At 44.1% G+C, this 72,089-nt stretch overlaps 1 protein-coding gene across 2 annotated transcripts; it reads left to right on the forward strand.

Moving 5' to 3' along the window:
* The first annotated feature begins 18,181 nt into the window (after positions 1-18,181).
* SH3GLB1 (SH3 domain containing GRB2 like, endophilin B1) lies at positions 18,182-55,972 on the forward strand. 2 transcript variants are annotated; one of them, XM_065409144.1, is made up of 9 exons: positions 18,182-18,336; positions 26,203-26,344; positions 32,520-32,648; positions 35,206-35,339; positions 35,776-35,868; positions 44,882-44,971; positions 45,782-45,882; positions 50,442-50,673; positions 55,494-55,972. In XM_065409144.1, the coding sequence occupies exons 1-9, from the start codon at positions 18,265-18,267 to the stop codon at positions 55,599-55,601; spliced, it is 1,101 nt and encodes a 366-aa protein (XP_065265216.1). In that variant the 5' UTR covers positions 18,182-18,264; the 3' UTR covers positions 55,602-55,972. The 2 variants fall into 2 exon arrangements, with proteins under 2 accessions (XP_065265216.1, XP_065265217.1); XM_065409145.1 differs by lacking the exon at positions 26,203-26,344 and having other exon boundaries at positions 18,261-18,336.
* Positions 55,973-72,089: the final 16,117 nt, after the last annotated feature.

Genomic DNA, 72,089 nt, shown 5'->3' on the forward strand with positions numbered 1-72,089 from the left:
AGCATAACTATTGTTCCACAGACATCCCTGTCCCGGTTCTCCAGTTAATAGAGTCTATCAGCTTAATGCTTTGGTTACACTGACATCTAGTGGATCGTCAAAATACACACACACATTTTTTTTCAATTATGTTTCCAAAATCACACATTTACCCAACAGACCAAAACTGCTCCTTCAAGGATGCACTGATCTCTCATATAAATACTTATTTAGTGGGACAGTCAAAAATGATAGATCCGAGTTTTCATGTATCAGTTGTGATTGGCTCTTCTTTTTCTTCTTCTTCTTTATATTACACAAGTACCTAGAGCAGCAGTGGGCAAACTTTTTGGCCTGAAGGCCACATCAGATTTCCGAAATTGTATGGAGGGCTGTTTAGGGGAGGCTGTGCCTCCCCAAACAGCCAGGTGTGGCCCAACTTCTATACAACCCCCCCTGCTTCTCGACCCTGATGGCCCCCCTGGGACTCCTTCCCCATCCACCCCTCCCTGTCCCCCAACCCCTGACTGCCCCCTGCCATCCCATCCAACGCCCCCTCCTTCCTGACTGTTCCCCCCCCCCCGGGACCCCTGCCCCATCCAACCACCCCTTCTCCCTGACTGCCCCGGAACCCTTGCCCTTGATTGCCTCCCCCGCTGTCCCATTCAAACCCCCCTCCTTCCTGACTGCCCCCCCAGAACCCCTGCCCCCACTGGTGGCTGGCAGCGCTACAGCCGCGCCGCCCAGAGCACCAGGACATGCAGATGTGCTGCCTGGCTGGAGCCAGCCACACTACCACGCAGCACAGAGCACCGGGTCAGGCTGCCACTCTGCAGCTGCGCTGCCCAGCAAGAGCTCACAGTTCCACCGCCCAGAGCATTGTGCCAGCAGCGCAGTGAGCTGAGGCTGTGGGGGAGGGGGAACAGCAGGGGAGGGGCTGGGGGCTAGGCTTCTGGGTCCAGGAGCTCAGGGGCCAGGCAGGAGGGGCCTGCGGGCCGTACTTTGCCTACCTCTGACCTAAAGGACCCAACTACAACTGGGGCTTCATTGCTTTGGCTGCTTTTCACACATAGTGTAAATGACAATCTTGCCCCAAAGAACTCACAGCCTATGTAATGTAGTGAGTCACTTCACCTCCAACACATCTGTAAAAGAGGCAGCCATAATTTGGCTGCTTATGCTTCCTGAGTGCAAGAGGAGAGGTTGTTAACAGTGGGTTTGATCCACTGACTTCAATGAGCTTTGGTTCCGGCTCATGTTGGCAGTGCTATACGTTCCAAAGGAAATGTGGGGTGGGACCGTGACTACCCACCAGTACTGCCACACAACAGTTAGCACTGGTTAGCTACAAGGGCAGCACGGGGCGGAGTGAAAGCTACACGTTTTGTATAGTAGACAGTGCTACTAAACATGGTCCCCACAGACCCTTGTAATAATAATAAATTAATACCTAGATTTTATACAATTCTTTTCATCAGTAGCTCTCAATGTACTTTACAAGAGAAGTCAGTATCAGTATCCCCATTTTAGAGATTGGGAAACTGAGGAACAGAGAGATGAAGTGATTTCCCCCAGCAGGCCAGTGGCAGAACCAGGAATAGAACGCAGGTCTCCTGAGGCCCCAGTCCAATGCTCTAACCACTAGAACACACACCAAGCATTATGCACAAAATCTTACATCTCAATGCACATCCTTTGGTGCACTACTGGCACTTGACCCCCCATGCACACATGTTTATCAGTGCTCCACTGGCTTTCAAACACCAAAATGTAGCCCTTAAAGCAAGTAACATTTTCAGTCTGTAACCATGACACTAGGGCTGCCAACCCTTCAGGATTGTCATGGAGTCTCCAGGACTTACAATTAATCTTTAATTAAATGTTATGTCACGTGATGAAACCTCCAGGAATACATCCAACCAAAACTGGCAACCCTACATGACACTGTTCTTTTAAATGCAAGTGTGATACTGAGGCAGCAAGGGTTAGACAACCAGCAGGCTAAGTAACTCAAAATCAACCTTTAAGGACATATTAGGGAAGTATTGAAGTGGTAAACAGGGCCATTCCTTGTAGATGGTTATCCAACCCATGTTAAATGGATGAGATTTCTGTACTGTTAGAGAATTAGAGGGAAATACTAATTGTATTTGTCTGTGTTTATCTGTATCTTATTAGATTTTAACAATGTAACCAGATTAGTTTATGGATGCTAATTCCGTGGCATGTCTTAATTACAATATATTATGCATGCAGATGGTTCAGTTAACCTTAAGATCAAAGATATAGGATATTGCAGGAAATAATATCACTTACATTGTCTTCATCTTAAATTGTCTGTTCCATAATGGAATGCCTTGATAGTTTGAATGCATAATTGCCTTATGTTAACTAATACTACTAGTTTACCTACGTATACATAGGAAATAGGAGGTTTACTTCAAAGCAACAATGTATATTACCTAGTCTTCATCCAAGGAATGCCTGCTGTATTATCAGCTGTCAAGAAGCTATCGTAGCCTCTCTCTCTCTCTCTCTCTCTTAGATAGTTATTAAGAATTGGCTGTAAGTGTGTATTTAGGTAAGATCTGAAATATACATTGACCTGGTGGGTAATGTGTCCAACATTTTAGGATTGTTAGAACTTTATATATGTAATCCTTACCATATTTGACTTGGCTGTTTGGGTGGGAGCCCAGGACTGGATTGCTTAATGGAAACTGAATTTTTGGGCTTCTTGGTAACCAGTAAGATATTGCTGGCTTGGTGAATCTAAGTATTAGAATAAACCACCAGTTTGGGGGATCGTCCACCCCATTCTTTGCAGTTTGCCCTCATTGAGCATTCTCAGTGTGGCCTCTCTAGCAACCATGCTCACAGCAAGTAAATCTGTTTCTAGAAGTGTCAGATTTTTAATCTAGTCCTTTGTGTTTTTCAGACAAACTAAAAACAAGTGTCATCACTTTAATTTTGTAAAAGTCTCAAAAGGTTCCCCGCTACTACTCTCCAGTTATGCTGGGAATCATTTTACTTTATACTAATATGCATAATAATCTCATGTCATTTTTTCTTGTCTGAATCTTTGTATTGCATATGAGCCTGATCCTGCAATGAGCTCTGTGCAGGTGGACCCCAGGCCCATTCAGAGCACCACTGATTTCAACAGGGCTTCATACATGTGCAGAGGTCCACTTACATGGAGCTCATTGCAGAACAAGGCCTATACTAATATACTAAGTTAACATAGAGTTTGATTTTGTGTCTATCAACTGATCTCTTCTCTTTACTGTTTCATGGATCAGTTTTCATTTGCATGCTGTATTATTATATAATAGAAATGTGAGATGGAAAAGACCTATTAGATCATTGCCATCATCATCACTATTATTTTCAAATGCCCTGCACAGCGCTACGTGCCCCAGACACAAAGGCATAGTCCTGCCCCCGAGTGCTTACAGCTTAAATTTGACATGTCAACAAGTGACAGTCATAGAAGGACAAAAAAGGAAGATGGGGAGTGGAAGGACAGGAGTTATAATAACAGCAGTGCGTGTTCATCCAGTCCATCTGCCTGCGAAGTCAGGATTGCTGCCTACAGTACATTTCTCAATCCTGTAAGGATAAGGCCTTTTCCTGTAGCCATACTGTAAGGTCTGAGGCCTTTGTCTGCAGCCATATTAGGAGAGCAGAACGTCACATCCTCACATTCCATGTAAATTGCATTAAAACAATGTAATAGCAGGCTGTTAAGAAGGCGATCCTGTCCTTACCGTATCCACCATCACCGGATAAAGATATAAATCTTAAGATGGTTAAAGAAAACTTTGTCTGATAGCATTCGGTCTGACAAGAAATCACTTATCAACAGTTGTGATTGTAAAATCTATACTTCTATTGTTTTGCCTTTATGGTCCCCACTTCTCTATTGTTTATCTGTGTGGTCTCTGTCTGGTTCTTTGATTGTTTCTGTCTGTTGCATAACTAATTTTGCTAGGTGTAAATCAATGAAGGTGGTGGGGTATGATTGGTTAAATAATTGTTTTACAATATGTTAGGATTGGTTAGAAAATTGTTTAGTAAAATTTAGTAAAATGATTGGTTAAGGTACAGCTAAGCAGGACTCAAGTTTCACTATATAAACTGGAGTCCAAAAGGAAGGTCTTGGGAACCAACTCCAGGACACAGCCCCAAGATCAGAGCTGCCAGACCTCAACACCCTTCCAACCACATCGTGCAGTCCAGAAGCTGGAGTCCCCCAGATGACCTGATCCTGACTGGCCATCAAGAAAAGTCCATCTGCCTTATTGGGAGTGGTGAGCATTGTATGCTTAGCGTTTGCATTCGGTTTTGGTGATTGTTAATAAAGAGAGGTTAATAGGATATTACTGTATAAGGCTCTTTCACTGGTAAAAGACCTCACAAACCCGCAGAGTGTAAGGTTATGCCCTGAGCCCACGGAAGGGTAAGGGTGGGTTCCCAAATTAATAAGGTTATGCTTTGAGCCACACAAGGGTAAAGGTGGGTGCTCTAGAGCATAAGGTTATGCCATGTGCCCTAGGAACCCCTAGGAACGGGGTAAAGGTGGATGCCCTGAGTGTGTGCAAGGAACAGAGAATTTTGTGTAGGTAACAATCCTGCCGCAAAGCTCTCATGTTCCTCTTCCCTCTTCCAGTACAACTCCTATTGGAGAACAGTAGATGGAACACTTGCAACTACAGTGGGGGCCAGGAGAAGTTTATGCTGCAAGAAGTAATATTAATTCCTACTCAGATATCCATGGTGTAACATTCTATACTTCAGGGGAGCGCACAATAACCCCCATATTCCTCATTTATATATAATTGTGATCTTGCATATAAAGCATGCCATGTAAGGTATCCAGGGAAAGGTTATGATCTGCTGAAAGTCATTATTCTATCTAAATATGTATATCATTAGTGCATATGAAGTTATGAGATTGTGTTTTATGGTTGTGAGTAAAACATGCTGTAAGCTGGGGAATCGGCCAGATATTAGCTCCCCAGAGACAACAGCAAGGAAAGTAACCAATGTCCGGGAGGGTGTCAAACAACCATCAACAGCCATTGTCCAGCAAGGGAGTTACTATTCAATGACTCACCTGCATAAGGCCACACCAGGCGAATTTCTCAACCCTTGCCTGGGGACTAGCAATGCCCCCCAGACATGCCTGGACTTGTGTTCTCCAAGCACATGGACTAAAAGTATAAAACAGAACACAGTGACCCCATGCTTGGCCTTTTCTCCTCCCCCCACCTATTCTTCGATCAATGAGGACATTCAGAAGACTGAAGACTCCAACAGAGGAGACTGGCCCAGGTTTCAAGGGTGAAATCTGTGTACTATGAACTGCAATATTCAGTGGGGTGGAAAAAACTGCTTAATTTAGATGTTGCCCAGTCTAATTGGGTTGAGAGTTTAGACTGCATGCTTATGTTTTGTTTTATTTTGGTAACCACTCTGACATTTTGCCTATCACTTATAATCACTTAAAATCTATCTTTTGTAGTCAATAAACTTATTTTACTGTTTATCTTTACCAGTGAGTTTGCCTGAAGTGTTTGGTAAATCTGCTCAGGTTTACAAAGGCTAGTGTATATCCACTTTCCATTGATAAAGTGGTGAACCAATTAATAAACTTGCACTGCTTGTCTTGAGGTTGGGAGCTGCGGGGATTCAGCTGGTGCCTCTGTGTGATTTATGAGTGGCTCTGGGAGCATTCATGCAATCCATCTGGGTGTGGGACTCCACACGTGGTTGTGCTGAGTGATAACAGTGCCTGGAGGGGTTTGCTACTTCTCACTAGCAAAGCATTGTGAGAGACAGCCCAGGCTGGAGAGTTAAGGGGGCACAGCGGTCCCAAAGGCCCAGGCTACACCCTGGGGATCCCATCACACATGGTTTCTGGATGGAAGTACATTGTAGGGAACAGCTGTTGCCTGGCTCTGTCCTCTCCTGTCCCCAAATTTCCATGGAGCATTAACTGCACAAAGCTCATACAATGGAGTATGGGAAGGGGGACTATGTAATGGAGCTGGCCCTACACCTTTTATGGCCTCTCACCTTGTTACCCCCAGGTTAGAGACCCATCTGTTCATTTTGGCAAAGGGGAAAATATAGCCCTGTGCATTTTTATATATCTATATAAACAAATGGCCTGACCTGCATGACTAACAACTTTGATCATTAAAACACAAAGAATTTTAAATATCTGTTTTATTTTTACACTGCTCATGCTGCTCGTTCAGTTTTTGTATTTCTCTCAGCGAGGGCAATGAAAATAAACTAGTCCATTTTTAATCAAATTAAACTTCAGATTTTCATGCACAGCAATTCTCAAACCCTGGTCCATGGTCAACTTCTATTCTGCAGAGTGCTGGCTGGCAGTCTGTGAACGGGTGGCTGGTCACAAGGGGCTGGCTCTTCCTCTCATCTCCAACTGCTAAACTACCTTTAAAAAATACTAATACATAAATACTTTCTCAATATGTCTTTTTCATGTAAGCAATTGCTGTAGTTGCCACCGGGATGTTATGTGATCATGGATGGGGAGAGGAGGCACACATGGCAGGAACTGTGATCCACACTATAAAGAATGTGAGAACCCCTGCGCTAGTACAATGCTGGGGTTACAAACACTGCAGAAAGTTTTGTTTTTTAAATCTGTTTCAATTGAAATTAAACTGAATCTAATGGTCTTAGCTGTTGTAAAAGCCTTGAGTCTCATGGCCTCCTGCTCTTCAGGTCATGCCCCCACTTCTCACACAGTCAGGGGCTGGAGTCAGAAGAAGGGCTGCTTATATTTATAAACATTTAAGTTATGAAATACTTATAGTATAAATGTTTATAATTATTATTCGATGAATGTTGCTTTTTATGTGCCAGATCCAACACGCACTGAGGTTAATGGAAGGACTCTGGACACACTCCCATAGACTTTAATGGATGGTGACCTATGCACTTAAAAACAACTCTTTATATATCTTTACATCCCTCATGCTCCTCTCAAAACTAAAAGTTCTTCTTCGAGTGCTTGCTCATATCGATTCCAATTAGGTGTGTGCATGCGCCGCGTGCACGATTGTCGGAGAAATTTTCTACCCTAGCAACACCCGGTGGGTCGGCTGTGGAGCCCCCTGGAATGGCGCCTTCATGGCGCTGGATATATACCCCAGCCGACCCAGCGCCCCCTCAGTTCCTTCTTACAGCCCGTGACGGTCGTTGGAACTGTGGAGCGCGGCATAGCTGTTCTCCACTCTCCTAGCTTTACCCGTTGTTTATTGTAGATAGTTCTTAGATAGTAGTTGTTAATAGTTAGAAATAGTTGCGTAGTTACCGGGGGTTAAGGGGTCTCTGATTCCCCCCTTTTCCCCCCCGGCGCACAGCCGGGCTCATGCCCAAGGCTCCCGGCTTTAAGCCGTGCGCGACATGTGCTAGGCCTATGCCAACAGGGGACCCCCATGACTCTTGTCTAAAGTGTTTAGGGGAGTCTCACCAAACGGACAAGTGCAAGATTTGCAAGGCTTTCAGGCCAAGGACGAAAAAGGAGCAGTACTTCAGGACTAAGCAGCTCCTCATGGAGGCGGCACTTAGCCCGGACTCTCCTTCGGCGCACCACGCTCCGGCACCGAGCGCCTCGGTGCGTAGCGCCCCAGCGGCACCGTCCGGTACGGCACGGCCAGACGCGGAAAAAGCGCCACGGCACCGTCCTCCCTCGGCACCGCGTCCACCGCAAGCCCCTCGGCGCCGATCCCTGTCTCCGGGACATAAAAGGCCCCGTAAGACTCAGGACGCCGCCGTCCAACAGGCACCGGCTCCCCCCGTACCGGCGGTAGAGCCGCGCCCGGCTTCCGAACGCCAGAGGGTGCAACTAACACCAGCACCGTTGACTCCGGCACCGGGTGTCAAGCCGTTGAGTCCGGTGCAGACTGGCTCACCACCTCGTCAAGTGGTGGAGCCATGTCTCCCCTCCACACCGGAGACGTTTGCCACGGCGAGAGACGTCATCGCCCTCACGGAGCCGGCACCTTCTCAACCTGCGGCACCGCCTGCCCTTCGTGCAGTGCAGTCCAGTCCAGGGGCAAGCCTACCCTGATACGCCCGCCGTCTCTGGGCGTGGACTTGCGGCACCGCTCCAGGTCTCGGAGCAGGTCTCGACGCCGCTCGCAGTCCCGGCACCGATCTCCATCTCGGCGCCGGTCGTACTCGCGGCACAGATCTACCTCCTGGCACCGATCTTCTTCTCGGCACCGACCCGAGCATCGGTACCGGTCGGAGTCAAGGCGCAGCTCCCGGCACCGGTATGAGCGCCGCTCACATTCGCGAGGTCGCTCCCGGCACCGAGGTTACAGACGGTCTTCGTCATCTAGATCCAGATCCGGGTCCCCGTACCGACATGGACATCGGCACCGTTCTCAATCCCGGTACCGTTCACCGGCACCGCGCAGAGGTCGCTCGCCGTTGGATCGGCACCGCCCGGCACCATACCAGGGCGATTCTCTGCACCCAAGCTCGGCACCGCCCTGGCCCTCGAGATCGGCGTCTCACTCGTCTGAGGGGGCCCCCCGTTCAGCGTACCCTGCTCTGGGTCAAGCTTCGGACGACTTGGGTCATTGGCAGGAGGGGGCAGAAAACCTGCGACAGGACCCGATGCATTGGTCTTTCTGGACCCCTTGGGCGTATCACCAGGCTCAAGGGGCTCCACCAGCGACCTCTCGCTCGGCTCACTCTGAGCCCAGGGCTCCTGAGGCCACCATCTCCCGTCCTCCCCCGGGGGGTATGGAGGCTTTGGGCCCGACGCCCACGCAGGAGCCGGACCCTGGTACAGGGGACCCTGCACCCCCGAGTCCCGGGCAGCCAGACCCCGACACAAGTCCTTTACCCCCTGAGGCGTCCTCCTCATCTTCCCCAGATGAGGCAGTGGCGGGTACAACACCCGCAGGCCCGCCGCCTATAGATCTCCATGCCCACCAAGACTTGTTACGTAGGGTGGCACGAAATATGGACTTACAGACCGAGGAGATAGTGGAGGTGCAGGACCTGGTGGTGAGCATCCTTTCATCTGATGCCCCAACCCAGGTAGCGTTACCCATTATCAGAACGATTCAGGCTAACGCTACGGCCCTATGGCAAACCCCGGCCTCCATCCCTACCCACTGCCAAGGGTGTAGAGAGGAAGTACTTTGTTCCTTCCAAAGACTATGACTACCTCTACACACATCCCCCACCGTGTTCACTGGTAGTCTCATCAGTCAACGCCAGAGAGCGCCATGGCCAGCAGGCTGCAGCGCCCAAATCAAAGGACGCTAAGCGCTTTGATTTGTTTGGACGCAAGGTTTATTCGGCGGGGGGTCTGCAACTCAGGGCCGCAAACCAACAGGCGCTCTTAAGTCGGTATAGCTATAACTCATGGAACTCCATGGGGAAATTTAAAGAGTTGGTTCCCCAGGACTCGAGGGAGGAGTTCGGGGCCCTGGTGGAGGAGGGCAAAAAGGTGGCTAGAACCTCCTTACAGGCCTCCCTCGACATTGCGGACTCGGCCGCCAGGACACTAGCATCGGGGATAGCCATGCGACGTGTCTCCTGGCTCCAGGTTTCGGGGTTGCCACCAGAACTGCAGCAGACCCTGCAGGATCTGCCATTTGACGGCCAAGGCTTGTTCTCGGACAAGACGGACTCTAGGTTACAGAGCCTCAAGGACTCGAGAACCATGATGCGCTCCCTGGGGATGCATGTCCCAGGACCCCAACGCAGGCCATTTAGGCCCCAGCCACAAAGGTTCTACCCTCCTCCTCCTCGTCCAAGACAGGACTTCCCCAGAAGGCGGGGACGAGGTGGTAGACGGAGGTCGACTGGCCCTCAACAGGGTCAGAATCAGGGCCCACCTAGGCCGCCTTCAGGCCCTAGGCAAAACTTTTGAAGATGTGCCCGAGGACGGCGCACCAGACACTACCCAGGATCCATTTCCTTCCTTTCGGGATCGCCTCTCCCGTTTCCACCATGCTTGGTCCCTTATAACTTCGGACTGTTGGGTCCTTCGCACGGTGGAGAGGGGATACGCTCTCCAGTTTTCTTCGTTCCCACCCTCCCCGTCCCTCTTCAGGGACCCTCCTCACGAGCATCTCCTTATACAGGAGGTTTTTGGGCTCCTCTCTATGGGAGCCATAGAGGAGGTGCCCCCAGAGTTAAGGGGCAGGGGGGTTTATTCCCGCTACTTCCTGATCCCCAAGTCGAAAGGGGGTCTGCGACCCATTTTGGACTTACGCGGACTCAACAAATTCATAGTAAAGTTGAAGTTCCGCGTGGTCTCCTTGGGGACCATTATCCCTTCCCTGGATCCTGGAGACTGGTACGCCGCCCTCGACATGAAGGACGCTTATTTTCATATAGCGATCTACCCCCCTCACAGGCGCTTCCTTCGTTTTGTAGTAAACAACGTACACTACCAATTTGCCGTCCTTCCCTTCGGACTGTCCGCGGCTCCGAGAGTGTTCACCAAATGTATGGCCGTCGTGGCAGCATACCTCCGTCGTCAAAGGATACAGGTGTTCCCGTACCTAGACGATTGGCTGGTCCGCGGCCGCACCAGGGAGCAAGTTCGGGCGCATGTCCGCATAATATTACAAACATTCCACGACTTAGGCATTCTACTCAACAAAGAGAAGTCCACCCTGGAACCAACCCAGAGAATAGAGTTTATCGGGGCAGTCCTAGACTCTACACTCGCCCAAGCTCTTCTGCCAGACACTCGGTTTCACACCATCGTGAACATCATCCACGGACTCCAGGCCTTTCCCATTACCACTGTAAGGACGTGTCTCGGTCTGTTGGGTCACATGGCCTCTTGTACTTACGTAACCAGACATGCCAGACTTCGGCTCCGTCAACTTCAGGCATGGGTGTCGTCGATATACCGCCCTTCTCGGGACAGCCTGAACATGGTGGTCACGATTCCGAGCTCGGTCTTGACCTCTCTCCCCTGGTATCTGGATCACAAGGCGGTTTGTGCAGGAGTGCCGTTTCACGCCCCACAGCCCTCCCTGCACCTAGTCACGGATGCTTCATCTCTAGGTTGGGGGGCTCACCTCGGGGAGCACCATACCCAAGGCCTGTGGACCGCATCCCAACTAGCTCTGCACATCAATGTTCGGGAGCTGATGGCGGTGCGTCTAGCCTGTCAGGCATTTCTCGGTCTCCTGCATGGCCGCTGCATCTTATTCCTCACAGACAACACCACGGCCATGTTCTACATCAACAAGCAAGGAGGAGCCCGGTCGTCTCCCCTATGCCAAGAGGCCATTCGCCTGTGGGAGTTCTGCATTGCCCACTCGATACATCTCATGGCATCGTTCCTCCCTGGAGTCCAGAACACTCTGGCGGACCGTCTCAGCAGATCCTTCCAGACGCACGAGTGGTCGATTCGCCCGGACGTCATCTATTCCGTCTTCCAAAGGTGGGGATTTCCCCAGGTCGACCTGTTCGCATCTCGAGCCAACAGGAAGTGCCACGCGTTCTGCTTCCTACAAGGGCGTTCTCCGGGCTCCCTGTCCGACGCCTTCCTTCTAACATGGAAGGACCAGCTGTTCTACGCTTTCCCTCCATTCCCACTGGTCCACAAGGTACTTCTCAAGCTACGCAGAGACCAGGCGCGTATGATTCTAGTCACTCCAGCTTGGCCAAGGCAGCACTGGTACACCACGCTTCTGGAGCTATCGATTCAAACTCCGATCACGCTGCCCTGGTGCCCGGACTTGATCTCCCAGGACCACGGTCGATTGTGTCACCCCGACCTGCAATCGCTCCACCTTACAGCGTAGATGCTCCATGACTGAATCGGACAGAGCTACGATGCTCACACCCTGTACAACAGATTCTGCTGGGAAGTAGAAAGCCCTCTACACGGACCACCTACTTAGCCAAGTGGAAGCGGTTCTCCTGTTGGTGCGGACAGCGAGCCACGCCCCCCTTGCAGGCGTCTATTCCCCTCATACTCGAGTATCTCCTGTCCCTGAGACAGCAGGGATTGGCGATATCTTCAGTCAGGGTTCACCTGGCCACTATATCGGCGTTCCACCCAGGAGAACACGCTTCCTCGTTCTTCTCTAACCCGATGGTCGTCAGATTCCTCAAGGGCTTAGACCGCCTTTACCCACAGCAACACCAACCTGTTCCGGCGTGGGATCTTAATCTGGTCCTCTCCAAGCTCACAGGACCCCCATTTGAGCCGTTGGCTACCTGCTCGCTCCTTTACCTATCTTGGAAGACAGCCTTCCTTGTTGCCATCACGTCAGCAAGGCGTGTTTCTGAACTCAGGGCGCTCACGTCTGAGCCTCCGTATACAGTCTTTCATAAAGACAAGGTGCAGCTTCGCCCCCACCCTGCCTTTCTTCCCAAGGTGGTATCCGCTTTTCATGTGAACCAGGATATATTCCTACCAGTCTTCCATCCTAAACCGCATGCCACGCGTCATGACCAGCGTTTGCACTCCTTGGACGTGCGCAGGGCCCTTGCTTTCTATATTGAACGTACAAAATCATTTCGAAAGACGACGCAACTTTTCGTTGCAGTAGCCGACTGCATGAAGGGCCTACCGGTCTCCTCCCAACGTCTCTCCTCTTGGATCACGTCCTGCATTCGTGCTTGCTACGACCTCGCCGGTGTCCCGACGCCGCGCCTCACCGCTCACTCCACGAGGGCCCAGGCCTCCTCGACTGCCTTCCTGGCTCAAGTCCCGATCCAGGACATTTGTAGAGCTGCAGTTTGGTCGTCAGTACACACCTTCGCCGCTCACTATGCGCTAGTACAGCAATCCAGAGACGATGCTGCATTCGGATCAGCGGTTCTGCACACGGCAATGTCTCACTCCGACCCCACCGCCTAGGTAAGGCTTGGGAGTCACCTAATTGGAATCGATATGAGCAAGCACTCGAAGAAGAAAAGACGGTTACTCACCTTTGTAACTGTTGTTCTTCGAGATGTGTTGCTCATATCCATTCCAAACCCGCCCTCCTTCCCCACTGTCGGAGTAGCCGGCAAGAAGGAACTGAGGGGGCGCTGGGTCGGCTGGGGTATATATCCAGCGCCATGAAGGCGCCACTCCAGGGGGCTCCACAGCCGACCCACCGGGTGTTGCTAGGGTAGAAAATTTCTCCGACGATCGTGCACGCGGCGCGCGCGCACACCTAATTGGAATGGATATGAGCAACACATCTCGAAGAACAACAGTTACAAAGGTGAGTAACCGTCTTGCACCTCTCCTGACCAAGGCCAACAAAACAAATTTTGAGTTTATCAGCCAAGCCATTTTGGATGTGGACAAAAAAGTTTTGAAAAGTGAATGTTAGGGAAGTTTTCAAAATACCATAGCTTTAAAACTCTTTGTCTGATTTTTTTTTTTTAATCAAACTTCCCAGAAAAACTCTATTCTGGGATGAGACAAGAAATGCAAAATTTCAGGAAGATCAGTTTCTTCTTGGAGAAGTTAAGTGCAGGGAGTAGGGAAGAAGGAGGACTCGAATACTGTGCTGATAACAAGGGACTAGCTTTAATCTGTACTGATTTCCATCCATAGAGCTTAGTTACTTTCAACCCCCATTTGCCTGAGCATTTAAAGCCCAGTTTTTCAAACAGGGTTGCCAGGTGTCCGGATTTCGACCAGAATGTCCGATTGAAAAGGGAAACTGTCAGACACTAAGGATATGTCTACACTACCAAATTAGGTCGATTTAATAGAAGTCGATTTTTTAGAAATCGATTTGATACAGTCGATTGTGTGTCCCCCCACTAAGCGCATTAAGTCGGCGGTGTGCGTCCACAGTACCGAGGCTAGTGTCGACTTTTGGAGCATTGCACTGTGGTAGCTATCCCACAGTTCCTGCAGTCTCCGCAGCCCATTGGAATTCTGGGTTGAGCTCCCAATTCCTGATGGGGCAAAAACATTGTCGCGGATAGTTCTGGGTACATGTCATCAGGCCCCCCTCCCTCTCTCCCTCCCTCCGTGAAAAAAATGGCAAAAAATCGTTTCTCGCCTTTTTTCCTGGGTTACCCATGCAGACGACATACCACGGCAAGCATGGAGCCCGCTCAGCTCACTGTCACTATATATCTCCTCGGTGCTGCTGGCAGACACGGTACTGCAGTGCTACACAGCAGCATCCCCTTGCCTTGCAGACAGTACAATACGACTGCTAGCCGTCATCGTCGTCCCTTGGGTGCTCATGGCCAACCTCAGTTAGGTTGGTCGGGGGCGCCTGGGCAAACATGGGTGCTCCTGACCGGCCTCAGTGAGGTTGGTCGGGGGCGCCTGGACAAAAATGGGGATGACTCCAGGTCATTCTCTTCTTTAAGTTTCATCTAATGGAGATTCAGTCCTGCCTGGAATATCATGCCAGCTGGAGGCTTCTGCCTCAGGCTGCTCTCCCAGTCGGCAGCACCACGTGGTCGCACCTACCCCAGCCTACCCCTTGCTTCCATGGCTCATGAAGCCTGGCCAGTAGTAAGGAGCAGTTCAGCTATAGGCTGAGCAAGTGCATAATGGTGATAGAATGTGCCTTTGGACGTTTAAAAGCTCGCTGGCGCAGTTTACTGACTCGGTTAGACCTCAGCGAAACCAGTATTCCCATCGTTATTGCTGTGTGCTCCACAATATATGTGAGAGTAAGGGGGGAGAAGTTTATGGCAGGGTGGGAGGTTGAGGCAAATCGCCTGGCCACTGATTATGCACAGCCAGACACCAGGGTGGTTAGAAGAGCACAGCAGGGTGCGCTGTGCATCAGAGAAGCTTTGAAAACCAGTTTCATGACTGGCCAGGCTACGGTGTGAAAGTTCTGTTTGTTTCTCCTTGATGAAAACCCGCCCCCTTGGTTCACTCTACTTCCCTGTAAGCCAACCACCCTCTCCTCCCCCCTTTGATCTCCGCTTGCAGAGGCAATAAAGTCACTGTTGTTTCAAATTCATGCATTCTTTATTAATTCGTCACACAAACGGGGTGATAACTGCCAAGGTAGCCCAGGAGGGGGTGGGAGAGGAGGGAAGCACAGGGGTGGGATAGTTGTAGGGCCATCCCCTAGAATGGCATGCAGCTCATCATAGAAGCAGCATGTCTGGGGCTCTGACCCGGAGCAGCCGTTTGCCTCTCTGGTTCTTTGGTAGGCTTCACGTGACACAGCTGCGGGTCCCTGTTATAACCTCTGTCCTTCATGCCTTGGAGATTTTTTCAAATATTCCGGCATTTTGTCTTTTGGAACGGAGTTCGGATAGCACGGATTCGTCTCCCCATACAGTGATCAGATGCAGTACCTTCCTTTCGGTCTATGCTGGAGTTCTTTTGCGATTCTGGGACTCCATGGTCACCTGTGCTGATGAGCTCTGCATGGTCATCTGTACTGATCAGCTCGCTACGCTGGCCAAACAGGAAATGAAATTCAAAAGTTTGCGGGGCTTTTCCTGTCTACCTGGCCAGTGCATCTGAGCTGAGAGTGCTTTCCAGAGCGGTCACAATGGAGCACTCTGGGATAGCTCCCGGAGGCCAATACTGTCGAATTGCGTCCACACTACCCCGAATTCGACCCAGCAGGGTCGATTTTAGCGCTAATCCCCTCGTCGGGGAGGAGTACAGAAATCGATTTTAAGAGCCCTTTAAGTCGACAAAAATGGCTTCGTCGTGTGGACGGGTGCAGGGTTAAATCGATCTAACACTGCTAAATTTGACAAACTCGTAGTGTATACCAGGGCTTCAAGTCTGGTTACCTGCAGTAACTGGCCTCTGCCATGGGGTGGGGGTGTGGGAAGAGCAGCAGCTGCTGCTGGAGCCTGGAGGAGCAGCCCTGCTTAGCAGCTGCCCCTCTTCCCATCCCCCAGCCTGATGGAGAGAACTGGCTGGCTCCCGGAGTCATCAAAGTAGGTACTGGAAGGGATGCTGGAACAATTTGTATAGTGGGGGTGCTGAGAGCCATTGAATCAAACTGTAAACCCTGGATATGATGGAAACCACTTCAAGCCAGGGGGTGCTGCAGCACCTCCCCACACCCCTAGTTCCAGCATCTATGGGTACCAGTGCCATCCGGGGGAAGGGGGTATAACTTGTCTGCCTCCCTCCACCCCATTGTGCCCCGATTTCCCACCCCAGCCCCTCGTTCCAGGCACAGACTCCCCCCCCCCCGTCCTGCTGTGCCCCAATTTCCCCATCCCATCACTCCAGGGACTGACCCCTGCCATGCCCCGCTGTGCCCTGATGGGGCAGAGGGGCAGGCTTCTCCCAGCCCAGTTCTACAGGCGGAAGGTGAGTCCCAGGGGATGGGGGAGTGAGCAACGGTGGGGTGGGTGGACAGGTGGGGCAGGGGTGGGACCTCAGAGGAAGATCCGGGGCTTTGGGGGGAAGTGGTGGGGCAGGGGTGTTCAGGTTTCAGGGATTAGAAAAATGGCAACCCTACTTTTAAACACTGTCTGTTACTTAAAATTAGCTATTAAAGCCATATTTAGAGACATAAGTGGCCTGATCTGTAGAGGCAATGAGCAACCACAACTCCCATTTGATCAATGGCAACTATAGGGACTCAACTCCTGAAAGTAGGGCCACTTTTATCTATGTACTCAAGTTTGAGAACTTTAGCCTAACTGACTTTCAGAAAGTCTCAGAGTGACAGCACTAGGAATAAAACCCTGCTCCTCTCACTCTCACTACACTATAGTCTCTACAGGAACATGCTGCCTCCTCTGAGGTTTGAAAAACAATGACACGTTATATTACAAAAAATAGTTTCAGCAAAATGGAGATAAATCAACAGTAGAAAAAGGGCTTGAAAGCAGCGTTCAATCAGCAAAGATACATACATTTGCTAAAGTAAAAGGTGAATGGTAAAATGCCCTCAAGCAGAGCAAGTGCATACATACTCAGCAGCTTTCAGGCCCTGTCTTTATCAAGAACTATTTTTCACAATGGCAACTTTGCTGAAAGTTTGTTGGGTTTTTTTTTTTCCTCCGCCCCTTCCTAGAATCCCATTGTAGAAGAATGTAAACAAGATTGAGTTGATTGTTTTGGTTACTTCCTCTTCCTGGAATTTACTTCCTATCCTAGTACCCTAGAATCTCCCTGTCCATAGGCAAAACAGTTTTACCAGTAATTACTGCTGCTGTGGTGTGGTTTACGTGAAACATTTACCAAATTATTTTCCAACTAAAAATAACAATTTGTTGTTTATGCAACATGTCACATCCTATAATGGTCAACACCAAACTAATCTATATGAGCAAATCTCATATTTGTTTCCCCAGCATATATAAATTGTCAGAAGGTGGTGGGGGACGGGATTTTAATAGTTGGAAATGATTTAAATGGGAGAGTAATTTGAGCTTGTAATTTTTTGGTTTGTTGTTAGTGAGTTATATTTATATTATATTAATGCCTGCACTTTAGTTATATTTGGATATTAATGTATTTTAAGTTACATTAAAGGCACTTAGAGTGTATGGAGATTTATAGGTATGTAAATAAATAAATTGCATTATGTATACAAATGGGACTGTTTTCTGTAGTCTTTTTCTTGGCCTTTCCCAATCTACCTTGTCATGAATTATCCTGATTCTACTCTCCTGGAAGACAAACAACAAGATTTGACCAATATAAAACAGTGGATTTTGCAAAGTGGGGAGTTAATCTCTCCCATTCAGAGAGGATATGCCTCTGTGGAGCTCAAAAGCTTGTCTCTTTCATCAACAGAAGTTGGTCCAATAAACAATATTAACTCACCCACTTTGCCTCTCACCTTAGTTATAGCACATTTTAGCGCACCGCAAGTCATCTGAACGGGTGAAATCTGGATGATCTCTGAGAGGTGATGGGGATGAAACTGAAACAAAATCCACCTGTGACCCTCCAAACAACCAGATTCTCCAATCAGGATTGCGTATAATCCTTATTCTCCACGTATACATCTTCCTAGCCCCAGTCCTGCTGAGGATGATCCCAGGGCGGATCCCCCATCACCCTCTGCCCCCGATCGCCCGAGGTGGATCCCAGGGCGGATCCCCGCCCCTACCCGGACCCCCTGAGGCAGGGCGGGCTGTGCGGGCCCCTTTAAGGCCTCTGTCTGTCCCAGCGCCTCAGGGCAGGGGGCGGTAACGCAGGCGGCGCCCTAGCCCTGACGCCGCGCGCTCCGCCCAATCGGCTGCCGGGTTCCTCAGAGCCGGGCCGGGGCAGGCAGCGCCCGACGCCTCCCCCGAGGAAAGGCAGCGGCAGCTGGTGTCGGGGCTGACTCAGCCCCCCCGGGGATGAACATCATGGACTTCAATGTGAAGAAGTTCGCTGCCGATGCGGGCACCTTCCTGAGCCGCGCCGTGCAGGTACCGGCAGCCGGCGGGAGCCGAGTCCATCCGCCGCGGCACGGGCAGCGGGTCGGGCCCGGGCAGTGCCTGTGGCGGCGGCGCTGGAGGCTGCGGCCTGGTGCTGGGTGGCCGCGGTGGGGCCCGGCGGCTGGGGCGTTGGTCCGCGCTCGGTCGGCGCCTGGCTCCTGAGCCGAGCCCTAGGCCAGTCCCCGCCCGCCGGGGCGGCCGTTGGCGGCGGGGTGTGTCACAGGCCGGCCTGGGCCACTGTAACCCGGGCTGTGCGCCCCTGTCCCTGCTGGGGGGCGGGGCGCTGACAGCGTCTGAGCCGGGCTGTGAGTTCGGACCGGGCGCCCCGAGCTGTGGGGAGAACGGGGGTGTGAGGCGACGGCGCCTCTTGTCTCGCCTCCCAGGTAGTACAATAAGCTGCGGCTGATGCCAGTTCTCCAGCAGAGCTGGTGCAGTCCGCTCCGGTTACAGATCGAGACGCCCTGTTTAAAAACCCGCTCCTCCTTCCTTCCCCTCCCGCCTCAGGTGTGAGCCCTTTCTTCTTCCATGTGTGTTCACGCCGCGCCCTTCGGCGCTACAGGGCCTTGCGAAGGGGAGACGGGAAACCGCAACCCGCAGGCATGGGAGGGAAGGGAAGGAGGAGTTCGGATGCTATGGGGCTGGGCATGTACAGTAAGTACTCTAGCTAGATAGTGCAGCTGGGTCTTACAACAGTGTTGTACAGTGTATCGACACAGGATCTGTTAACCGTTTGGGGGTCTGAAATATGAAGATAAATTCCCATTAGTGAGTAAAAAAATAAATTGTCATCTGAAGCAAATGAACTTGGGTGATGTACCTTAAGCAACTGGCCTGGCTATGAACCTGTCTGTACATCTTTTTTAACCATTCAGTCTCTCGCTAAGGAGATGCTGGTGGACTTTGATATTATGTCAAAAAACTCTCTTAGCAGTCTTCTGTCTGTCTCCAAACTACTCTTACACAGTGTCCTTAGCATTAAAAAAAGTGAAACTGGCTCCTGTTCCTTAGTCCTGTGGGGGGGAGGGGGGCATATGCCTCTGATCTTGTGTTATGTAATCACTCCCACAGCAAAACTTTTCAGGTATCAGACTCCCAAGGAGAACTCATTTTGGGGGTGTCATAATATTTTGGTGAGTCACAATCAGGCTTTGGACTTAAAATTTTATGATGCAAAAAAGAATACTTTAATATCTGGCCAGAATCTAGCCATGAGCCTGAGAAAATAGTACTGTTCTAAATCTTCACATTATAGAAGGAACCATGTGGATCAGTGGGATGGTTTGTAGAGGTGAGATAGAAACGTAACAGAAGACCCAGCTTAGTGAACAATCGGTGCCATTAAAACAATCTTAAAGCTGGTATGGCTTCTTTGTGGGCTGGATCTTTGTGGGCTCTTCTAGCACATTTCTTTCTCTTTTCTATCCTCTTCCAGGTCTTTGGGGTGTCTCCATACTTCCCAGACTTTTTTTTTTTTTTTTTTTCATCCCCTTGATTATGTAGTGGCTTATTCTGTCTTTACTCTGTGAACGGGGAAAAAAGAGGCACAGTTTTCCTTGCATTGTAAGATCTTGTGATGTAAATCTTGTGACTTTTTAATATCTTGATTCCTTTTTTGCATGTAAATCAACTTAACACTTAAGCCTACTGTAGATCTTTTGCCATCAACCCTGGGTTAAAGTAGGGGTAAAGCTGCACTGCTGAGAGTCATGGCTTACAACCAGTGCACTACCATCTACGTTATTGGTTTTCACCAGTGTAGCTACATCAGAGGTTAAAACGTTAATGTAGACAAGCCTCAGTGGAAATGTGCAAGTGTGTGTTGCTACATCAACTGCTGCCCAAAGAATACAATAAGCTTAATACAAAAAAGCAGGTTCTTGTTGCCTGTGTCACACTGCTTGTATGTTGTATACCACTACTTCCCCCTCCCCCCCATCTTTTCTCTCTAGATTTTAAATTCTATAAGCCACTATCTTCTTCCGCTCTACTCTGCTCTGGTTAGGCCTCAGCTGGAGTATTGTGTCCAGTTCTGGGCACTGCATTTCAAGAAAGATGTGGAGAAATTGGAGGGGGTCTAGAGAAGAGCAACGAGAATGATTATGAAGGAAGGCTGAAAGAATTGGGTTTGTTTAGTTTGGAAAAGAGAAGACTGAGAGGGGACATGATAGCAGTTTTCAGGTATCTAAAAGGGTGTCATGAGGAGGAGGGAGAAAACTTTTTCACCTTAGCCTCTAAGGATAGAACAAGAAGCAATGGGCTTAAACTGCAGCAAGGGAGGTCTAGGTTGGACATTAGGAAAAAGTTCCTAACTGTCAGGGTGGTTAAACACTGGAATAAATTGCCTAGGGAGGTTGTGGAATCTCCATCTCTGGAGATATTTAAGAGTCGGTTAGATAAATGTCTATCAGGGATGGTCTAGACAGTATTTGGTCCTGCCATGCGGGCAGGGGACTGGACTCGATGACCTCTCGAGGTCCCTTCCAGTCCTAGAATCTATGAATCTACGTAGGAACTGCAAATACAGTGCTATACTCCTTCTGTGTGTGGCAGCAAATAACTAGCACTTCTCTGTGATTTGTGTTAAACTCTTCTTGTGCTCTAATGTTCAGATGGCTTGGTAGTTTGGAGTATAAGCAGCCGTAGAAATTGTCTCTAAATGTAAAAACATCTTTATTTCAAAACAAGATTTACAAAACACAATGTGAAGCAATATAATATAGTTGTAGGAAAATAACTTCTAAGTGCTTGCTCTAGCTTAGTGTTCCTGAGGAAGTTGCTGGAGGTGCATAACATTTTCAAGAGTACCCAAGCCCTATTCAATTGGGTGCTTTTGAAAATTGTACCTTGCATTTACATTCAGTGGAGAATGCTTCATCTTCAGCAGATGTAGTTGCCCAGTGCTCATCTTCCCCATCACTGCCCACTCCACTCCCCAGCTATTATTCTGTGGAATGACTTAGAGGGAAGCTGTTGCCTCCATAGATGCTTAGAAGGAGGTTGTGTCTCTCTGGGTGGGGAGGACCCTTAAAGGGACAACTTCATAGAAGTGAAGCTTCCTAGCTGTCATCACCCTTGTTCTGCTTTCTGGGAACAAAAGGAAGTCTTTGTGGGGTGGAAGAGTTCTTTCTGATCCTCATCTTGATTGTCATTCATGGAGCAAGAAGGAAGCTGTCTAGATGTCCCTGGTCTTTGGGGAAAATGGAATCTCAAACTAACCTGAACAGCAACGGTGGGGAAGATTCCAGAGACCTTTCTCCCAAACAGCTCCCACAATTAATATGCTCTCTATCAAAAGCCAGGCAAGAATGGATCAGTCTTCCCCTCCTCCTGGGGCCATACAGCAGAAGCTGTACCTCTTGTTGCGTGGCCTCTGTTGGAGTTGGGGAAGGTAGTAGTGGCTGTGTTTCAGGACCTCACTAACGTGGCCTTTTGCCTCTGAACAGCTCTGTAACACCAAGGTATGCAGAAGGGTAGCCTGAGTTGTTCCCATGTGGAAAAAGCCAATTTTTCCCTTAAATAAATTGTCCCTATTAAAAACAAGCTGCTTTTGTTATTTGGTTTAATAGGCTACTGGACTAGATCCCGCACTGGTAGGCATTGCCATATTGAACCATATGTTACTGTGTCCTAGAAAGCAGTCTAATTTTCTACTCTGAACAGAGCTCTACAAAAATCTTATCTTTCTTTTATTAAAATGTAACAGCATCTGCCTTTTTTGGAGCAGCCATGTGCTAACTATCCCTTAAAAGTTTAAGGCAAATCTTCAGGGTGCAGGACACTGCCTCCTTTACCTTTTCAGTTTTGAATATTAAATACATAAATCATGAAGAGGATATGAAACAAAGCCATTTCCAATTTAGAGTTTAAGGTAGCTTTCGCCACTTTGGGGAGAACTAGAGTGCCAGTAGTATGGCATTGACTTTGGGGAACATCAATACGACAATCATTTCTGTCTAAAAATGTTACTACATTGCAAATAACATTCAAAATTAATGTGCTTAAGTCTTTTCTCTCAATTGAAACTGTACTTGATACCACTTTGTGTAAATGCAGGGTGAATAGTAAAATCAGCTTCTCTGTTACTTGGAAGGCTCATACAGACATCATTAGGACAACAGAAAAGTTCTTCATTTGTAAGACGAATGACTTAGAGGATGCTGTATCAAAAATGACAGTGTAACTTATTGAAATTAGTTAACCCTAAAAAGTAAAACTGTGGTGAATGTCACTTAGTCATCACACAAGTTATGGTGCTTGTAAATGCACTTTCCCTACCTCAGGAGCTTTCAATCTAAGAACACAACAGAACTAGAAATGTCTTAATGTCTATAAAACTTCAGTTTCTGTACCCTAAAGTTCTTTACACTAAAGGTTATGAACTAGAAAGAGAAACTAACCAATCTTATTCCGGTTTCTCAGTATGATGAAAAAGTAAACACAAATGATGAAAAAGAAACTGAGTTTAATTATTTAAAACATGGAAGTATTGCATTTGTTTAAAACACTAATATATCCATATGTTCTATGCACCCTTGACCATAATTAAAAATACAGCAAAATGGATAGCTAAACATAATTAATGTACAGCACCCACCAGGCAGCAATTAGAAATTCAAATATCCTTGCTCCAGCAATTCCACACTTTTTAAGTTCCCCTCTCTCAGATGCTGCTGTGATGGTGGCAGGTTGACTTTACAGGATGCCCTTCAGATATTTGGGTTCTTACAGATCAGGGAGAGGGAAGTGTCCCTCATAGAGAACGCCTAGCCAGCAATGTCTTCTTTCTTATGCTAGTGGGCACTTAATCTTGAGCGGTTTTGATGCTCTGTGGTATGGCACACTCTCCCATTGGTTCTCTGCCATTCTGGACTTTATTGGTCAAAACCAATATTGTAAATTGGAAACCCACAGACAGCCGCTGAGAATCGTGGCAAGACATCCCAACTACCAAGCGGGCAGCTGCATTCTTCACTAGCCTCAGTTTCTGGAAACTTTTAAAATGTTGCCCCACAGAATGCATTGGAGTAGTTTTATCTTGAGGTGACAAAGGCAGGGATGATAGTTGTGAGGTTCGCATACCAAAATGAATGGTTGCAGCCTCCTAGCTTTATGTAAATAATAAAAGCTGAGCAAGCCACATCTTCTGGTATCAGCTGAGAGTCTAAACGGACCCCTGTGTTGTGAATCTGACAAACAAATGGTGGAGATGCACACTCAGTTAAACAAGCCAATATTCTTGCAGTCTCTGGGTTGCTTCTTCCAGCCAGGTAATTTCACCTCAACCTTATTTGGATTAGTTTTAGCCAGTTAGCTCTGCACCAGTCTCATCCAGATACTACGGTCAGTATAAACTGTACTTTTGATGGTATAGCTAATCTAGGCTAAAACTCTACCAGCAAAAGCAGTTTCCATACTAGGACTGCTTTGCCAGCACAGGTATGTTGGTCACAAATCACACCCCTGACCTACATAGCTATGCTGGCAACAGTTTGTAGGGTAGATTTGGCCTTAGTTCATAACCAAGAGCTACATGTTTTATAAGCCAAACCTTAATGTTTTTATAAACTTCCATCTGCTTGATGGATGAGGATCTGTTTTTGAACTGATTCAATAAGGAACTGTCTTGATTGGCAAATTTGGGGTCTCCATCTATATTCTAATTTTCACCATTAAAAGGGAACGGTGCATGCTGTTACTCTTCCTATTAACTCCTTATTCTTTTGCTATCCGCCTTACTTTATTTCTGTTGTGGAAAACTTCATTTAATCAAACATTAATTTTAGCAAACATACTGCAATGTAGCAGTTTTGAAATTATTTTTATAAACATTAGAAAGCAGAACAATATTAATATGCCTATAAAATAAGACCACAGACAATGTTTGTGCAGCTCCTTGCATTGATGTGGAACCCCGGGGAAGCTGAACATATGTCCAGCCTTGAAAAGGAGGCACTACCAAGTTACCTTTTTTCACTCTGCATAATGGAAAGAGAAACAAGATTGTTCAATCAGATTCCTTTTCCAGTTAGTTTTGCTTTTGGTTATCATGTACAGCTTACTGCAGAGAATGTTGAGGTCACTACAAATGAAGCTTTGCAGTCAGAATACAGTAACTCCTTGCTTAACATTGTAGTTATGTTCCTGAAAAATGCGACTTTAAGCGAAACAATGTTAGGCGAATCCAATTTCCCCATAAGAATTAATGTAAATGGGGAGTGGAGGGGGGTTAGGTTCCAGGGAAATTTTTTTCACCAGACAAAAAGCTATATATTATATAGATATACACATAGTATACACTTTAAACAAACAATTTAATACTGTTCACAGCTATGATGATTGTGAAGCTTGGTTGAGATGGTGAAGTTAGAGGGTGGAAGAGGGAGGGATATTTCCCAGGGAATGCCTTGCTGCTAAATGATGAACTAGCACTGGGCTGAGCCCTCAAGGGTTAACACGTTGTTAATGTAGCCTCTCATCAAGGCAGCACAAACAGGAGGGAGGGGAGACAGCATAGCAGACAAAGACAGACCCACACCTTGTGGGGGGGGGAGAGAGAGAGAGATGCACACTGCCCCTTTAAGTAAGCTGACCCACTCTTAAGTGCATTGTCTTTTTATGTGGATCAAGAAGTTGAGGCAGCAGCTGCTGCCCCAAGCTCTCTCTGTCTCTCTCCCTCCGTGTCCCCTCCCTTCTCTATATGGAGAAGGGGTAAGCGGGGTGCAGGAGCAGGGGGGAGGGGGACACCCTGACATTAGCCCCCCCCCCGCAGCCCCTCCGTCCCTCACAGCAAGCAGGAGTCTCTGGGAGCAGCTCCAAGGCAGAGGGCAGGAGCAGCACATGGCAGTGGGGGGAGAGACAGCTGAACTGCCGATTGATAACCTGTTGATAGCCTGCTGGGCGGCTGCAGCACAGGGAACTTAGGAGAGCGGGGAGCTGATGGGGGGGCTGCCGATAGCTAGCTGATAGGTTCCAAGCCCCCACCAGCTAGCTGCAACGGGCTGCTCTTCCTGCAAGCAGTGGACAAAGCAGGTGGCTGCCAAACGACGTTAGAAGGGAGCATTGCACAACTTTAAACGAGCATGTTCCCTAATTGATCAGCAACGAAACAACGTTAACCAGGACAACTTTAAGTGAGGAGTTCCTGTACTTTTAGTCTGGTTATGTTAAATTGTAAACTTGCTAGGGATTTAATTGCCTAGCCAGGTTTCCTTCCCTGAAAATGCCCAACCTGAACGGGGTTGTCAGATGAGTACATATTCTAACATTGGAGATGGAGGTGAAAACACTAAATTAGTTCAGGGGTTAGAACAAGACCCAGACCCACTAGTGTGCAATTTTCTTTAACTGGAATACTAAAACTCAACTTAAAATGGCTGCTGGTTGCCTAGACTTAAATATCTGCTTGTGATGGGCACCAGGTTTGCAAGTGAGGACTGAGGTGTAATAATAAAGCTGTTTGGGAAAGCATACCTGTCTCTGGATCCAGACAAAGATGCTATGTGCTCTTTTATGAGCACGAAATTTCCCCATGTTAAAACTAAAATCTTATTATGGTGACTTAAACACCAGTTGAAATGAATAGTATGTTTTAATTTATTTCAGTAAGAATTTGAAATCTCAAACTATGAACTTGCAAATTCAAATGCACATTTGCTAGCTTTCAAAGGTATCTTCATTTCATTTAAAACTATTTTTCGGTGATATTAGTAGGGCTTAGTTGCTGAAGACTGAGTAAAGTGTCAGTCTTCAAAAAGCTTAGACATAAAATAAAACCTAATTAGATAAAGGCTAACATTACACGCGGCTGTTTGTGCTGACCAGACTAGTATTGCTAATCTAGCTCTCTTTAACCAATAGTTTACCGAAGAAAAACTTGGTCAAGCAGAGAAGACTGAACTGGATGCTCACTTGGAGAACCTCCTCAGCAAAGCAGAATGTACTAAATTGTGGACAGAAAAAATTATGAAACAGACAGAAGTTTTATTGCAGCCAAACCCAAGTAAGAAACATGTTGGGTTTTTCATCGATACTTTAGTGCTAACAAGCTTGTCTATTTGTGTGTGTGTATTTGGCAGAGTCACTGCTGCATGTTTATACACACTGCAGTTCATTGTTCCTGTTTAAAACTTCTCTTGCATGTACAAGATGTACAATGCTTTTTTGATACAATGCAACAAATTAACTCTTAATTCCAATGCAAAGACTTGACTGCATAAAACGGCAACTGGAATCTATAACAGAACAACGATTGCGTGTGGGTTGTCTCAAAACATCTTGAGATCTGACAGGATCAGAGTCTATTTAAGCTATGCAGGGTCTGTCTTCATCAGTACTAAGATGAGAGAATTCCTCCTAGCCCAAAGGAAAACAAAATGCTAGGGAAGATATGTTGATTATTTAATAGGTGTCGCTTTTCCCTCAGTCTGTATTGTGTTGCTTCTCCACCATAGTATTAGGGGCATGATGCTGCTTGATATTTTTCTTTGAGAATAGGAACTGGGGTTCTGATCACTTGTCATGTTACCTTTAGTGACTCTTTACAAAAAAGAGTTTTGATTAGACCTTGGTGAACAATGCCAGCATACTTCTGAGTTTTGTAACAAATCTGTTCTGGCCATGCTAATTGCCCTTCTGGTTTGTTTTTCACAAATATTTGAGTGGTGGTTTACTGGGGAAATGTTCACAAAACTTCAAGTTTTCATATGTATTTGTGGAAACCAAAAGTGCTTGTGTTCTTATTCAGTTGGAAAATAAACAAGATCATCATCCTTAGCTGATAGGTCACACACAAGCAACAGAGCTCAAACGTCAAATATTGGCAGTAAATCCTTAAAGTGAATAAATTCAAATCTGCTCACAGAATAAGGCTAAATTCATCAACTAAGCTTTTCATTGCAAACTATTGGCTTTACTCCAAGTTGTAAACCTAATATCCTGGCCAATTTCTACTTGAATTATTTTCTTGAGTTATATTCTATCTGAATTCCCCCTATAGTTTCAATTGATTATAATCTTCATTTCCTCTTTTAGATTTTTTTTTTTATTAGTGGGTCATATGATTCTCATTAACTAACATGTATTAAAATGTATAAACTGTTTTTAATGTCTTTTGGGGTGGGTTGATGTAAACCACAGTTTTTCTTTTTTTGTTTGTTAAATCATCATTTAATCATCAAGCAGGAAACCTTGATTTAAATACTTTACTTTACATTTGTACTCTTCAGTCATTTTCCTAAAGACAGGTTGATTCTCATTGGTTGGTAACGATTAAAACATTGATTTTTTTTTTTTTCAATTAAATATAGCCTTTACACTAAATTTGGTGCTTTTTCCTAACCAGAGAAAACAATATCTATAAACATTTAAGCAACTATATAGCTTTGCATACATTTATTCATAATCTTAACATTTACGTTTTTAAGTTAAAATTGACTAATGCCTTAATTTGCTAGACTAACTTTTACTCATTTACATTGAGCTATATTTGGATAGAAATTGGAATTCAATTAAAAATGCACAAACCAATTTTAAAACTGTTTTATGTAACAAAAAAAATCTTAAATGTGCTAGACAAAGTTTATCAAACCTGTTTTCATTTGACACTGGCCTAACAAACAAAGTAAGTATTATCCGTAGTTATTGAATTGAACTGATTGTGTATGGTCACTGTTCTTCAAAACTTCAGTACTACTAGCTCTCATCTGCACACACCTCGTTTTTATTTAGAGATTGGAGAGAAGAAAAACTTTCCTGCTTTTTTTTTTTTTTCTTTTTTTCAATTTTCAGTTGGCTTCTCAACTCTGAATTAACTAGGCATTGAATTGAACTAATTGAATAAATTGAAAAGAAAATATTCTCTCTGCACCTACAAAAGTGGCTACTGCCATCAAAAGCTGGTTTAGCACTTTAACAGACTCTGGTTCCAGGTGCTCAGCCAGTGACTTCCACCAGTTCAGTGACTCCAAAAATTTCACAGCAGAAGTGGTATACTGCTTCAATATTTTTATTTCATTTAAATAATTGTAATAGATTATACTGAGTTTAGGCCTTAATATATTTGAAATTATGGCAACCTACACTTTTTTTTAAGGGAGTGCATTAAACAAATCAAATTTCTTTTTTATTTAAAAAGTTGATTTTTTTTTTTTATCCACCCTGCCTAAGGTTCCATCTTAATGCACAGTACCATGTACAATTATAGCAAGAACCCCTTGATTTTTTTCAACTTTATGATTTAGTCTGCAACTGCTGATCTTAAAGTAATAGAAAAGCTGTGTCAAAGTCTCTGTTCATCTGGAAACTGTTCTGTACGCTTGGGTTAACTCTTCAGTGTGATAGGCATAACCCAGACTTTACTCTCTTTAATTGCATGAGAAGTACCCAGATCTGTACAAAAATACAGCTTGCATGCATTTTCCTGGCTCACCACTCCAGAGCATTCTTTGGGCTAGGGTCAGAGTTCTCTGTGGGTTTCCATGTTCCTCCTGCAGTGCATGGCTTGTTTTCCTAATGGTGGAGCACTTTAACCTTGGTTGGTCCTGCAGCTGTACCAGGGCTCCCTGCTACAAAAACATCCCAATCTTTTCCCTTCTCCTGCCCAAAACTTCCTGTGTGGCTGAGAGTCTTCCCCGACCCACAATGCCTCAGAGGTTTCAAAGGTTAGCGTCACCACGTTGGTTTCTGTTCAGCTGTTCCAAATCCCAGCTCGCTGTTGAGGAGTTTGGAGAACTAGTTTTCCCCAACTTCAGCCAACCTCAACATACCCATTGTGTGGTCAAAGTACAGTTACTAAGGGTAACTGCTTTCCATTTTCCCTAGCTTGGTGGGTACACAAGCACTGTCCGCCCATGGTGGATTCCATTTTTACAAAGAGGTATTCAGTGATACAGCAGTTTTCACAACTTCATAGTACCTACTAGAAATCATAAATTGTAGGCTGTCCACATCTTCACAGTATTCCATGGGAAGCTGGACCTAAACTCTGTTGCAAGATACCTGAATTCTGTGACATTCTGGTGTGGCAAACTGGAAATCCTGTAAGATTCTCTTCAATTAAAAGATGGGTGTTTTTGATTGATTCAGCATGAAATTAAGTGTTACAACTGGTACTGTTCTGATAAAAAAAAAATCAATTTTATGGTGTTCCACACTTAGTTTGATATGCCAGTTAGGTTCTAGAAAGCAACTATGCTTTAATACAAATCAAAGGTAAAGCTGAGTGTTTTGGCAGCTGCATAAAGAGGTGAGTGGGGCTCATGGTATCCAGGAGGGAGTAAGGCAGTTTAGGTTTGTGGAACAAGCACATTAGCTGGTTGTAGACACATACGTCTACTAAAATGAGCAGGAGTGAAATAGTTGACAATATTGATGCAAACTGTCATCTTCGGGTTTCGGTCTTCACCTGTTGAGGTGAGCGTATCAGTTCATGCCTCTCGGAGCTATTGTTTCAAGCTGTTTATATACTCGGACCTCCAACTTAAGCTTGCTTCACATCTTCAAAGTTTTCCTGACGTCCCGAAAAATAGATACAATTCTCTTAAGTGAATGGTGCTGAAATGGAGCACACTTGTTGCAAGAGGTGGATTCCAGAGTAAATTCTGCAGCAGCTGGACACACAGGCCTTGAATAAAAATATAATTAAAAGCCAAATTCTATGAAACCACATGAATAGAATGGCCTATAACAAAAATGCTAGCTCCATTCTCTTCTTTGGGGAAGAGGAGGAGTAGATGCTGCAGAGGGTTAAGTTCTTTGCTTCCTACAGCTATAGGATGGTTGCAGGGAATTTGACCTCTGTAGATGAACGGCTGATAAACTAATGGTATTGGAAAAGATGTGACTGCCCAAGCTGAGTAACTTTCCCTCCCCTTTCGCCCTCTTCTCTCCCCTCTTTCTTCCTCTTCCCCTCCATCCCCCCTTTGAAATGGTAGGGATTCAGATATGTAGGGGAGGGTTTGAGTGTATTTGGCAACAAGTCACATTTATCACAGTTGGTAGCTGGAACTAATGTTCCCCTACTCTAAAAGTAAGCAACACTTCCTTACTTCCCCTTCTATTGAGTTGCTGGAGGAGCTGTGCATTCACAATGCTTGGAAATGAGACAAGTCTCACATAACTCCTTCACCAGTGGTTAACCTCACTCTAATGCTGACGGACGGAATGTGGGGCCCTTATTCCACGGGCTGGTCTCTTTCCCTTGTCCTTGGAACTGCTGCTAGGAGCAGAGAAGCAGTAATGCTGGAGGCAACAGCTTCAGGTTCCCCTTCTGAGCTCAGTTGGGCCATGTATTTGGCAGGAGTGCTATGGGAGGCTGGCTTGACTTTAAGTCTAGGATTCAAGTCTAGGTTCCAATGCAGTATCTGATCTCTCTTGATCAGCAAACTTAAGGGCCTGAAACATGTGTCTAACCACTTAAAATCTAAACTCTCTGGTTCACTCAGACTGTAAATAATACAATTACAGTGCTTTGAGCCTCTGTCCTGAAATAATACAGGAAATAAAGTTAAACACTTACATAATTTGGGTTTCTGGTTTTAAAATAGAAAAAAGTAAAGTAAACAGCCTATAAAATGTCTCACTAAACGTTTAAAGAGAAATCTGAGTCATTAACTACAGGCTGGGTGTAAATAATGAATGGATGGCAATATCTCAATTATGCTGGCAAAACCTTATTTTCAGTTCTCTGAATTGTATTCAGTTTTGATCTAATCTGAAAATACTCCGTTCATATTAGCTGTCCCTCTTCAGCTTAATCTGCTTTTCTCTAAAACAGTAGATTAAGTTATTTTAATGCTTTCTGCATAAACGCTTTATTTGGTACCTTTAAGACATTTATATCTTCTCTCCACCATCCAAGCACAGCCATTTTTTCCTATGAGTAATGGAACTAAAAGCTCTGCTATAGAAGGATGCTGGATTCTAAGTAGTATTAATGGATATGTAAACAGGGTGAACGGATTTGTTTATGCTACAGTTAAAGGGTACAAACAACCACTAATGTAGGGAAAGTATACTTGGTGCTATACAATAGTCCTTACCCCAAAATGCTAATCTAGCTCACCAGAAACTTGTGGCAGATGTATGACAAGTGCATGACCGTTTCAGTGGTAAGCATAAGTGCTCTTTTTATGAAATTAGAGATGGGCCAAAGTTACAAAACTCAGATCGTGACGCTAGCCAAGTCAAAGTTTGAGGTGTATTCACATCCAAGGCTCAGTGTCAAACTGATCTCTAGCACATTAAAGAGATTGAAATATTAAAGAAATGAAAGCTGAAGAGAGCATAACTTGTGTGGCTTCTAGACTTCGTGTCCTTTTTTTTTTTTTTTTTTTTTAAAGTCCTTCATACTCAACATATTTACTCCCTACCAGTAGTCATATCTACTACTGACTCTAGAGGCAGAGTTTTTACTAAGTATTCTTGGAAACAGACATCAGTGTGGCTATAGGGAAGAAGGCTGTGTTCTGTTCCTGGTGAATTCAGAACTGCTTACTGAGGCCATGTCTACCTTAGAGAGCTTACACCGGCACAGCTGTACTTATGCAGATGCGCCGCTGTAAGATCTCCCATGTAGTAGCTCTATGCTGATGGGAGAGAGCTCTCCCATCGATATAATTAAACCACCCCCAACAAGCGGCAATAGCTATGTCTGCAGGAGAGCATCTCCCACCAACATAGTGCTGTCCACACCAGTGCTTCTGTTGGTGTAATTTATGTCACTCAGGGGTGTTGTTTTTTTCACACCCCTGAGCAACATAAGTTATAAAGTGCTAGGCTATGTCTACGCTAGCTTACAGATGAAATCAGTCGAAACTGCAACTGCATTTAATGACCATTCAATGACAATGTGGCTCAAGTGTTACTGGGGGATAATGTGGCCTGCACAACCTCTAATACTGGTGATGTGTAAGAAGGTATGAATTAGCTTTATTACACGAGCCTATATTGAATTTTCATGGATAATACTAGAAATACTTGTAAACAGAGCAGATGGATATTTAGACTAACATATCACGATTGGTGACAATCACTTTATCCGATTTCCTCAATTACCTAATACTTTGATATTCTGTGAATGAATTAGTAAGTTGCTTTTCTATGAGTGAACATTTTTTAAAATACTGCTTTGATTTACAGTAATTGCACTTCAAATTAGCAAATAACACTTTTTTTAGATGCTAGAATAGAAGAATTTGTCTACGAGAAGCTGGACCGCAAAGCACCAAGTCGTATGAATAACCCAGAACTACTAGGCCAGTATATGATTGATGCAGGGAATGAGTTTGGCCCAGGAACAGCATACGGTAAGTTTGAGCTAAGGAGATGACTCAAATTTCAAAAAATGACTGCACAAATTTATGTATTCAGTGTACGTCTTTGAGAATATTAAAGCTCTGAAGTCTTAATCCAAAATGAAGATGAGGGTAGCATTAGTTGTAGCTGCGGTTGGAACCCTAACGCTACCCCCCTAGTGGATGCATAACTTTACTACCTGAATAGATAGCTCACATTTTGTTTCCCTATGAATGTCTAGTCACAAGGGAAAAATGCAGTTCCTGTCTTTTGAATACGCTTATTTTTTTGAAAAAAATATGAAATACATATGTACTGTGTGCAGAGTAGAAATTGCTGTTGGAAACAACTAAATTCTTGTTTAAAATCTCAGTGCAGTTTCATAGTCCTGACTCTCTCTTTTTTTTTTTTTTTTTTTTAAACTACCGTATATACTTGTTCATAAGCCAGATTTTTTTAGTAAAAAAGGGAAGCACCAGAGAAGGGAGTCGGCTTATGAACGGGTATAGAGAGGGAGAGGTGGGACACAGCCCCTCCCAACAGAGGGATCAAGGAGAGGCAGCAGAGCCAGAAGGGAAGAGGCGGGGCCAGAGTCTCTCCGCTTCTGGCCACGCTGATCTCCCCCCAGCCTCTGAAGCAGCTGTAGCTCTGGGGTTGGCAGGCTGCAGCCGTGCCGCTCGGCCCCACCCCCCAGAGCAGGCTGCAGCCAGGTCAGAGACATCCTCCCCTGGCCCTCCCCAGATAAGGTGGGAAGGGATGGGATGGGGAGAGCGTGGGGGGTCCCAGGCTAGGAGTGGGGTCATGTGGGGGTCCCAGGCTAGGGGTGGGGTCATGTGGGGGGTGGTCACAGGGGTTACTCCCCTGACTCCCAGCTTCTTCACCCCGCGCCCCCCCCCCAAAATTTCCCCACCAGTTGCTGTCCCGGCCCGTCAGGGTTAGCAGCTGGCGCACCAGGACACTTTGTTTACTTAGGTTCACCTCCGTGCCTGCGGATGCTCAAGGTAAACAAATCATCTCGGCCCACCAGCGGCTTATCCTGATGGCCCGGGAGCCAAAGTTTGCTGACCCCTGAATTTCCATTTTTACTTATCCATCTTGGGGGGGTCGGCTTATAAACGAACCGGCTTATGATCAAGTATATACGGTACTTTCTACAAGGGATTATTAGAGTTATAGTAGACTTATTCATGGATACCTTTCTCTTACTCCCTCAAAAACCTACTCCTCTATAATGGCATCTCTGGCATTTTCCAGGAAAATTTTTAGAGACTGGGTTTTAACATGAAGTCCAGTTCTCATATTCTCTTAAACCTACCCATCAGTTTAATATAGGTAACAGTTAAAATTAACCAACAGTTAATGTGTAGGTATATTGTTGTCAAAATACACATTACAAAGCCGGATAGTTTTCATTTCAGAACACAAGGCAGCTCCGCAAGTAAATAAAAAAAACTTGTTTTGTGAGATGAATTTCCACAAGGAATTTAATCAAAGATCTTTGCATCTAGAAGTAATAGGATTTTCTGTTAAAGTAGAAGATAACCTACTCTTTTTGTTGGAAGCATCCAAGTATAGATTTTCACAGAAAGTGTATGGGTATAACTTTAGTAGTGGCAACCTTTACAATCAGAGAAGCGACAAGACACTTGAAAACATCAGTGGCTTGCTGTCCAAGTATTAACCAGGCCTGAAGCTTGCTCGTCTTTATTTAAAACAAGCTAAATGAAACTCAGCTTATTCAGACCAATATGTGTGTAACTTCTTATAAGTATACAGCCATTGCAACTTGTTTAATTCATTCTAGGATGCAAAAATAAACGTTACACTATTAGCTTGCAATGACACCATTTGAATGATGCTTAATATGTTGAGCAAGGATGAATTTTGGTAGGAAATTGGTATTGATCAGCACTTGCACTGAAAAGTTCCATACCTCAAGGGCATACAAAACAAACTTTGAATGATAAGGTCCCCAGTCCCTTTCCTCTTTTAATTAAATAAAAATTCCAATTAAATAGTGAAATGTGTGATCATTGGCAGCATCCGATCATGGTGTCTATCTGAAGTTGTTTTCATAACACTGTTCTTCAGAATCAAATTTACTAACATTTTGTATTAAAGTACAAATCCTACCTGTGTCTTCAAAAGTAGACTTTCAGAGTTTACATTAAATGCAAAAAACATTCTCAACAGTTAACATTTTTCTATTTAGCAAAAACCTCAGATGGGTGATTCAAACTGTCAAAAGGGGGAAATTGCTTCTGGATTAATACTAACAATTGGAACTTTCATTAGCAAATGCGAAATGGAATTTCCATAGGTAGTACCACTACCACAATGCTGTAACTATTCAGATAGATTAAGATCTAACACTGAATGTTCGTTCCTTCAGAACTTCCAGTTAGTGACTCTCATTAAAACAGCCTTGGTTCTAACTTTTTCTTTAAAAGCTATTTGTTTAGCATTTGGTAATTCTTCAAAATGTTGGCCTAAATTCTTGTGCTTGTAGAAATTTGCATAACCACCTACAGGGATCACTGTTTAACAACCATCTCTTCTCCTTTACAGGAAATGCACTAATTAAATGTGGAGAAACACAAAAGCGAATTGGAACAGCAGATAGAGAACTAATTCAAACATCTGCTATAAACTTCCTCACTCCTCTAAGAAATTTTATAGAAGGAGATTATAAAACAATTACTGTAAGTTGACAAATGTATTGTAAACACTTGTAAATAGTTCTAAATATAAACATTTAAGTAAAGGGATAGATAAATCACATGGAGTTTTCTTTAAACTCCCAATAAGGAAAAAGCAGTCGAGACTTGACTCTTGTCTTAAGTAATGCCTGTCATGTTTTTAGAGAGGAGAGAAGGGGGGAAAAAAAGGTCTGGTTCAAGAAAATTTTCTTGAATCTGCCACTTTTTAGTAAGTGTCCTAACTTGGATAGGAGTTAAAATAATGATCTGGATCTAATTCTGCATCTAATTATGCCTGCGGTTTCAGTTTTAGGAGGCAGCTTGTATGCAGTATGTTACAAATATCACTCACTTATTACTGTAGATTATCTTTATGTAGTACAAGCCCACAATTTATTTCATGATCCTTTTAAACTAACTGATTTTCCTAAACTTCCAGAAAGAACGCAAACTATTGCAAAATAAAAGACTAGATTTGGATGCAGCAAAAACCAGACTGAAGAAGGCAAAAGTTGCAGAAGCTAGAGCTGCAGTAAGTAGAATAATCTTTTCTTTAAAAAAAACAAGAAGTTCACTATAACTCTCCCCATTTGGGTCTCAAATGTAGACCGTTCTGGCCCTATGCAAATTGTAATTACTTATACTAGAAGCCAGACATTAATATTATTACTTCAGCAAATATTTCTATGTCAAACTGAATAAGAAATGCCTAGGTGGAATCTAAGAGAAAATGGCACATTGCTTACTTTGTGTTGGGTTTCTTGACTTCTTTAAATTTAATACTATTTTTAAATGTAGGCATAGCAAATGTTTTTGTTGCTCCTCTTCTATCCTACATGAACCTTTGTCATAATGACAATTCTTGGGCCCTAATAAGTCACATGGTTTGTGTTAACTTCTAATCACTAATACTTCAAAATGTGGAGGAACTTTTTCACATAGTAATTTTTAAGGTGGGGTGTGCCAAACATTAAGTAAGAATTACTCTTTTTGTTTGTTTGTTTACTAGACGTGTGGGAGCATAAGTAGAACAGTTGGGAGTCTTCTGAAGGCTTAACCTTGCCCTATGCTAAATTACTTTTGCTTCAATATTCTTGTCTTTTTCTTTGGAATGGCTTGTCACACATTTTACATAATTTCAGGGAATTTATCACATCTTTATACCTTTTTACATATCAACAGCTCCAAGTCCTGTTACCTTAGATATTAGCTTGCAAGGTCCAGTATAGCAGATAACCATTTTACCCAACATAAAAATCCCAGGAACAACCATTTCCAAAACATTTCAGTGGCCTCATTAATCTTAGTTTTCTCTCTAGTTATGTTGTGATTTGCTTACATGCATTATTAGATTTTTGTTAGTTGGGGGAGGGAATTAATCTGCTGACTCCATTCAGAGGAACAAATTACTTGCTGATCATTACTACAGGACTAGTAATAAGAAAAATACTTGTCCTGTAAACATTTATCTGTCAGTGTTTCAATGGTGGTAGATCATGAGACTACCTACCTCTCAGGGTACATCTACATTGCAAATTAATGTGTAATACCTGTATTAGCTTTAATTTAGCTAGCATGGGTAACAATAGCAGTGAACATGTGGTGCACAGACCCTGGTGTGGGCTAGCAACCAGAATACATACCCACTCCCACTGGGAGGTGTGCTTAAACTGGGGCAGCTAATCTGCACTGAAGCTCATGCCATCACGTCTTCCGTGCTAAAGCTAGTACGGGTATGCCTACCTGTGTTTTATAAAGTACACCTCAATTTGTGATGTAATTAAAAGTACATGTACATTACCATCTTGCTTGCCTATACTTCAATCCCAAACCCCTTTAGTAGTTAACTCAAACTAACAACATTTTAATGCTTTTCTGCCTCTTGAACCCTGGGTTTCAAGCTTCCAGAGTGTATACTCAAAAGGGCCTATAAAGCCTTACCTTGCAGTTGGTAGTGAATGTTCAGAGTAGAAGCCAGAAGATCAGGAGGGGGTGAAGAAGTGTGGAGGGATTGGTTCAGGTTGCCATGGATCATTCTTGATTTCTAAAGGAGGTTTGCCTGGCTTGCTAGCTGTAGTGAATGTCTGAGTCAGTAGCATACACTTTCATTGAGGGTTTTAACGCTCGTCTTTGTGATAGCCTCAGGTCTTGTTTCAAATGTTTTCTCTGTTCTATAAAAGAAAATGAAACAAATGCAGATGGAGTAACATGTAACTTTAATCTCTTCATAAGTCATGCGCCGTTATGTTCAATAGCTAAATGAAGTAGTCCAGAGCAGTATTTACAATGGCTGAATAAAACTACTTGAACTAAACAAGCAACTGTTTGGATTTCTAGGTATGCTTCACCACTTGCTCAGTTCAATCTTGCAGTGTTTAACTATTCTGTGTTCTGTAACATATTGTTCACCTGCAGTAATAACAGTGTAACCTGGTTTTGTCTCTGTCTATGCACTAAAGCAACTAAACACGTCTCAGCCTGAAGAAAATAACATTATGGTAAATGTCTCTTACATGCTCAACTTGCTGCATGTAAAATGGCTAAAGGTTTGTTGGCCTCCTGTGTTCATACATTCTTTTACAAAGTGTTTCCTCTTGCTATCCAACTCTAGTGGCCTTAATTGTCATATCAAGTATTTGGAATGGAGAAATGAATCAATATTCCAATTTCTTGGAGTCCTTACTTTAATAATACAAAAAAAGTACTAGATAAATGACTCATGGCTCTATATTGTTAAATTGTCCCTGTCAGACTGCATCCAATAATCTAAAGTGTGCAATACTGTAGCCTTGTTTCCACAACTTTATTGATGTCAGAAAGCTTAATGTACCAATTTAAAAAAAATTTACTATTGAAAAATTAAGTGCAATTGTGGGAAAACAACTGAAATGCATTATTTGACTTTCCCCATAGTATTTTGTACAGGACCATTTCAGGGGAACTGCACCCCACACTGCTTTACGGTGTCCTTAAGGGCACCCCAAACCAGTCAAAAGCATTACAGAGAACGTCATAAAATAGTGTCATAAACACAAGTTAAATTTACCAGGGATTACCCATCATCTGGTGGGTCTGTACATGTGTTGGTTCAGAGTTTCATCCGCAGTCAGTGCAGGCTGACCTTTCGTGCAGTTTTTTGTGGGGTAAGGGATGTTTGTTTGCTCACCTCTTAAACCCGGTCCAAGCCAGTATATATAATTGTCTAAGTGTCATATTTCTATGGATTTGCATTAATTACCTCCTAATGATTCCAGCTTTCACAGTAAACCCACCCAATGAGCCAGGAACAAACACACACATACATATATAGATAGGTTGCTCATAAATGGTTATATCTCTCTATGTGCCCATAGCATTTGATTAGACTCAAGATGTTGTTTGAATTATTGTATTAATAAATAATCTCAACATCATAATCTTCGTAGTTTCTATGCTATCAGGGTCTCATATCTATCACAGTTGGAATAAACTGTGGATCTGAATATTTTAGGGACTCTTTCTTGTCTCTGATATCAAACTAATTGTACAAACAATTGAAACTATGAATATTGCAATATGATTATTGGGCTAATTTAGAAATAACAATTGTAAGTTACTTGTTGCAAAGATTTGCTGATTCTTTCTCAGCCTGGAAAATATTTACACACTGTTTTTAGACCAGAGTGTTAGCATACTAGTCAAAATTACTTCTGTAGAACATGCACAATATTTTATGATGGTTCCTCAATCTGGTGTTGTCCTTGGTCTGTACAGCACCTGGTACAATACAGCATTGATTTTCAGTGTGGCCTGTAATACAAATAAACACTGAAGTGTTAAAGGTTCCATCGTTGATGGACAGTGAATCGTTAAACCAAAGAATCTTACCTGTAGTTATAAAACTAATGAAGTCTTGGGTCATAATTGCATATTTTAACCACAACTTTGACAGTGTCAGAATGGCTTTCCAAAAAACTTCTAATTTCAACATAATAAACTAAAGGAAAGCTGCATTGTGAGGAAGACTCCTGTTGTAGCTGTATTAAGTTGTTATTGAGATGTCACAATAGAATTTTTAATCAATTGTTTTAGTTCACTGAAATTTATCCAATTTATTGCAAGTCCTTGTGGAGGCAGCAACCAATAATGGAATTAAGATGGCAAGAGAAATCGCTTCTCTCAATTTGTTTTATATTTAACATAGTTTTGTCTAGTAGGCTCTTGTGAAGGGTGAGCATATCTTTCAGTTGATCAATATTTCAAACTTACGAACCTTAAAGTATCCATAACTAAATTAAAAATCATTAATTTATGTATAACTTGCAATAAGTAATTTAGGCTGTCCAGTTTGTATCCATTTTCCAAGTAGTTACGTATTTTACATTGTAAGAGCTTCATGTTTTACGGACAAGTATCCCATTTTACAGAATTTGTTTTTTATCACTTTTGCTCTGTAGAGTATCCACTTAAGTTTTTTTTATAATAGCTCCATAACATCACATAATGTATGTAATATAGTGCTATAGGTATGCAGTTTAAGCTGGAATTCTTTATTGTGTTTAAAGAATGCATTACATTTTCTTGACTGAACATAGTTCATAGCAAAGGCCTTCATATGGGTGCAGTGAGTCACAGTTGTCCACTCTTTACACCTTCGGGCGAGGGGGAAGGGGGTATTATTAAAGAACACACAAGTATGGCTTTACTATGTTAAAACCACTCTGCTATTCTAAATGTCTGTCTTAACTCTTAATGCTGACAAGATTTGGGCAGAGGAAGTGACAAAAGTAAGTAAACAGTTCAGAAACTGCAGCATTATGAAACAATTACTTGTTTGGTACAGTGTAATAAAGGGTGTTCCATGTTCTTGTACACCTCTACCCCGATATAACGCAACCTGATATAACGCGGTAAAGCAGTGCTCCGGGGGGGGGGGGGCGTGCGCTGCGCACTCCGGCGGATCAAAGCAAGTTCGATATAACGGGGTTTCACCTATAACGCGGTAAGATTTTATTTTTGGCTCCCAAGGACAGCGTTCTATCGGGATAGAGGTGTAGTTAATACATTGCTGGCAGTTATTCTGCTGTATTGCATCAACTATTTAGCCCCTTACAGAGAATTTCAGATTCCAGTAGTGAAGTGAGGTTAGGGTGACCAGATGAGAGGAAGAAAATATCGGAACACATGGGGGGTGGGGGGTCACCGGCAGAGCGCCCCAAAAAAAAAGTGGACTGCCGCCGGTAGAGCAAAAAGGGGGGGGGGAAATGGAGTACCGCGAAATATCCAAACATCAGGACGGTCCCGATTTTATCGGGACATCTGGTCACCCTAAGTGATGTACATCATGCTTAGGAATAAACTTGGAATTTGAAGAAATACTGTTTCTGGGTAACTACTGCCACCATGTGACATTCTTGTGACAAAATATAATATGAAAAGACTGTAAGCCTGCAAGTAACAAGACAGTAGGGCTTCTCTTACAAAGGTTAATTTCTTAGGACAGTATCTTATTGCAAACAAATCACAGTAATAAATTTCTTTGTAGATTGTGTTTTTTTTTTTTTTTTTTTTTTTTTTTCTGAAGGATTGTGTGGTAGTTCTCTGAACTGCCAATTAAGAAACAGACATTCAACTGTTGGCCTCCTAGTACTCAAATGGGGAACTGATACTGTGGAAGTAGCAAGCTCATCTGAAGGAGGATGAAATAAGGAGAAGCAGTGCTAGCCTTAGCACTCTTGGGTTGGCCTGCAAAACAACTAATTGCCTGCAAATGTAATGGAATGCAAGACACAAACCATAGGTTGGCAAGATGATACTTTGAGACTTCACTTGACTTACTAGAGGCTTCTGTGTGCCTTCTGTTGGATTTTAGCACACATACAGTGCTTTCATAAACACTATCAAACTGGTTCCCCTTTCTTTCCATATGGCAAAACTAGGGGTATGTCTACACTACCCGCCGGATCGGCGGGCAGCGATCGATCCAGCAGGGATCGATTTATCGTGTCTAGTCTAGACGCGATAAATTGACCCCCGAGCCCTCTCCCGTCGACTCCTGTACTCCAGCACCGCGAGAGGCGCAGGGGGAGCAGCAGCAGTCAACTCACCACAGTGAAGACACCACAGTAAGTCGATCTAAGTACGTCGACTTCAGCTACATTTTTCACGTCGCTGAAGTTCCATAACTTAGATCGATATCCCACTCCCCCCAGTGTAGACCAGGGCTAAGAAGAAAAGTCTTAAGGAGTCTGAGAGCTGGGAGTAAAACATCAGAGCTCGTTGCCAAATCATGCTGTTCCATACTATTGAGCTATTCTGTGACGAGGTTACACAGACTGCCACAAGCAGCTCTCTGGGGGAAGCTGGAGAATAGTCATGGTGCAGTTGGCAGCAGCCTGAATGGCATTCCATCACCCAACTAGCAGAGAAGTGGTCTAGAGAGCTGTCTCGTATCCCAAAAGCCAATTCTGGGGGACTGAGTTATGTGCATCTAAGGAAAAATCCAGTGGCAACTTTTCAACGCTAGCTATTGGCTTATTTGTTTTCAAATCTTAACGAAGAGAGGCTAGACACTCTGAATTTCTTAGTACTTTTATAAAGTACCTCTCTGTTGCTGTAAGTGCTGTAGAGTTTAAAAAATGAAAGAAAAAGTAATAAAACCAGAGACCACCCAGTCAAATCCTCCAACCTGTAGCTCACGCCTCCTTCTGAAGGCCCAGTAACTGATGTAAATGCATTTAGGTTGATCTGCCTTCCCCTTTATTGAAAGCCCAGGGAGAGAGGGGAGTCTGATTCATAAACTAATCTCTGAATCAAACCATAACTTCTGTTTGAAATAGCTTATCACTAGAAATATATCTCCAGTGTTGCTTTTAAGACTCTAGGTGATGAAGAATCACTTAACCACTAGAACAACTAATATTATGGATGTAATTGCCTTCACTGTTGAAATAAAGCACAGATTTTTTTTGTTTGTTTGTTTGTTTGAATTGGTCTAGCTTTAGTTATGCCTGCTTCTGCTAGCTTAGTCTATCAAATCTTTCCCATATAGGTAGGCACGTGTAGATGATGATTGTCACCCCTTAACTTTCTCTTGAGTGAACTTAAATAGACTGAGCTTCTTTAGTCTCTTACTGCAAGGCATGATTTCCAGACCTTGAATTAGTCTTGCAGCTCTTCTGCACCCTTTCCAATTAACTTTCTTTTTGAAGTGTTGTCTGAACTGGACGCACTATACTCCGAGTCAACTGGTTATCTATCAATAAGCTTTTCAGCCCAGAAGGCTTACAAATCCATGGTCTGAACTGAGGTGGAGAGCAGGTATCACGTCAAGGGCCCTTCATGGCAAGACAGTGACAGTCATCTGCTACTTCCTATTAAAACAGGAGGTTTCACTGACTGTGGTTGCAGTTGTACACTGAGGGCAGGGTAGCTTAGATTTACATTTCAAGGCTCTTTCCTTAACCCTTCTCAGAGGTGATAAGGTTACAAGTTGCATGAGCTCAGAATGTCAGTTGTGCATGTATACCAGTTTTACCCCAGCGATATAAATCGGTATACCATAATGCTACACTTCAATCAGCAGCAGTGAAAAAGGGGATGAGGCAATGCATGGGAAGATGAAGAAACTAGAGATCTTGGAGCATGCCATCGCAACCTCCAGTTCAAGTAATGCTCTGCATATAGCAATTAAGCTTGAGCAGTGATGCTTCCAAAGGCCCTTCTGTCTGGTGAACTAATTCAGTGTGCGCCTGTTTAACACACAGTTGTATAACTTCTTTTGTCATTATGAACTTGATAAGGGAAGGAATCTGCTTTATTTTCTCTATCATTAAAGTGGATAATTTGCCCTCTGCACTGTTGTATTAAAGTATCAGCCTTGTTACAACTTCATATCTGCATGTGTTTAAAAACAATCCCCTGAAATGTACTGCAATTTGAAGTACCAAAAAAGATTTACTTTTGTAAAACTCAAGACCGTTCGCTTCCCAATGGATGGGAAAACTAGTTGTGTGGAGTGCAAAAGCAGGAAGTTCAACTCTTCCTTTTTTTTTTTTCGTTTTTCAACCTTCCCACCTCTCCCCTGCAAAACAACAAACAAAACACACACAAACCCTCCTATTTTCCTTCCTGTTCTTACACAGCTCTTTCCGAATGGCCAGCCATGAGTTCATTGTGCTGGTGAAGTCCTGACTTCTGAAGCAATACGCGTCAACGCTTCAGGCATAAAAACTTATAGTAAATGTCTCTGCTGTTTTCTCTGAAAGTATGACTGCTTTTCTGGGGGGGAGAGGGAGGAGTAAGCTAGCTTGTCCTGAAAGACTGCTGACAGAACAAGTTCTAATGGACCCATGCTGTCCATTTGGGACACTCTGCACAAAGTTTGGAAAGTTAATATGAATTAACTTGTGTGCTAAATTATAGGTCATCTCACTACTAAATACCAACTGTATACTTCGTTCTCCACAGCTTCTTCACTGTCTTTTAAGCAATTTCAAAAGTGGCTGTAAAAACTTAACCCAGAAATATTTTAGTTCCATAATTCTTCTGTGCATATTCCTTTGAATGAGTCACTTCTGTGTTCCCATGGAACTATTCATAGTAGGATAAGCAGAAATATAGTCTCAGGTAAAATGACATGCAAGAAAAAAAGTTGTGCCACTTCAATAGGTCTTGTAAATTCATTTCCCTTATTGTAAGAGTAGTTAACTGCTGCACCTCAGACAAAGACAGACTTCTGCCTGCTGAATTATCCCATACAGAAACCAGACACTAAATGGTCAAATTTAAAAGCACAGAGAGAGGAATCTAGATACCAGGACTGCATACTTCCCACCGGAGACCTCAGAACAGTGAATCTTGGATACTGCAACTCTGATTATATAGTCATGTGCAATTTGGGTGGCATTGGTTGCTCAGAACAGTGTGGAATTCAGAATGACTTGCTCTTGTGTTAAATGAGACCCTCTAATGTTACTAGATCATTTTAGACTTGTTCTAAAATTGCTAAGAACTGTAGGCTAACTAGCAGCATTAGAGTAATCCATGAATTTGAAAGAGTTGTAAAAATAAATATTAATGTTATATTTGAAGTTCTGCTGTTGGTGGCCTAATTCATTTTCTAGTGTAGCAGAGAAGTTAAAACATCAGACTGGGACTAAATCTAAATTTCATTTTCTCCTTAGAGATCTTAATTTTGAGGCACCCATTGATCTGCCTATGCAGATCTATCAGACATAAAGCTTGGTGACTAATAAAACATTAAATTTTTGGCAAAAAAGCTCATATATGGTTATTTGAAACTGTCTGGAAACACTAAATAGCTGTAATCTATTCAGTATTGTAGAGCATGAAAACAAAATTGGGCCCTAATCCTGCAAACACCTAAACATATGCTTTACTGCATGCATGTGAATGGTCCCATTGAAGTCCATGGAACCACTTAGATGCATAAAGTTAAGCACCTGTCTGTAGGATCAAGGCCTTCACGTAGGAACTGTAACGGTGTTAATAAGCAGAGTTTTAAGCTGTGTTGTACAAACTTCTAATAAGTTTATACTCTTCAGTCTGAACAGGAAGTACGAATAACTCAGAGTGAATTTGACCGTCAAGCAGAGATTACCAGACTGCTGCTGGAAGGCATCAGCAGTACACATGTGAGTATCTAAATTGAAGAAAATGAATAAAATTGAGACTCTCTAAAATAACTACAGGAAGTTGCTTGGAAATACTTTTAAAATGCTAATTTTTCCTTAACATCTTAAAATGTGTTACACAGTACATACCCATTTGAATCTCAACTTCTAAGCTGTAGTTACTGTCCAGCTAACTTAACTCTGGTCTCCCCAGGGCCCTAGTAAGAAGACCCTTTGGGCACCTTTCTTCTAAGCTTCTGAGATCCCCACCAGACCCACCCTGTGTTGAGGCTACAAATTACAAAATTACTGTATACTACAGTAACTCTTCAATTGGGCAGAGAATTAAGAATGATGGGCATCATGCAAGCATCATATCTCTCAGGCCTGAAAATATTGTGTCTACAGCACTAACATCCCAATTACCTTTTGAGTCTGGGTCATGAATTTGTTGTCCCCCATCCGTCTCCTGTGTGTTCGTTCTCTCTCTCTCTCTCTCTCTCTCTCTCTCAAATTACAAAATTACTGTATACTACAGTAACTCTTCAATTGGGCAGAGAATTAAGAATGATGGGCATCATGCAAGCATCATATCTCTCAGGCCTGAAAATATTGTGTCTACAGCACTAACATCCCAATTACCTTTTGAGTCTGGGTCATGAATTTGTTGTCCCCCATCCGTCTCCTGTTCTCTCTCTCTCTCTCCTCTCCCCCCCCCCCCCCCCCCAAATTCAGGGTTGCCACTGATGCTAAGCACCAGGCCAGCCTTTTTAATGCAGGTATAGTATTCTTCATATGCACTAAAAACTTGAACTCTTCACTATATTATAGGCACATCATCTTCGCTGTCTGACTGATTTTGTTGAAGCTCAGATGACCTATTATGCACAATGTTACCAATATATGTTGGACCTCCAGAAACAACTTGGAAGGTAATTTAAAAAAAAGCTTTTGCAGTTTTTAGTTACAGCTTTGTGTAAGGACTTGTTTGAGGTAGGAAAACTTGCACTGTTGTAACTACATTAATATAGTTATAGTTCTGCAAACCTCTAATGCACATGTGCTGCACTGGTGCAAAACAGGGTTTGTACCAGTGTAACTACATTGTTGTAGTTACACCCATGGAGCAAAAAATCCCAAACCTGTAGATAGAGCCAATGCTGTGAAGCATAAAGTGAGACGGAGACTTTGCGGAGTCTATAATGAGGAATGGGGAGCACGTATGACCACTTCTGGTAGAGATCTAGAGGATTCCTAGCAGAATACTTCTAATTATTCTACTGTGTTGGTGGTGATCCATTCTAGCAAACAGCTGTCAAATGCAGTGGAGGCCATTGTACTACTTGTAGATCCATTAGCAAGTTAAATGTTGACATGCAAGACCTTAAACTGATTTGAGAACACAGGCGTGTTCTCCAAAGTTAGAGCAGGTTACCAGTAAAGCAAATTACTATGGGGAGAAATACATTTCATAATATGAGAAGGTTGGTGGGGAAATTAATGGTAGCAACTGAGTAGGTAAACTACTTGCCTAGTGTCTGGATAGCTTAAGCTTTTTTTTAAAAGCAAGTGAAAGAAACCATTTATTGCCTAAATTCTAAAATGCTTTAAAGAATTGTATGCTGATACATTTGTATTCTATACAGATTGTATTCTACACATTTCATACAGCTCCCTATTTCAAACCCTTTGTCCCAATCAGAATTTTTCTGAAACTATGGTGTATGCCAGACCACTTTATTCAACGGAGAGCAAGCTTTCTGGAATCAGTGTCCACATGGGGGTTTATTCCAAAATAGCTATTCCCAAATAATTATCCAGGAATAGCTATTTTGGTATATTTCAAGGTGTAGACAAGCCCTAATTGGATAATTTCCCTGTTAACCTTTTCTTTACTAGAAGAAAAGGTTCTCTTTTTGCAGCCACTTGTAAATGGCAAGCTGCTTTAACTAGAACTTTAGCAGACCTGATGAAACACATTCTAACACATACTCAGTGGCTGGACTCTTTCTTTTTGTGATGGTGGTAACTGAATTTTACCATTAACTTGCCTTCTCAAAACAAACTTAGAAATAACTGGCATTTGAAACTAGTATGTTTAAAATTTGATGCTGTATTATAATTTGCATTAACTCATTTACAAGTTTTGTTATGTTGTATGGGGGCTGCTAAAACGACAAGCCCAAAACATACATACAGTAGAATCTCAGAGTTATGAACTGACTGGTCAACCACACATCTCATTTGGAATTGAAAGTATGCAATCAGGCAGCAGCAGCAGACACAAAAAAGCAAATACAGTACAGTACTGTGTTAAATGTAAACTTTTTTTTTAAGTGAAAGTTAAAGATTTGACAAGGTAAGGAAACTTTCTGTGCTTGTTTCATTTAAATTAAGATGGTTAAAAGCAGCATTTTTCTTCTGCATAGTAAAGTTTCAAAACTGTTTTAAGTCAATGTACAGTTGTAAACTTTTGAAAGAACAACCATAATGTTTTGTTCAGAGTTTCGAACAGCCTACATTCCCAAGGTATTCATAACTCTGAGGTTCTACTATGAGGCTTTCTATTTCTCTATATAGATAAGGAATGCATAAACTTTGCCTTAATGAGAGGGAGAGTGTAGTAGCTATAGCAGGAAAAAGCTAATACACCTGTGACTTTTCTTGACTTGTCACTTAAGCCCTGTGCCTCATTTCTTCCACTTAAAAAGTGCTTGTGCTAGCTATGAACAAGAGGTTTAATATCTGTAAAACACATTGAGAGCCTCCATGAAAGATGGTACACTAGTATAAATTAAGTAACTTGTATACAACACATACCGCAGAATCAAAAGTTGAAGAGAAGCTACATGAGAATAAGGGCAGATTTTTGGATCACTTAAATTTTTATGATGAGTCAAATGAAGTGTTTTTGGAAGACTGTTCTGAGTAACAGCAAATGGCAAGAGTACAGACTTCAAGAACTAGGTTGATAATCTATAGAAAGCAAATAGGACTTGCTTTAAGCATAATAGTTTTAACCTAAAGAAGATTGTTCCTCTTAACTAATTTTCTTTGCCTAGGCATGTACAGTGCTTTTATTTTAGCATGCTCATACAAACTGCCAATGTTCATGGAAATATGTCAATCTGGTCTTGAAACTTGGCCTTAACCCTATCTCCATAATCTTGCTGATGCTCATATGGGCTGGAAAGTCTCACAAACTGCCGTATGAAACTTGCATCTACTACTCGAAGGGGGATTCTGTGGGACTGCGCGCCCACAGAAAACAGCCCCCCTCTGCAGAATTCCTGTGCTTCCCTGCAGAAAACGGCAGTGAAGCAAAGGGATGCCACCGAGAAGGGGGAATGGACTACCATGGGTGCAGTTTTTGGGGGCTGAATGCTGCTTCCTGGGTCCTAGTGTCAGTTGTGATCCCCTTCTGTGTGCTAGGAGCCTTCCTGTTTTCTGTGCAACAATGAATGCCCATGGTGGGGCTGGGTAAGGGGAGGGTGGGGGAAATGAGGGAACGGGGGGGTGAGGTGAAGAAGCAGTGGGGAAGGAAGAGGGGATGGAATAGGGCAGGGGGAGAGGAATGTGGGAGTGAAGGGAAGGAGATGAAGAAGAAAAGGGGATAGGGGAATCGCAGGGGGAAACGGGAGCCTGGCATGCAGCATCCCCTCAGCAGCAGCTGGGACTCCCCCCGTTAAGCAGGCCCATTGAACCCTCACCCTGACAAGTCCTTCCCCCTACACTTGGACCCCTCTGAGCCCCCTACACCTGGACTCCCACCCCACTGAACCCCAACTAGCTGCACCTGGATGTTGAGCCCCATTTCCCCTCTCCCAAACCCCCCTGCTGATCCCCAACCACCTTCACCTGGATCCCCTGTAGAGTCCCTTTGCTCCTTCAACCAGACCCCCCCCCCCCACCCGAGCCCCTGTACATCCAGATCTCCCACTGAGTCACCTGCACCCAGATTGTCCCACACAGAAACCTCTCACCCCACACCTGGATCCCTCCGCACTAAGCCCTCCACACTTGGATCCTGTTGGGCTAAACCTGCCCACCCACACCTGATGCACCTGGTGCAGAGGGACAGGGCCCCGGGGTGTTTCTGAGGCAGGCCTAGCCCTTGCACTGTGTCAGGGTCAGGTGCAGCCTCACTGCTGAGTCCCAGTACCAGGGGAGGTGGGGGCTTCAGGGTGATCTCTCACCTCAGTGCAGCCAGTGGTCTGTGCTCCTCACTACCATGCTGGAGCCACATTTATTTATTGACAAATAAAATTTGCAGAATTTTTAATTTTTTGGCACAGAATTCCCTCAGGAGTAATCTACTTAGCTTAAAACTATAGTGGTGATTAAACCAATTCCTGTCCTTCCTGCCATATATCTTGGACAAGGAAGTCATGACTAATACAGTGGAGGAGCGTGACAGGACAGTTTCTTGAGTTCCACTTTTCACACTGGATAGGGCCCTAAATTTGTAAATAGATGGGGCATAGCTGCTGATTGCTCAGAGTAGGAGGATGAAGAGGATATGTAGACCACTGGGCTTGTGTACTAGCTGACTGACCACTGGTGCTGTCAGATATAGGCAACAGCCAGACTTTCTGCAGAAGCAGGCTGCTAAGCAAGGAGGGCAGACATCCTAGCTTAGTTTTCTGTCTTGATTGAGGAGATGAAATTATGTTCTTGTTAGGGTATGTCGTTACTCTGGGGTTTGCAGCCAGTATATGCAAGTTCCAACTTGGATTGTGAGATGCTCAGGGTAAGACTCCAGCTCTTAATTTTGTTTGAAATCCCATGAATGCTATTCAGTGGTAAAATAAAGTAGGCAGGGTAAGGGTGAAGTCTCTTCCCCATATCAGGAGTGTGAAAGGGGTAGCACCAGTGGGGTTTCCAGCCTGTGTAGGAGGGCTGATGGGAGAAACTGGAGATCTGCAGCAAGATGATGTCTGAGCTAGAGTGGCCAGAACACTTTGTATATAGACGGTATGGGATGGTGGTTAGATGGAGGGTATGTGAGGGTGTGGGGCAGAGTGAAATGGAGTTTGCACAACAATGGCTTCCATGGGCGGGGTGTGTGTGTGCAGGGAGTGTGTGTTTTAATGAGCAATATATTCTCTTGTCAGGGGAATCGCCTGAGTTGTAAGTATTCTATTCCTATTCATGTTCGATAGCTGGATGTTTTATTTGTGAAACTGATCAAACCGATCATTCATGAATAATGCTTAGTAGCTAGCTCTGTAAGCTAGAATGGTTCTGCTGGTGAAATCCATGAATCAAAGGTGATTCCCATTTGGGGTGTTGACAGATGCAACTGGCATGAAGAGAACTATACTTCAGACTTCAAGGAAGGTAATAAGCTTTGCTGTCACAACATGTAGTGCCTGTTACACAGTTGATAGGAAAGGTCACAGGGTCATATAATTGAAACTCTTACTATAGTGATGAAGGCTTGCTTCCCTGTTTGTTGAAATAATTCAGTGGTCATCTTGTTTTTCCACAGCTTTCCATCTACCTTCCGCTCTAACAATAATCAGTCTTCCTCGACCCCAGTGCCAAGTGTTTCTGCTTCCTCAGTCTTGGCTTCTGCCTCTGCTTCATTGCCTTCAGTAAGCAATTCAGTAGTTACTTCAGGCTTCAGTGAACTGAAAGCATCAAGTGGCAGCAGGAAAGCCAGAGTTCTCTATGATTATGATGCTGCAAACAGCAGTGAACTATCACTTCTTGCAGATGAGGTAAGAGGCTTTTTCTAAATAGCATTGTAATTTAAAACCAGTATACTCATGACTAACAAGTTTAAATGTCTTAAATACTATTTTAGGAAACTTATGTGTTCAACATAGAAATAGTGACTTAAGTATTCTGGAGTGGAGGCTAGAAACCTCTCTGTGTAACCTAATGCAGTAGCTCTCAACCTTTCCAGACTACTGTACCCTCTCAGGAGTCTGATTTGTCTTGCATATCCCAGGTTTCACCTCACTTAAAATCTACTTGCTTACAAAATCAGACACACAAATATAAAAGTGTCACAGTACACGATTACTGAAAAATGCTTGTCTCATTTTTACCATACAATTATAAAATAAATCAATTGAAATGAAAGTACAATATTTATATTCCCATGTACAGTATATAGAGCAGTATAAACAAGTCATTGTGTGTATGAAATTTTAGTTTGTACTGACTTCACTAGTGCTTTTTCTGTAGCCTGTTGTAAAACTAGGCAAATATCTAGATGAGTTGTAATATGTACCCCTGGTTGAGAACCACTGACCTAATGTATCAGAATTTCACTGCCACCGTTTGCGAGTCACTGACGTGCCCAGTACTTGCTTATCCTAATGTCATAAAATGGGGATAACTTCTGTGAGGCAGGCACAGTAAGTGTTATCTTATGAGTTAAGCTGTTGGGGTTCAATTCTGCCACCCCTTTTCATGTTATATAGTACCTCCCTCCATTAGAACCCATTGATGTTACCATTGTAATGACTGAATCGTTAAATTCTGCTTAGGTTACACTCAGGGATGAGTGCACAAGCACAGAAACTTGATTTCAACAGAGAACTTGGAAGGAAGTGGCACAATTGGGCTTTTATTTGACACTAAAATCTATTAGAAAGTGCTGAAAGTGCTAATTAGCATTATAGACTGGGAAAATAATACAGCAGGGCACAGATTATCCAACAACTTCTTGGAAGGCATTGGAGACAACTTTTTATTACAGAAGGTGGAGAATGGGACTAGGGGAGAGGCTATTATGGATTCGATTCTGACAAACAGAGTAATTGAGAATCTGAAGGTGGAAGACCACTTGGGTGAAAGTGATCATGAAACGATGATAATTCATGATTCTAGGGAATGGTAAGGGGGGGGGGAAACAGCAGAATAAAGACAATGGACTTTATCAAACTCAGAGAATTGGTAGGTAAAATTCAAAGGGAAACAAGTCTGCGGGGAGGCAGAGTTTAAGAGAGTTGGCAGTTTTTTAAAAATATATTATTAACGGCATGAGCGCAAACGATATCAATGCGTAGGAAAGATAGGAAATATGGTAATAGGCCATCCTGGCTTAACCAATTAATCTTCAATGACCTGGAACTCAAAAAAAGAGTCATATAAATAGTGGAAACTAGGTCAAATTATGAAGGATGAATACAAAAAAACCACAAGCATGTAGGGACAAAGTTAGAAAGGCCAAGGCACAAAATGAGATTAAACTAATTAGGGATATAAAGGGTAACAAGAAAGCATTTTACAAATACATATGAATCAAGAGGAAGATCAGGGACAAGGTAGGCCCATTATTCAATGAGGAGGAAAAGACAATAACAGAAAACGCAGCAATGGCTGAAGTACTAAATGCTTATTTATTTATTTTTTATTTTTTTCACCAAAAAAGTTAACACTCATCAGACAAACATAAAGAGCATCAGTGTAAATGGGATAGGATCTCAGGTTAAATAGGAAATGAACAAGTTAAGAATTACTTCGGTCTGGTCTACAGTATGGACCTATATCAGTATAACTACATCACTCAGGTGTGAAAAATCCACCCCTCCTGAGCAATGTAGTTATACTGATGTAACCTCCCGTGTAGACAGCGCTATGTCGGCAGGAGAGCTGCTCTCGGGGAAGTGGACTAACTATGCTGATGGGAGAGCTCTCTCCCATTGGCTTAGTGACTTCATTAAAGTGCTAGAGCAGTGTAGCAGGGTTGCTGTAGCTGCACCGATGCAGCATTTTAAGTGTAGACGGGCCATTAGACAAGTTAAAAGTCTTCAAGTCAGCAGGGCCTGATGAAATACAACCTAGAATACTTAAGGAACTAGCTGAAGAGATCTCTGAGCCATTAGCTATTATCTTTGAGAACTTGTGAAGGATGGGAGAGATCCAGAGGACTGGATAAGGGCAAATATAGGGGGTATTAAAAGGGGAATAAGGACAACCCAGGGAATTAGACCAGTCAGTTTAACTTCAGTACACAGAAAGATAATGGAGCAAATAATCAAACAATTTGCAAGCACCTATAATAAAATAACGTAAATAACAGTCAACATGGATTTGTCAAGAACAAATGTCAAATCAACCTAATATCTTCCTTTGACAGGGTAATAAACCTTGTGAATAGGGGGAGATGGTAGATATCATATCTACTTTAGTAAAGCTTTTGATACTGTCTCACATAATCCTCTCATAAGCTAGAGAAATATAGCCTACATGAAACTGCTATAACAGGGGTGGGCAAACTTTTTGGCCTGAGGGTCACAGCTGGGTGGGGAAATTGTATGCAGGGCCATGAATATAGGGCTGGGGCAGGAGGTTGGGGTGTCGGAGGGGGTGCGGTGTGCAGGAACGGGCTCAGGGCAAGGGGTTGGGGTGCAGGAGGGGGCTCAGGGCAGGGGGTTGGGGTGCAGGAGGGATGCAGGGTGTGGACTCCAGCCCGGCACCGCTTACCTTGAGCGGCTCCCGGGTGGCAGCAGTGCTAAGGCAGGCTCCCTGCCTGCCCTGGCCCTGCGCCGCTCCCAGAAGTGGCCAGCATATTTGGCAGTGGCTCCTGGGGGTGGGGTGGGGTGGAGCAGGCGGCTCTGCTGTGCGCTGCCCTCGCCTGTGGGCATGACCCCCGAAGCTCCCATTGGTCGCAGTTTCCCAGCACAAAGCCCTCTGCCTGCCTTTCCCTCTCCCCCCCCCCAGGGGCCACAGGGACATGGTGCTGGCCGCTTCTGGGAGTGGCACGGGGCCAGGGCAGGCAGGGGGCCTGCCTTATCCCTACTGCGCCACGGGGCTGGCAATCCCGCGGGACAGATTGAAAGCCCTGATGGGCGAGATCCAGCCTGCAGGCCGTAGTTTGCCCTCCTCTGTGCTATAAGTAGGTGCACAACTGGCTGGAAAACCATACTCAGAGTAGTTCTCAATGGCTCACAGTCGAGCTGGAAGGGCATATCTAGAGGGGTCCCTCAGGCATCTGTTTTGGGTCCAATTCTGTTGAATATCTTCAGAAATTATTTGGATAATGACAGAGAGCATACACTTATAAATTTGAAGCAGAGAGGGGTTGCAAGCACCTTGGATGACCAGATTAGAATTCAAAATGATCTGGACAAACTGGAGGAATAGTCTGAAGTAAATAGGATGAAATTCAGTAAGGACTAATTCAAAGTACTACACTTAGCAAGGAATAAGCAGTTGCACAAATATAAAATGGGAAATGACTGCCTAGAAAGAAGGAATGCAGAAGGTTCTGCGGTTTTTCATTGGTCAACAACGTAACACTGGTGCAAAAAAAAAAAAAAAAAAAAAAGCAAACATCATTCCGGGATGTATTAGCAGAATTGTTGTAAGGATGCATGATAAATAATTCTACCACTCTACTTAGCACTGATAAGGCCTCAACTGGAGTATTGTCCAGTTCTGGGTGCCACATTTAAGGAAGGATATGGACAAATTGTAGAAAGTCCCGAGAATAACAAAAATGATTAAAGGTTTAGAAAACATGACCTATAAGGAAAGATTGGAGAAAAAAAATTTGGTTGGTTTAGTCTGGGGGCTGGTCCACACTAACCCCCCACTTCGAACTAAGATACGCAACTTCAGCTACGTTATTCACGTAGCTGAAGTCGAACTATCTTAGTTCGAACTTACCGCGGGTCCACACGCAGCAGGCAGGCTCCCCCGTCAACTCCACGTACTCCTCTCGCGGAGCAGGAGTACTGGCGTTGACGGCGAGCACTTCCGGGATGGATTGACGCGATAAATCGATCCCAGAAGATCGATTGCTTACCGCCGGACCCGGAGGTAAGTATAGACATACCCTAAAAAAGAGAAGACTGAGATGGGACGTAAGTTTTCAAGTGCATAAAAGATTGTTACAAGGAGGAGGGAGAGAGATTGTTCTCCTTAACCTCTGAGGCTAGGACAAGAAGCAATGGTCTTAAATTGCAGCAAGGAAGATTTAAGCTAGACATTAGGAAAAGCTTTCTAACTGTAAAGGTAGTTAAACACTGGAACAAATTACTAAGGAGGTTGTGGCATCTCTGTCATTAGAGGGTTTTAAGAACAGGTTTTAAGAACACCTGTCAGGGATGGTCTAGGTAATATTTAGTCCTCCTCAATGCAGGGGTCTGGACTAGATAACATATCGAGGACCCTTTCAGTCCTACATTTCTATGATTGAAGGAACTTTAAATTGCAGAAGAAGTTTAAGTTGCCAAGGAACTATCAGTATTAAGGGAAACTGCTGTATAGAGGATTTATATATAAAGTCAACATGTATAAAAGCAATAACAAGGCAAAGGTTTCATCTAAATACGAAAAGGGACTCTTTCTAACTCAGGCCTTTTTAAATACTTTCTACTTTGTCAAACTCTCTCCTACTGATCATGAGTAATAGTTTCTGCAAACATTTGCTTACTTCTCTATGGAAGCTCATGTCAAATATGCCCTTTAAAAATATGCATGTAGCTAATATCAGAAATCCGAGCCTTTGGAAATAGGTTGTTCTTTATTGCCAGGAATATTTATTCTAGGTCAGATGTTAATGGTGTATTTTTGTTTTTAGGTGATCACAGTGTACAGTGTCCCTGGTATGGATTCAGACTGGCTGATGGGTGAAAGGGGAAATCAGAAGGGCAAAGTGCCTATTACTTACTTAGAACTGCTAAACTAAATGGCTGGCCTGAATAAAGACTGCCAGTAACGGTGACACCATATTTATATACAATTAAGTTTATATAAAGCAGGTTTAAGTGTCTTCCATGTTATTGTCTTAAGGGAGAAGAATACCAGTCATCAGAAACTGGCTCTTCTGCCAGTATTGTTGCATGGTAAATACTCTGTTCAGATTTAATTTGAGTTTAAAGCTTTTTTTTCATGTGCCAAGAATGTTTCCTACAGAATTGTTTCTACTGAAGTTTTCACTAATACCAAGCTTCTACTTTTGAGTAATCTAGACCGAAAGCAGGAGGGCACTGTTTTCTACTGAATTTTTCATTAATGGCAAGCTTCTTTCCTCACATAAAATAAATTTATTGTGAATTGATATCAGTCTGACTCCAGTTATTTGCTCAGCACAGTGAATAGCCAAAAAACCGGTGTTAACACTTTAAAAATTAAACTATATTTGTCTCTGGTTCTCCAACATGGTATATCGAATATGAACTTATTGACATTTGTGGTTAACAATTGAATGATACATGCATTTTAATCCTTTTAAAATAAATTGAGTTCCTAGTTGAAAACCCAATTTTTGATTTTTATGTATATTTATATGTTTGTCTTTGTTTTAAAGGAACACTTCTAGAGAACCCTGCTTGGTGTTTTGTTTTTTCCCTCGTGCCAAAGCTTTAATAAAGCAAACACATGAACCAACCCAAAATTTCAAACTGGCTTATTGCAGTCTACTCAAAGAAACAACTAAACACCAGGAAAATTCTAGATCTTCATTCCATTAAATATAAATGTCACAGGAAGCATCATAAATGTTTGCAAATTTACTTGCATTCATCTGTTTGCATTCACTATACATAAGAAAGGATAGTATTAAAGTCTTGGGAGCAGAAAATGACTCAATGACTTAACCATAACTTCCACTGATCACCCAAATCAGTGTCAATTTATGCTATTTTTAATTGTCCCTTTCATGTAACAAATGCATTTTGCATCAGATGTGCTTTTAAGTTCAAGGTCACATGTAGGTAAAGGTGGGCAGTTCACTAATTTACTCTGACACTAAGTGTCTATTAATACTAACTTCAAACTAATCAAAGGGCTTAATTGAATTTTCAGTAAGTTGTCAATTACATCTTATTGAGATGCACCAACCTATTGCTGCCACAGAGCAGCCTGGCTCTTGGAAAGGATAATGGGGATCTAATGAAATGTCGTTTATTAAATAGTGAAAGTAGATGAAATGTCTGGAGATGATCTATGTCATGGAAACCCAGAACTTGTGTCGGAACATGCAAGAGATCTTCTGAGGGCCTAACATGATTGTGATGGACAAGAATAAATAGATAGCCAAACAGTTTATTAAAAAAATGGAGTTCAAGAGCAGAGGTAAAAAGGGAGATACATCTGTTTTGTTTTTCTAGGTGATAAGACTCTTCCTTACTACTACTCTACCAAACTGTTACCATTGTGGTGACCCAGTGTATCACTAAAGGTGACTTGGTGCACTCGGAACAGAGCAGGAAGTTGGGAGGAATACACAGACATGAACGCTTGTTCAGAAGCAGAACACAACTTCATTGCAATTAAACGAAGTCATTTGCAGAAACAGCCCCTGGTGCCCCCTTAATTTTCTTGAGCAGTGATCTCCTTTCTGTGCAGAGTTCTTAAAACCTTGATTTTTATGCTGAACTCCTTTTGGAGTGGGCTTGTGGCTGACAGTTGACCAACCAAGGTGAAAAGTGCCTCAGTCATGTTAAAGGGCTCAACCTTCTTGCATCTCACCATCCCATGTCTTATACGTATACCTTCTGGTGGCATCAGCTTTTCCTTCTCCCGCCCACCCTTACTTTCTAGAATGTTATTACTGTGTTAGAGGGGAGCCACAATGAACAGCTCTTTCAGTGTTACAGTTTGGAACTAGAGTTACCATTTAGAGCAGGGGTCAGCAACCTTTCAGAAGTGGTGGGCTGAGTCTTCATTTATTCACTCTAATTTAAGGTTTCGCGTGCCAGTAATACATTTTAATGTTCTTAAAAGGTCTCTTTCTATAAGTCTATAATATATAAATAAACTATTGTATGTAAAGTAAATAAGGTTTTTAAAATGTTTAAGATGCTTCATTTAAAATTAAATTAATTACCCCCCTCGGACCGGTGGCCAGGACCCGGGCAGTGTGAGTGCCACTGAAAATCAGCTTGCATGCCGCCTTTGGCACGTGTGCCATAGGTTGCCTACCCCTGATTTAGACCTTCCTTTGAATAAAATACTCAATATGGTGTTGAATGTTTCTTGGACATACCTATAAATTATGTCTACACTGGCTTCTAGACACATGTCCACTCGTGTTTGTGCTAGAACCCCCCTTCCATCTGCATCTAAACCCCAGAAACACCGGCTTCCAGGCATGTACGAGGCAAGAACTCTAGCACTCCTGAGCGATGTGGGTATGATCACACCTTGGGCTGGGGTGTGGCATTCCTCCTACCCATGCCACTCTGAAGTGTGGATGAGGGCAAGGTGCATGCTAGGTCCTCTAGCCCCTTTCCTACAATGCATTGCACTTTCTTGCCTGACTCTCTAACCAAATCTACAAAGGTTCCTCTCTCTCTTTCACACACCCACATACGGACATGGAACATACTGAAGAGCAGCTGCCGAGTCAGCTGAGCATGCTCAGGTCCTGCTAAATCTGTGATTGGAGTTCACCATCCTCCACTGCCTCTTCCACAACACCAGGAACTTACACCTGTACCAGGAAGTTTTGGAGAGTTGGCACAGGCGGGCATTCACTGCACCAGGGCCGGGAATGGATAAAGCACTTGAGGCTCCACTAACAGAGGTCCAAAGACTCTGGCAGTTGTTCTGGGAGGGGTCCTGCAACATCTCCCTTCTTCAAGGAGCAGAACCAGGTGTTCTCCAGAGCTCCAAGTACTGAGCCGGAGGTGACGCATGACCCCCTCCTCAACCCTGCTGGCTTTGTCATCTGGTGGGATGCTAATGGAGGCAAGGTTGTGGAGACAGCAGGGACCATGGAGAAGGAGAGGAGCACATTCTGCACCTCTACCTGGAGGAGCCAGTTCAGCAAGCCCCTCCTGAGGAGTCAGAGGAGGACTCTGAGACTCAGTAGGATCCATGCATGATTGGAAGCTCCCCCACCCCATATATGCCTTGAAGTCTGTGTTTAGATGCAGATGGTAGGGGAGCTCTGGCATAAACATGTGAGTGGACCTGTGTATAGAAGCCAGTGTCGACATAATATATTATGGCCAAGAGACATGTTTCCCCACCCCACAAATCCCAGTGGTCGCCAACCAAGACACAACTGTTCTTCTTTGGATGAAGGGGATGCATTTCCTGATATTGCAGGGGCTGGTGTGGGGACAGGTGAGCACTTGAAGTGGTTCACTCTCACCTCTATGCAAGTTCTGTCTGCTAGCTTAGACTATAGTCTCTTTCCATTGGAATTGTCTCCCAGTCCCAGGAGCATATGTTAGCAAATGTTTGGTGCAGCAGAAACCCCAGCTAGTTCTTAAGAATCAACAGCAGTGTAATTCTGCTTGGTCCACCTTCATAGCTTCCCCAGCCTCTCCGTTCAGCAATTATGTAAAGAGTTGACAAGTTATACAAACTTCTCTTTTGCATAGATTGCTGGATCCCCATCACAGGACAGTAAAGCCACCTTCTTCCCCCCCTCCAGTCTGGTACACCTCTACCCCGATATAATGCTGTCCTCGGCAGCCAAAAAATCTTACCGCGTTATAGGTGAAACTGCGTTATATTGAACTTGCTTTGATCCACTGGAGTGCGCAGCCCCGCCCCCCCCAGAGTGCTGCTTTACTATGTTATATCGGGTTGCATTATATCGGGGTAGAGGTGTACTTCCAAAACTGCTATGTTCTGCAACAGATGGCCAGTCTGAAGAGAAAAAATTGAGATCTCTTAATATTGCCCCTGAAATAAATGCCCCCATCAGCCCAGTCACACACTTACAAGGCATTACAATTTTTAAAACCATTAGTTCATACTACCTACATTTTCAGAAGGTGCTCCTTCCTCGGTCTGTAAAAGGCATCTGAATAAAACAATAGCATTCTTCAGATGCTGTAAAGTGCCTATATCTTGGCCTTCCACAGCAAAGTTGTGGGAGGGTTTCTTACTTGCTTTCAAAGGACAGATAAAACATAGCGCTGCTCTTGAGATTGTAGTTGCAGGACGTTTGGCTGAGGCGACTGCATGTATTCTGCAGGGGGACAGTAGGGCCAGATGGAGCAGGTTACTTGAGGACCAGCTCACTGGGCTCGACAGGAGAAGCTAAGAGCAGTTGGACTTTCTGAGGGAATGGGAGCGAAGAGCTGTGGAGTGGAAACAACAGACTGTTGAGGGGGAGGAATGTTTTCTCAAAGGCAGGAGGGATTAATGGTCCAATTCCTAGAGCAGGACTCGTGGTTCAGGGAATGGGAGCTTGCCCCAAAGGACCCAGGAGTATGTCCTGTTGTAGTCCCTGTTACAAGTGGTGGTGGAACAGATTTGGGTCCCACTTGCTGCAATAGCTGCTGCCAGTATCTGAGAGCTGGCACCTCCTCCTGCAGCCCACTTTGCTCAAGGTGGAGGACACCCCCCACCACCCCCCATGACGGAGGGAAGGCCTCAGGACTCCAGGCATAACACCCTGCACAAGTACCCAAAACTGCTCCCGGGGGAGATCTGTGACAGTGCAGCAGGGGGATAAGCTTGAGACTGCCTGACACATGTCTGCCCCCCCCAATGCCATGCTGGAGATGCCCCTCTTTGTGGTCCTCACCCCCCCCCCCCGAATGTTTTCCACAGCTGTTTCCCACCCCCTCCTTGTCCAGGGGAGAGGAAGGTCAAGGCCAAGGAGACTGGGTCATAGGCAGTGAAGTTTTAGTGTACTTCAGGGAGTCTGATTTGTTAGTTTCTTTTTAATGTTCAGTGTTACGTTATATGCACTAGTTTCAATAAATGTTTGTTTCCTTTACTTGTGTGCAGACCCATCGTTTAGGCTATGATAAGAGGGTACATTTTTTTTGTCCCGTCCCCCCCTTTGGTTTTGGGTCCCACCAGTCTGTGCCTTGAGTTGTGTAATTGCCCAGGACAGAGAACTACAAGGTCCTATCTGTCCCTCCCAGAACTTCCAGCCAGTCCAACCCCACCCCTGTCCAGGTATGTGAATATAAATAAGCTGGAGACGTGTTGAAAGTACAAGGTGCATGGAAATAAGTTAACTTTGTTAACAGGAGTCTGGGAGAAGAAAGGGTGGATAAACTTCCCTATGCATTTGACACAACAGAACAGGAAAAACAGTGATATAACTGTGCCATCATGCACATGTCCTGTTCTGTGCCCACTCTGTCCCAAAGTATTCACTTCAGTCTCACATGTTATGAAATGCACAGCATGCCACAATAATGGGGATGGCATTGGCCACACTGGCATCCAACCAGGTGTGTAGGGATCGCCAATGAGCCTTTAGCCATCCTAAGATGTGTTCCACTCCCATCCTGAAGCTGCTTAGTGTGGAGTTGAATTCCCATTTTTGCCAGATTGTTGGTGTTGGGGTAGGGTTTTGTTAGCCAGGGTAGGAGTGGTTAGATGGAGTCCCCCAGAATGATCCTGGGCACAGAGACACTATACAGAAACAATTATTTCTGGGGAAATAAAGTCCTTTCCGTCCACTTCAAGTACAGTCCCAATCTCCTCACCCTGGTGTCAGAACCCTTCCTGTGTGCCTGTCGTTAGTGTTAATGAACCTGCCTTTGTGGTCTACTAGACCTTGAATGAGGACCCTTTCTGATTGACGTACTCACTCACTTTTGATGGACAAAGTATAGGGGGGTGAGAGCCATTGATGGCCTCCATCTAGGCCAATATCCTGTTTTCCGACAGTGGCCAATGCCAGGTGCCCCAAAGGGAATGAACAGAACAGGTAATCATCAAGTGATCCATTCCCTGTCACCCATTCCCAGCTTCTGGCAAACAGAGGTTAGGGACACCATTCCTGCCCATCCTGGCTAATAGCCATTGATGGACCTATCCTCCATGAATTTATCTAGTAGTTCTTTCTTGAACCATGTTATAGTCTTGGCCTTCACAACATCCTCTGGCAAGGAGTTCCACAGGTTGACTGTGCATTGTGTGAAGAAATAATTCCTTTTGTTTGTTTTAAACCTGCTGCTTATTAATTTCATTTGGTGGCCCCTAGTTCTTGTCATGAGAAGGAGTAAATAACACTTCCTTATTTACTTTCTCCACATCAGTCATGACTTCATAGACCTCTATCATATCCCCCCTTAGTCATCTCTTTTCCAAGCTGAAAAGTTCCAGTCTTATTAATCTCTCCTCATATGGAAGCCATTCCATATCCCTAATCATTTTTGTTGCCCTTTTCTGAACCTTTTCCAATTCTAATATATTTTTTTTGAGATGGGGCAACCACATCTGCACGCAGTATTCAAAATGTGGGCGTACCATGGATTTATATAGAGCAATATGATATTTTCTGTCTTATCTATCCCTTTCTTAATGATTCCCAACATTGTTAGCTTTTTTGACTGCCGCTGCACATTGAGTGGATGTTTTCAGAGAAACACCATTGTCTGGAAACCCGCAATAATTTCTATAACTTTGGCAGCCACCCACGGGTAGATGAGTGTAGATAGTTTTGCAAACCTGCGTTACCATGAGCCTGACAGTGGACTTCCCCATCCCAAAGTGATTTGTGACTGACTGGTAGCTGTCTGGCATTGCCAGCTTCCAGAGGGCAATAACCACCTGCTGCTGCACCAGTATGCATCTCTGGAACCACGTGTTTCGCTGCTCTAGGGTTGGGATTGGCTCCTCACAGCGGTCCAGGAACATCTGCTTCATTCTGAAGTTCCAGAGTTTCGAAGACTATGTTGCCCCACCATACTCCACTGGTTTTTGTGGTCCAGAAGCAGCAGTCCACCATGGATATACAGTCACAACACTGGCACTCTCATGCATCTCTGTGTCATAGGGTGTCGGTGGATCAGTCACCTATCTCTGGCTTGTGAGAGACATTCGAGTCCATTCACACAAGATTCTCAATAGTCACGTACTGTAATATACATACATTTGTCCAGCAAGAAGGAGCAGGAGCAGAACCACATCATCGATTACTTGCTCTATGTTTTCCACCATGTTGGACAGGAGAGAGGGCTGAGCAGGAGTTGCCATTGCCAGATTTGTGAAGGTGCCTGCAATACCCAGCAAGTCAGATCCTAGGACGTCTCCTGTGACTCACTGAACCCTGGGATACCACCCCTGACTAACCTTGTGTACCAAAGAAGAGTGTACCAGCGTGGATGTGGATATACCCAGGTACAAAGTGTATAGCCGTGGCTAGCACAGCATATTTGGACACTTGTCAAAGGGGAGCATACAGATGTGTGGACATGTATCCAGATGCCAGTGTAGACGTAGCCTATATGCTGCATAAACACCAGTTCTGAAAAGATTGCTACCTTCTTGTTCTCTAGAAGTCTTGCTGAATTCTATAGCTTCATTTCACAATGGTCCGTTATCTTTGATCTTCTGACCGTTTGATCATCCTGAGAAAAATGGATAATTTGTTCAGTCAAAAGTAGCCTCAGTATGAACATTCCCATGGAATGCAGGGGTGGGGTGTCCGAAAGTAAAGCCCAGTTGGTTGAGGTTAGTAGAGGGAGAGCCGGAGATCTATCAGGTTTCTAAATTTAGTTGTGTGTTTCCATCTTCCTTCACGTTCTTGGTTTGATGCATTTGATAAAATAAAGGAATAATAAATGAATTGTCAAACTAAGGTGCGATTAGCAATGACCCAAATGAATAATGCAAAACTGAAATGAACCGTGAGGACCATATATATTTCTATAGTTATGTATAAGCAGTATTTAATGCCAGACTGATATGTGAGGAAGCTGAACTCATTTTGTAGTTCTTGCAGTTTATTTTCACATGAATTATAGAACACGCATAAACTTGTACTATTGAGGTATTTTATGAAGCATTATTCATCTCTCAGCCAATTATATTAGTTTTTTATGCTATGCATTCAAATTAGGATGCAGATAAATAAATTAATGGAGATATCCTATCTCCTAGAACTGGAAGGGACCTTGAAAGGTCATCAAGTCCAGCCCCCTGCCTTCACTAGCAGGACCAAGTACTGATTTTGCCCCAGATCCCTAAGTGGCCCCCTCAAGGATTGAACTCACAACCCTGGGTTTAGCAGGCCAATGCTCAAACCACTGAGCTATCCCTCCCCCCAACTGTACAATAGCACTGTGCGTGCCCCAGGAAACCACTGTCTAAACACTTCAGCTGTACATTAGTCCTAAGTAAATGCACACCCCCAGGCTTTCTGAGCAGAAGTTTTATGTGGGATGTGCTTCTGAGATATTTCAGTAAATTGAGGCCATTTACTGGGCCATAACTAGGCAAAAATCAAACTCACTGAAAATTTCCAAACATTTGGGACCAGTATTGTAACGTGGAAACACATCACCTATTTTTAAATAAACTGGCATCTTCTTTTGGAAGCCTGTCACTAAACAGTGGCTTACCCTATGTCTGGTTAGAGAGACAAGCTGGTCCTTAAACAAAAGTTATCTTAGACCATGTGCCTATGGGTACAAAACCTTGTTTTCCGTTGCAACTTCCATTTTGTTTCCCTGACACTTCTACGCGGCTCTCATCGTTCACTTTTCCTCCTTCCAAAGTACGCCTTGTTCGCACTATCCTTTACATTAGAAATCTGTTGGTCCTCTGTTAATGTTCTACTTCATAGAACAGTGATTTTCAACCTTTTTTCATTTGCAGACCCTTAAAAAATTTCAAATGGAGGTGTGGACCCCTTGGAAAATCACCCTGAGGTCTGCAGACCCCTACCACAGAAGTCTTAGACTGAAAACTGTCTGAACAGAATTGATCTATAAATGTTGCACGTGCTCAGCATGGCATTTGACACAGCATGAGACAGGGCGCTAAACTGTGGGCTTCTATGGTAATGACAACAGTTCCGTGTTTTGACCTGTAGGTGGGGATATTCACATACTTTTGAATGCATTTTCTGGAATCTGAAACTATTTTCATAGTCACCGTTCTCAGACCCCTTAGATATAGTCTGCGGACCCCAGGTTGAAAACCACTGTCATAGAACAAAGGATACTACTTTACTGGTAGGATCCAGTAGTAGTATCACCACTGCCTTGTATAGCTCTCAGTCTCGAAACACTAATAACTTGGTATTTTGGATACTAGTTAAGTTCTAGTAACCAAACTTGAGAAGACTACTGGGGATGGGGAGGGAGAAACTCTGACAGAAGCTGTATTTCTGATTTGATAGAGCAATTTTGTTTTACTACTTTTGTTAATTCTCTCTGATTGGTTTTGTTTAATTTTGGTGGTAATGCAGAATGCATTCTGAGTTTACTCTGTAAAAGGGGTACAGGTATTTAAGGATCAATACTTTGTGTGCTGGCCTGTGTGGGTGTACATACTTCCACCACTGAAAAATCCTTCCTTTTGGCCTGTTCAGTAGTTGCATTTGGATTAATACTATCAGGTGGCTTGTATCATATCAAACTACATAGTCATAGTGCTGTGTACTCTGCAGCAAGCCAAACCCAAATTCTGGAGCAGGGTTATCAAATTCTGTAGCAGACTGGAAAATATGAAGCTTCATTTATATTTAAGAAAACAAAGGTTAAACAAAACACCAATTTGAATGTCTGCTAAAATATCGCTGAAGTAATAACTATTTTTAATGCTTCTTTTGTTGCATTTAGGTTTCAACCCACTCATTTGATTCTGACCTGAGCTATTGTTTCAGGCTCTCTGCAGACTCAGGAACATGACACTCTGTTCATTTGCATTCAATTAGTGTCTTTAGATTTTTATAACCAGTCAGCTGAACTCCTCCTACACCCCCTCCCTTGTTTTTCTTTTTAATTTAAGTGTTTTGATTCTGGAGCTCAAATCTTTGGCAAATTCTTCACAGCCACAGAATCATGGAATATATAGAGCCCTGACTACAGTCATGCAGGGGGAGAGAAAAGAGGATGTAGAGTTGGGATCATGTGTCCTGGTTATCATCCTGGCTCATATGATGATATACCACATCTTTCAGAGTAAGAGGATCAGAATGGGCATTTCCTTTCTTACAGTACAAAGGCTGTAGGCACATGCTGTGTCTGTCACAATATTCAGCTACTGCCTGCACTGCAATAAACCAGGATTTTTGAAGAGGGTTGCATGATTTATTTAAGAGGGGGAAAATTCCCTTCTTCCCCAAGCTCTTGTTCTTCCATGATGTTTTTGGCCTGAAGCTATCTTTCAAACTGTTAAAATAACTAATTTAAAAACCTGATCCTAAAATTTTAATATAAGTGATATCCTGCCTTGGAGGAAAAGTACAATCCTATTGAAGTGATCAGGCCCAACCTTGGCTTCTCCTGGAAACGCATAACTAGCTAAAATAATAGTTCATGCATCAGTATGTTTGCCAAACCTACACTTCTTTGGAGTGGGTCACTGAAGCAGACTTCTCCATTATGAGAGGGATGTAGTTTCCATGATGATGCTTCTGGCAAACATGGCCATTGTTTAAGCTGGGTTAGTGCATTCAGTAGTTTTCTATACTGTTCTCTTCTAGCTGTCCAATTCAGAAGACTATTTAACTGTTTCTCTGCTGAATGTAAGACTAACAAAGCAGTTATGATCACATTTCTGATTTCACCAACACGTGTATGACCAAGAAATAAAAAATATTGGTTAATTTGCTCATCTTTCTGCTCTTACAGGAAAAATAGCTACCTCTGCCTCAGCAATGCACTGAACTGGCCTGTAGGGAACCTAGGAGGGTTGCAGCTTTTGGTGGCCTTGTATTTAGTCTAATTTTTGTTCTTATTCATGAGGCCTTCTGAAACAGTTAATACAAATGAATGCACTGAATTGTATGATGATGGATTAATTAAAAGAGAATATCTTTTAAATCTGTCACATATTAAAAATCTATGTATAGGGTTGAGTGCATCCATGTACTGGTCTAGGGATATAACATTTCAGGGAGAGTCTTATATCCACATGATGTCTCCACACTGGGTTTTGCATTGGGAGTTTTGAGTTAATTGACCTAAGTGCATTATAGCTTAAGAAAGCTCTGAAATTGCATATAAGGAATTTGTTTTTGAGGGGCCTTATTCTGGATAGGCTGTGTATGAACAATTGGTCCATACTGCTATCTGCTGGTCTCTCGGGAGGTGGGAGGATTCCAGAATTCAGGCTGCAGCATGAACACGAACATCTACATTGCAATTAAACAGCCCCTTAGCCTGAGCCCCACAAGCCCAAGTCAGCTGGCACAGGCCAGCCCCGAGTGTCTAATTGCAGTATAAACATTTCCTTAATTAATAGGCAGCAGATTTAAAATAAACAAAAGGAAGTATTTCTTCACACAACACACAGTCAACCAGTGGAACTCTTTGCCGGAGGATGTTGTGAAGGCCAAGACTATAACAGGGTTCAAAAAAGAACTAGATAAGTTCATGGAGGATAGGTCCATCAATGACTATTAGCCAAGATGAGCAGGGATGCAAAACCTTGCTCTGAAGTGTCTCTAGCCTTTGTTTGCCAGAAGCTGGGAATGGGCGACGGGATGGGTAACTTGATGATACCTGTTCTGTTTATTCCCTCTGAAGCACCTGACATTAGCCACCGGTTACTGGGCTAGATGAACCGTTGGTCTGACCCTGTATGGCCGTTCTTATGTCCTTGAGGACTGCTACTGTAATGCAGGTACAGCAACCAGAATCACCTACCACCTGGAGGGGCAGGTATAGAAGAAGCCTGCTCTACTAGACCCCCTTAAAATAACCTTATGACACCCCCCTCCCCCCGCAACTCCCTTTTTGTCAGGACCTCCAATTTGAGAAACGCTCGTCCCCCACATGAAATCTGTATAGTATAGGGTAAAAGCACACAATGAAAAAAGATTTCATGGAGGGAGACCAGATTTCACAGTCTGTGATGCATTTTTCATGGCTGTGAATTTGATAGGGCCCTACTTATGATTAACTTCTCATCTGCTCTCCAGGCTCACATGTGGGTTCCAACTCAATTCTGTCTTGTCACCTGTCCTGTTCAGTGGTGCACTGAGCTGCTGCAGACAGATTCTGAGCGGCAGAGTCATTAGGTTGCTGATACTTGGCTCTTCCCCAGCTTTTCAGAGAATTCAGATTCTGTGGCGATGTCTGTTTCTCATTGCCTAGCTGAGATAAGGTGTGTGGTGAGACTCATTCCAGATCAGGCTGAAGTGATGCCTGTACGGGAAAACATTTGGAGACGTGGGGAAAGGCTGTGTTAGCTCCCTTTTGGGGCGGGAGTTGTCCTCCATTTGCAAAGAGAGGTCCTTGCATCAGGGTTATATTGGATCCATTGCTGCTCTTGGTTTCTCAGTTACAGGGGACATTTTCAAAAAGCCCCTAAAAGATTTAGGATCACAAGTCCCACTGAGAGTCAGTTGGTACTTGTGCTCCTAAATCTATTAAGGAACATTTTCAAAAGAAGCTAAGAGGAGCTCTGGCCGCAAGATCTAGTGTTTCATTGCATTTTAGATGGGGATTGGATGGCTCCTTGTCAACTAGCAATAAAGCAGTTCAGTAGCAAAACAGCAGGGCCCAACACCACTATGTGGATGATGACGCTTACATATCTTACCCTACTAGTGATGGTGCCAGGTTCAGATTTCATAAATTTTTACTTGTGCATCTTACCTCACTCCTATTTTTTTAGTATTGGTTTTAAAAGTACTTGCCATAGCAAACTGGTAGAGACATAGTGATGTAGATTCATCGCAGAAAAGAGAGCCAGGCATTATGTACAAAACAGGAAATCCATCATGCGCAGTACCACAGTTTGGCTCCAGTGTGGTCCCATGACCACATTCTCCAGATCTTCCATTAATAACAAACCCCTGAGTGTGGTGGAGGGAAAATCTCTCTCTCTCAGATATTTCAGATGGGACATTGCCTGACCGAATGTTAGTGCCTGGCACTGTGAAGGAGAATTGGGACACTGCAGTGCTATGAGCCAATGTCGGTTGTTTTTGTTTAGACTATTATACACCTTATTTTAATTTTTCTACATTCTGTTTCTTGTAGGAAAATGAGCCTGGTGGACTGTACAGATAAATAAGAATAAATTGTTGGTGTAAATTGTAATTTAAACGCTATTTCCCTCTGTCATGCTGGACACAAGAGCTATTAATAATTGCGTGTAAGCTGTTAACGCAGCCCCAGTGAAGTTGAGGCTCTGCTCACAGGGAACTGATTGCAGGATCAGGGCGTAAGTTAACCATGCAGTCTCCAGAGAATGGCATTTGCTGACATGAACAATGAAAGTTAAGGCTGTGCTGTCTGTAACCTGTTCCCTTCTGGGAGAAGATGGCCTTCAATTACATGCCTTTCTATCATTCAAATATGTATTAATGACAATGTTGTAATCGCGTTGTAATCACTGGAAGAATTTTAATTTAATTCCAAACCCCTAGAGGTGCTGGAGGACCTTAAATATTACTCTGTTTGTATTTGGAAAACATCCTAGATAAGTGTAGTTTACTTTTTTCATATAATTGATATGTATTGATTCTTCTCAGTATCATGGGACATTGTGTACTACTGTACTGTAAGACAACACATATTTGGGGTGGGGAAAGAATTTCCTGCTGGGTCAGATTGGCACAGACACTGGGAGTTTTTTGCTTCCCGCTGCAGCATGGGGCACGGGTCACTTGCAGATTTAAAGTAGTGTGAATGGTGGATTCTCTGTAACTTGAAGTCTTTCACTCATTAGGGATCTATTGAAGAGTGGGTGCGGTTCTGTGGCCTGCAATGTGCAGGAGGTCAGACTAGATGATTATGATGGTCCTTTCTGACATGAAAGTCTGAGTCTTAAGGCTTTGAATAAAAATTGGAGAATACATTGTATTTGAGAAATAGGATGTGTTCATGTCATTTGACAGTATCAGAATGCACACCTACAGGCAAGAGTTACGGTTGTATGTACAAACCTGACTTTAAAATTTCCTGATGTGTTAAAATAATGTTCAAGGGGCATAATTAAACAGCTTTTGTATTATGGCATTTCCTACAGTCCAACACAGAGAGAGAGAGAAAAGAAACATGGCCCTAGATGACTGACTGGCTCACTGCAAAGCTAACTTAATTGCATACACGTACACAGCATGTTGTTCTCAGAATGTACACACAAGCCCTGATCCTTCAATGCGCTCTGCACAGAGCCTTTTTGACTTCACTGGGGCTTGGATCACATGGAGCCCATTGCAGGATTAGGGCCTTAATGAACTTAACAAAACAAAAACAAACAAACAAACAAAACCTGCACATGCTCAGAATGTGATTTTCAAATGCTCTTAGTTTAGATTTGATTTGTGAACCTAATTCCTCCAGAGTAAGGCCATTTACTGTTCTTCAGTGAGGACTCTTGTGATGCCAAAATTACTAAAACCAGGAATTAGATTGGAAACCATGAACCTGGAGAGAGGCCGCGGACAGGTATTTGTACCTGATGGTATGGGCCTCTTTTGAGGGCCTGAAACACCAATTGCACCTCCTCCCCTCTCCACTGTGGAATATCAGAGCTAATTTTGATTCCATTAGGAGTCTAGTTACAGGCTGCTGAGCTGAATGCACTTTGGGCCAATGGTGCACCAGCACTGAGGCTCCCCTACTACAAGCTGAAATCACTTAAGAGCTGAAATCACTGAGTGCTGGGGGGGGGCTGAAGCAGGGCTGGCTCTGGCTTTTTTGCCGCCCGAGGCAAAAAAGACTCCTGCCGCCCCCCCGCCCCCGCCCCCCAGCGGGGAGCGCAGCAGGGGAGGGCGGCGAGCCCGGCTGCGGCTCCGCTCTCCCCGACCGGCCGGAGCGCCGGGAGGAGGGCGGAGAGCCCGGCCGCGGCCCCGCTCTTCCCGGCTGGCCGGAGCGCCGGGGGGAGGGCGGAGAGCCCGGCCGGGGCCCCGCTCTCCCGGAGCGCCGGGGGAGGGCGGCGAGCCCGCCACGGCTACACTCCTGCCGCCCCCCCGCCCCCGCCCCCCAGCGGGGAGCGCAGCAGGGGAGGGCGGCGAGCCCGGCTGCGGCTCCGCTCTCCCCGACCGGCCGGAGCGCCGGGAGGAGGGCGGAGAGCCCGGCCGCGGCCCCGCTCTTCCCGGCTGGCCGGAGCGCCGGGGGGAGGGCGGCGAGCCCGGCCGCAGCCCCGCTCTCCCCGGGTGAGCGCCGCCCCCCTCCAGGTGCCGCCCCAAGCACATGCTTGGAGGGCTGGTGCCTGGAGCCGGCCCTGGGCTGAAGATATGTTGCTGAGTGGCTGGCGGAGCAGAGCAGTTCGTGGGACGGCTGGAGCGGCTCACAGGACAGCTGGTGCAGTGGAGCGGCTGGCGGAGCAGAGCAGTTCATGGAACGGCTGGAGTGGCTCACGGGACAGCTGGTGGAGCGGAGCAGCTGGCGGTGAGGCTTGCGGTGAAGGCTGCAGCAGAACCTCATGGAGAAGTGGGACAGTCGGCCTCGGACCACCTAAGGTGTCGAGGAGGGATACTAAACCCAGGGTTGTGAGGTCAATCCTTGAGGGGGCCATTTAGGGATCTGGGGCAAAAAAAATCTATCTGGGGATTAGTCCTGCTTTGAGCAGGGGGTTGGACTAGATGACCTCCTGAGGTCCCTTCCAACCCTAATATTTTATGAACCTTAAAGGGCCCTACTATTGTCAAAGGTAGCAACCAAAATTGCAGTACCTGAAAGCACCTGGAATTGGCCACTGTCGGAAGACAGGATACTGGGCTAGATGGACCTTTGGTCTGACCCACTATGGCCATTGTTATTAAAGAAAATATTTCCCCCAGTATATTGCTTCTGGTATTAGTCTGTTGTCTATAGTCAACTTCCCTGTTATGTTGATGGGGGCTTACATCATTCATGCCTAGCTAGAGTGATTAAGTTCATAATGTGCACACACCCACTTACATGAGCCCTGCAAGAAGGTGTATACCATTAACAGCAGCCAAGCTGAAACTGAAGAGGCACAGCATTCAGCCACAAAGAGGCAGGGAGAATGGGTATGCTTGATTGTGCTTGGTGATTTGCTCTTGGGCCCAGGCAAAAGACCCTGCAGCAAGGGGAGCAAAATACAGGTGCATTCAGGAAAATAGGTTTTATCTGCAATTTGAAAAAAGATCAGGATAACTATGGGTTTGTGACTAGAAATCTCCTGTACAAATACTTGGTGCTGATCCAGTTCCTTCCTCTGACTCTGTCAGTGTTTTACAAACAAGCCTCAAACCCCGCCCCCTGTGAGGTGCTGCTATAACAATTTTACAGACTGGCAAACAGTTTTTTGTCAACACTGCATTGGACCAAACAATCAGATTCACAGTTCTCTGGAATCAGTAGACACAGATGTC

This window comes from Emys orbicularis, chromosome 8 (assembly GCF_028017835.1).
Source record: "Emys orbicularis isolate rEmyOrb1 chromosome 8, rEmyOrb1.hap1, whole genome shotgun sequence".
Classification (NCBI taxonomy): Eukaryota; Metazoa; Chordata; order Testudines; family Emydidae; genus Emys; species Emys orbicularis.

Coding starts and splice junctions, on each gene's coding strand:
- SH3GLB1 (XM_065409144.1), top strand. CDS start 18,265: ATGAACATCATGGACTTCAATGTGAAGAAGTTCGCTGCCGATGCGGGC. Junction 35,340..35,775: donor GAGATTATAAAACAATTACT/GTAAGTTGACAA, acceptor CTAAACTTCCAG/AAAGAACGCAAACTATTGCA. Junction 44,972..45,781: donor AAGGCATCAGCAGTACACAT/GTGAGTATCTAA, acceptor ACTATATTATAG/GCACATCATCTTCGCTGTCT.